This window comes from Pleuronectes platessa, chromosome 19 (genome assembly GCF_947347685.1).
Source record: "Pleuronectes platessa chromosome 19, fPlePla1.1, whole genome shotgun sequence".
Lineage (NCBI taxonomy): Eukaryota > Metazoa > Chordata > Actinopteri > Pleuronectiformes > Pleuronectidae > Pleuronectes > Pleuronectes platessa.
Genome location: NC_070644.1, coordinates 5508567 through 5569514, shown reverse-complemented (window position 1 = coordinate 5569514; position 60948 = coordinate 5508567). Strand labels below are relative to the sequence as shown.

At 42.5% G+C, this 60948-nt stretch overlaps 2 protein-coding genes across 4 annotated transcripts; both read left to right on the top strand.

The window, feature by feature from the left end:
* The first annotated feature begins 418 nt into the window (after positions 1 to 418).
* LOC128462344 (F-BAR domain only protein 2) lies at positions 419 to 41698 on the top strand. Of its 3 annotated transcripts, XM_053447709.1 has the most exons (28): positions 419 to 612; positions 8901 to 8992; positions 11344 to 11418; positions 11536 to 11677; positions 12845 to 12997; positions 13242 to 13346; positions 15163 to 15261; positions 19897 to 19993; positions 23527 to 23571; positions 23733 to 23805; positions 23906 to 23930; positions 24192 to 24248; positions 25299 to 25358; positions 25535 to 25708; positions 28180 to 28204; positions 28824 to 28868; positions 29594 to 29633; positions 30271 to 30356; positions 33328 to 33443; positions 33544 to 33673; positions 34255 to 34314; positions 34881 to 34992; positions 36023 to 36178; positions 36961 to 37093; positions 37898 to 38097; positions 38621 to 38685; positions 38813 to 38977; positions 39067 to 41698. In XM_053447709.1, the coding sequence occupies exons 1-28, from the start codon at positions 580 to 582 to the stop codon at positions 39087 to 39089; spliced, it is 2586 nt and encodes an 861-aa protein (XP_053303684.1). In that variant the 5' UTR covers positions 419 to 579; the 3' UTR covers positions 39090 to 41698. The 3 variants fall into 3 exon arrangements, with proteins under 3 accessions (XP_053303684.1, XP_053303685.1, XP_053303686.1); XM_053447710.1 differs by lacking the exon at positions 28824 to 28868; XM_053447711.1 differs by lacking the exon at positions 34255 to 34314.
* Positions 30363 to 33207, top strand: LOC128462345 (uncharacterized). Its single transcript, XM_053447712.1, has one exon. The coding sequence runs from the start codon at positions 32267 to 32269 to the stop codon at positions 32924 to 32926; it is 660 nt and encodes a 219-aa protein (XP_053303687.1). The 5' UTR covers positions 30363 to 32266; the 3' UTR covers positions 32927 to 33207.
* Positions 41699 to 60948: the final 19250 nt, after the last annotated feature.

The window sequence follows — 60948 nt, the reverse complement described above, 5'->3', positions numbered from 1 at the left end:
CTTCTCCATCATGTTTGGAAAGGGAGGGTGTGGTGAGGGGTTTTCAGCTGCAATATGCCACTTCACCGCCAGATGTCACTAAATTCTATACAGTGAACCTTTAAGAAAATGCACAGTGGCAAAATAAAAGAGTTTCATAAGGATATAAGTAAATTCTTCTTATTTTGATTCATAATATGTCTTCACTATTTGCTCTTAGATGTATTTAATTATTAAGTGTGTGTTCTAAATATCAACCTTTTTATGTTTTGGACAATTTTATCTCATCTTATGCTCTACGTGTAAAAAAAAAAGAATCTTCACGAGCGCCGGAGTTCACACGGGCCCTTGAAGGCATCACTTCCCTTGTCTCCCTCCGCCAGCTGTGGCGCTGTTTCCCAAACCGCTGGGGGGGGACGAGCCGCAGCACAGCCGAGCGGAGGTGGAGTCTCGCGGTGGGGAGGGAGAAGAAAGGGGAGAGAGGAGGAAAACGGGGACAGGCAATTCCGAGAGAACCGGGGGGAGGACGGTGGATGTTTTACGCCTTCAACGTTGCATTAGAAGCGGGTAAACGGCGGCGGCGAAGAGGAGCAAAACAAGATGATAACGCCCTACTTCCTGGAGAGTTTCTGGGTAGGTGGTGCCTTCTTGTTCACGCTGTTTACACCGGTGCTGTTCTTCTTATCCTCCGCTCTGCTCCCTCCCCACCGCGGTCATGTCAGCCAGGAACTGGCTTATATTCTCGGCGTCTGGTTCACACGCTCGCTCCCGCGGAGGAGGTGGTGTCCGATGTCCGCCGCGCTCACCGGCCTGCAGCTCCCCGTTCCTCCGCTTATTCTCCTAGGCGATTAATATTTGGCCACCGCGGGACTTTGGGCCTCGATAACCGCATCTAACTTGAAACCTCCACGAATCCCACCCCCCGCCGCCACTAATTGGCCCTCTCAGACTTGCTTGGAATGTTGATGGTCACTTCCGAGAATGCCATTGGACGCCGCGGCTGTCCGTCACAGCCCCCTTGGGCCGGACGCGTCGTTTTTCTTCCGTAACAAAGTTTCAGTGAGAGGCCAAAACGCTGAGTGGGTCTGAGGAGCAGTTTTTTTAAAAAGCCACAGTTTCTCACTTTTGTTTAGCTCACGTCTGGACGTGTCCAGTGCTGCTGCGCGTGTTTCCAAGTTCCCACCCTGAACCCGGCCGACTAAAGGTCAACCCTCTCGCGATAGTCCTTCGACGTGGCTCTGTTAAATGGCAGGTTTACAAAGTTAAAGTTGTTCTCAATGAGTTGTCCTGTCTGTCATGTCATTTGAATAAATCTCTACAGCCACGAACACAATGTCATATTTAAAGTGACCACAGCTCCAGCTCTGATCTCGGGTCATGTGTCGGTGATGTTGTGGGTTTTTAGTCTCTTAGCTTGTTCTCTTATCACTTTGAGGCCAGGGGTGTTTGGACAATGGCTACTAAATAAATATTGCATGAGGGAATATAGTAGAGATATTGTAGTTATACTTACAAACTTGTTTTTCAATGACACGGTAAATGTACGTACAACACAAAGAGCTTTTCCTGTGTTTCACGCACATATTCATAGAGTGGATCTTAGTGCAGCGCTGTCTCTATTACTCATAACTTACAGCCGTCAGGGGCAATTTGTTTTCCAACACAAACTACAAACTGCTACACAACATAAAACAAATGGTTGAAATATAGAAGGACGTACATAAGTAATAATGGTATTAATAGTAATAGAGACAAATCAGGAATATGCCTTCTGGAAGAAAAAGTATGTATTTAGCTGAGATTTAAAAGAGAAGCCTTATTTCCTCAGGCATCTTGCCCAAGGACACTTGAATGGGGTAGACTGGGATTGAACCGCCCTCCGTCCTGATCCACAGGTGTATTTATGGTGCTTGGAAATGTGGTCAAGTTGCTGAAACCTCTTTTATGGGGTGTGTGTCGGCCACTCGAAATAACCTCCATTCATAAAGCATCTCAGTCTTCCATTGAAGGTGGGAAATCACAGCCCTGCTTGACTCAGTTACCGAATGGAAACGACGTTAAGCCAAGTGTTTGTAGTAATTAGAAAAGTACAGTGCTGTCGACTTGTCAAGCCTCTCTCCTTGCAACAGAGACTTTCATAATCAGTGACATGGCAAGTGAGGGGAGGGGGGGGTGGGGCAGAGATGCTCCCGATCCTTCAATCTGCCCTTTGTGCCCCTCAGTGGACCACAAGAGGATCCAGTGATGGCAAAGATCAGCTGTGTGTTTAACATGCAGCGCATGCACGCGCACACACTTGGCATTAAGGACATGCATCCATTTCCCTTTGACTTGACTACAAATCATCACCACAAGCGCACAAACACACACTCACATTAGGTTTTCAGATATGAAAAGTTTCTCAATCTTTGCTTTGTGCACAGCATGCAGGAGAAAGCGCCTCCCTCCATCCTGGCCTCTTTCAATGTGTAGACATTTTCTTGGTTCTTTTCCATGTATATAATCTTGGCTCGGATCTTAGTCGAAGACAATATCGCCCCTCAGCTGAATAAACAAGTCCTGTTGGAATTGGGAGCCAGACATTGAACGGCCATGTTTCTGTGTCACTTGATTGCTCACTGGCTGCAACATTTCCCCTCTCGCTATTTGCTTGCATGTTTCATTTCCCTTTTTCATGTGAGTTCGCTGTCTGCGGATGAAAGCTTTCAAAGCGACGTGTGACTGTCCCCCACGTGTACTGAAATGTCCCAGTGGTCCAGTAGTTCAGAATGGCAGCAGGATAGCGGAGCTAAGACTCTAATTTTAGCGCTACGTCTATGATGAGCTTGTGCTTGATGTGGAGTCAGTTACCCTCCGGCCAGTCATGGGAAAATGAGATGGCAACGCGATAAGCAAACAGTGTTGATACAGCCAACAGCCCCGGGATGGCCGCCTTCTCCCTGGTGTCTGTGTTGTGTGTGTGGTCTGATAGATTCTCACAAATCTCACTTTGCAAGCCGGAGGTCAGACAAGGGAAATTGGTGCAACAATAGCAAGACTGAAACAAGAGGTAGAGATGGACAGTGCACTGGTGACATATCGCCCTTCAGTTTCTTTTTAATAGAGTCTCAAATTAATTAAGCCCAATCGAAGCAGCCACCATATTGCTGTCCATTCTGTCTTCAGTGGAGTTTTAGTTGTGAGGCTCCAGCAAAGAGCCATGAGAAGTGGTGGGATCTCTCTAGCGATCCCATAGGAGGAAACATAGACGTTTGCACTGGTTTTGAAACAGAAATCCTCTCTCGTGGTGGTTTGTTGTCGTTTGCTTTCACTGCCCGAGGTCCAGAACTCATGTCCTCTTTTTGTGGAGGTGGTAAAATGAGTCACAAGATGCGATTCACAAACTTGCTCTGGGATTCACCCTGCACGGTCGATGCCACATCCGTAACTGTAAGCCGTGGTTGGGCTCTTGTAGATTTATGTGTAAACCACAAACAAAGCCCAGCCCGTGTGTGCCTACCACATACGTTTGTTGTTGTCAGACTGATGCGTTGCGACAGCACAGTGCACCGCTCCCAGGCCTGAGTGGTCACATGACCCGGAGCAGACACTGTGATGTCATCCTGCTGTCTACACGCTCAGAGCTCCGGGGTCTGCACCGGGCCGTTCGTTTACATGATGTCTGGAGAGAGAGGGAGGCTTGTTTAGCCGGTTAAATTCCTCTGTGAAAGTTTCTGCTGTTTTCACCTGAACGTTTGCTCAGAAGTCACGTCAGCTGAAACCCTCTTAATCCTTCTACTAATATTTTCTGTTTAACTGCTGCCAGTAAGAATTATGGACATAAACTTCTTTAAATACACTTATCTAACCCGTGATACATTTTGCAGCATTACGTGATGACTGTATGTGCACTAGAGCAATTTCTACTTGCAGCAAGAAGTGTGTTTTTAACACAGATCTGTGTCCGATCAGGTCTGTGAGGAAGTTAGTGTAATTACTTTTATTTCGTGCTCGTAGCACATACTAACTTCTTGTTTGGTGGGAACAAATAATAAATAAAGGTAAACATAAAGGTTGCTTGGAAATCAGTTCTCAATCAACCTACACTGCTCTGGAGCCACTTCAGATTTACTCCTTGCCATTAGCGAGTGCTCCTCAAACAGTTCTACGATATACTGTCACTTTTATTGTTCGCATAATGGATGCTGTGTGCAGAGCTTTTTTATATTTTGCGTTTACCTGGTTTATCTGCGACGAAGATTCTATCCTCACTCTTTTTCATGAAATAAAACTGTATTTGCCTCATTGCTGTTATTGTATGTGTATTATATATAAGTTTAAATTATTTATTTAACTGCTATTATTTTTGTTTTATGTATGTATTTCAGAGGTCTGTTAAGCAACCATCACAAATCTTCAGACCCAAGTTCACAACATTTCAAAATAAAAGCTCTGTAGTTGAGCTCGATACAGAGCATTGCAGCAACAAAACAAACATTGCAAAAGACTTCTTGCTCAAGAGGAAGTAATTCTATGAATGCTGTTGTCAAGGCGGAGAGCAGCATGTTTGAATGTCTGTGACTGCCTGATACAGTGAACGATAATGTATCAAAATTATGTGGCGGCAATTTGACCCAGTTGTCAACCGCTGCTGCAGTTTATCAGAGGCTGTAGAGGAAGACATGTTCAACTTTGTCCATAGTATGAAGGCTCACTGCCCAGCTCTCACTCACTAGTACAGGGCATGTGTCGCCTGTTTGTTCCCATTTTATTAATATTGACATCTTGATGCGTGAAGGCGATTAGATGAATGCTTCATGAAATATGCATTCCACATGTACTAACACTAGGAGTGGTTTTAAGTGACTCTAAGGGCTGGTTTGTCCTGGTTGTTGTTGTTGCACAATAATGAGTTAACCCGGACTCCTTCCGTGTCATGGGTTGCATTACTGCCTGCCAGACACTAAACACTTGATTCTGCACACACTGGATATTGACACGGGTATTGTACTGTGACAGATAGATAGAGAGAGAGTTGCCGTCCCCCTCTGCCCGGCAGATGTGACATGATAAAGTACAGCACTGGGGTTTTGTTTATCTGTCCCCGAAGGTGCTGTTTCAGATAAGGCATGTAAGCAACTGTTTCTTTCCGGGTTGGTTGGCCCTGTTAGTCAGGAGAATTTTGCAAAAACTATCGCATTGATTTCGATCGCATTTCGCTCAGATCCAGACAAAGGTGTAGATCCAGGATTTTCTTTCCTTTTTTTTAATATAAAGCAAGATAGGGAATTATTTAAAATAATTCATGGATCTTGATTTAAAAGAAGATGGTGTATATTTATGGGACTCTTATCTATACGGGGTACAATCTTGTGCAGCTTGATTCTAAGGGCACTCTTGTCCCTAGGCAGGAGTATACACTCTACTCTGCGCACTCTATAATTACACAGATGTTGCTGTGTGAAAACACTGGACAATGTGTATTTTAAAGCAGTGCTTTGTGTTTTTGCATTCATAGCTCTTGAACCTATATATGGTGACTGGAGCCACTTAATTATAGCACTGCCTGTGTCCCATTGTCTGCTCATTGAAATAATGACTCAGACAACTACTACTCCGACTGTGATGAGAAAGCTGTGTGCTTTGTAGAATGTATATCTTCATATGAGACGAGTTATAGTTTACCCCACTGCAAGTGGCGGTTACTTTTAGCATTAATCCGTGAAGCTGCTTCTAGACATGCCCCGAGCTCTGTAGTATGCAGAATATGTCAGAGTGAGAGCCTCTAGAATTCGGGTTGGGGTTGATGACGCTTCTAAAACACGGAAACAAATATCTCTGTGTGAAAAAAAACAGAGACACACCTGAAAGATACTGACGAAGATGTCGAGAGTCTGTGGCAATGGGATGGCACCAGTGTTGTAAACAAAATCTGAGGATCTTCACAGCTCTGTCTGCTGCTCCAGGTGGTGTGGCCTAGTGGTGGTTCTTCAATAAGAAGGTTGCCGGTTCAATTCCCACTCTTCCCCATCTGAATGCCGAAGTGTCCTTGGCAAGATACTGAACCCCTAAATGGCCCCTCATAAATGTTGAGTGTAATAATTGTAAGTCGCTTTGGACAAAAGCGTCAGCAGAATGACATGTAATGTAATGTAATGCTCCACCCCTCACCTGAACCCTGCGGAGAGTTTGTTAGTGTTGTGAACACAACTGAGTATCTTTTCGTGTTAAAAATATCCATGGAAGTAAAAACGAAGGGTGAAAAACAAAGGGCTTAAATTGTCTTTAGAACAGCAGACACATAATGCTGCTGTTTGCATTATAAGTACAACTTCAGGTAGAAGTTCACTGAACCCTCAGTAGTTCTGGGTTGTGTCATAGTAGCTTTTCTCCAGGGAAAGAACATGCTCTTTAATTTTGCATTATATAACCTGAAGTTTATTAGTGTATATTAAATTCTGATGTCGCTGCTTTTTCCATCTGAGCCATAGGACTGAGCTCTCGTCCCAGCTTAAGGATTAGTGGACGTTCAACCATGACGTTAGACGTCTAGTCGCTGAGCTATTACCTAGATTTTTTTCCAGCCTGAAGCACACAAAGACGCCGCAGTCTGTGCACACTACAGGACATAGTGCAGTGTGTCACAGCCAGTGTTTATCAACTCCTACCCTTCTATAGGAAGCTGTTTCAGCCGCTCGCTGAGCTGTTGCTCAAACAAACCGTGACTGACATGTGTTCTAACCTCTCAGCACGGTTTTCACCCTGTGGGGTGGAGCAGGGAGTTAAAGAACCCTCTCCATCCAAAACGCAAGCATAATGACCACTTCTGAATTTCACAATGTGTGGTTGGAATATTAAACACCCAGTGTGAGGGCTTTTATCAATGAGTCTCCGGAGGAGGACATTGAGTAACTGAGACACGCTGGTATCACTTCTTCACTACCACTCATATCAGAAGTCATACAACAGCCATAATAGAACAGCTTGTAGCGAACTTATACAGTGATTCACATATTTTAATCAAGTCATATCTGATTAAAGTTTTTTTATGCATCCCTTGGATTTTCAGAACCAATTCCACTATTGTAACATGGTATAAACTCAAAAACGCCCTGAGCCGGTTTCCTGTGTTTGTTTTTATTTTTCTTTGTATTCACTGACATCACATTCCACGTGAGCACAGTTGTTGCGCAGAATGGACTTTCTTCCTGTTCCTGCTCTGTTTGGAGCCGTGTGTTCTCGCTCACTTCCCTGTTTTGTGGGCTGATTGGCCAATCATCTGCGTTTCTCTCTCTCATGGTCCAGTGAGTGCTGTGCAGGTCGGTGTTACGGTCTGCGTCTCCGCTTCCTGGCATTTAAATCGAAAGGCGTGCAGTTTTTTATTGTATGCTGTGCTGTTTGCTGCTAGCGGGGAAACAGCTAGACGTGTCCTTTTTTTAATGTTTATCTTGTTAGAACAGGAAACATCTCTCCAGGTTAAAATGTCGGCCAGTGAGCTGCAGCATGGAGACGGATGCTTTTCCTTGAATGTCTGTTTGCTCTGTAAATAAAGTTCTATTTGAGCTGACTCTGACTTTTTGACACTGACTTACTGACCTCCCATGGCTGTCAGTGTGGACCAACAGAGCTAAACCACGGTGTAACACTGCACTGATGTTGCAGCCTGGGCACCAAACTGCTGACTGCGGATCGCTCCAGGAAATATCTGTGACAGTCTTAGGTTGCGGTGAAACAATGGTGGCAAACAGAACCCGACAAGAACGAGAATGAACTTGAGAGTGTGGACAGAGGTGTAATCTAATTGACCTTAGCCTTTGATTTAGGGAGGGTATGAGTTTCCTTATTTGTCTTCATTTGGGACATTTGGGTAGAAGAAGTGCTTCAGTCATCTAGATAATGATTTGGAAAAAGTATCACATTTGTTTTCTTAGATAATCCAAGGACACCTAGTCGCTACAAACTGGGATTTGTCTGTCCCCTCCTCCTCACGAAAGCAGGAGCCTAGTTGAGGGCGATGAGACAGTAAAGTGGTGAAGTTCCTCTCTTCTCAGATATGACGAGGAGACTTTACTGTCCAGAGTTTAGCAGTTGCCTGACCACCTGTCATCTGCACTGTTGTAAACAGACTCTTCATAGGGAATGAAATTATAAATATGATAATAAGAGTTGAACATTGAGTGGGGTTTCACAGTTGAAAGTCCATCTGTCAGAGCTTTCTGGTTGACAGTCATGGCCCAGATATACACTGATGCAATAAATTAATATCAATTTAGCTGATTTGTTGGTCTTGCTCTCGTAAAGAAGATAACACATTAAGTTCTTCTTTTATTCATTGTGATATTTTCCTTCGAATTCATTGAGATTGCTTGTTGACACTTATATTTTATTCATTGGTTTGTTTGTTTTTTCTATCCTAAAGCAGATCACAAATAATCATAATTATTGTTATTAGTAGGACTAGTAAAGCAGCAGTAGGGTATCAGTATATCTGTATTAGAAGTGTATGGTCATTTATGACTATGAAACATTTGGTTTGACCTAAATCCACCAATTCTCTTTCATTTGAATTATTCAGATGTTTGTTTGCATTTTTAAAGCATCGGTGCAACTGGACACTTGTTCCCCAGTTGCGTGGTTACGGCAACACAGATAAGACAGATATCGGGTTGTCTCCTACATTAGATGCTGGAGCCTTTATCCCAGTCTACCACCATTACAGCGTTTATTGATATTTCATTACTCTCAGACATGGCCAGGATAAGTATGGTTGACCAGAAGCTGCTGCGGATGCAGCTGGAAGCGATGCAGACGATGAGAATGCTGCTTGTAGAAAACCCCTTCAGGGTAAAGGGGGATCAATAACTGAGGGATTGTCTTTGTTGGACCTGGTTCTTATTCCGCCAACTGATCCGTCTGCATTTGTCTTGTTTCTGATATTACAGGGGGAGAAGAACAATGGCTTTGACGTGCTCTACCATAACATGAAGCATGGCCAAATCTCCTCCAAGGAGCTGACAGACTTCATCAGAGAAAGGTAAGTTACTCAGTCTAATTCTGGGAAGGTGACCATTTGCCCACGGTTTATCAGTTAATCACGTACATGTAACATATTACTCGTAACGTAATATATCATGGGTTTATAAAATACAGGTCTCTCCTGTCCTGTGGTTTTCTTGCTATTGAATTTAAATTCCCAGTCTCCTGCAGCTCCTCTTCTTTTCATTCCTCCAAATACTTTACTGCTGCTGCCAATATCAACTATCTACTGCTGCTAGTTTACATTTTCAGAGTTGCAGGTTTGTTACAGCTGGGGCTTCAAATAACATTACTCAGATTTTTTGAATAACCCCTGTTGTTTTTATGAGATGGTTGTTGATTATTAGTCATGTTTTGTCTGATGAAATGTCAAAAAGCTAATTATGTTAAGTTTACTGTGATACATGACAAAGAAAAGTAGCAAGTCGTCACATCACAGAAGCGGAAACTGACGAAACTGAAACTGTGCTTGTTATGTAAACTTTCAACTCTTTGTTCAGGGAGCTTAAACCTGAGTCCATCTGTAACCTGCCATGTTTCACACCATCAGTGACAACAGCTTGGTAATAACATAGTAACAGCTTCTTTTCATAGTCTATCAACCTCCACAAAGATGAACCTCACTGTGTAAGAGCTGTGAGTTCATAACCTGCTATGTGATACACGGTCTACCACTAGAATGCAACATGCAACAGTGTCTATCTGACTCGGAGGAATATGTGCTCAGTCCGATTTGATATCCTCCACCAGCTCTGTCCATGAGAGATTATGGGAAAGTGACTGATGACAATTCAAAAGTAACAAGAAGGAAAATTTGCATTTCTCCATTATGTTAGTTGTTAACTTTTACTTGCGTTGTATTGCTGAATGATTCTGGAACCATTTGTAAATCTTCTCTGTTTAAACACTCCAGACTTGAATGTTATGCATTAATGTGGCTGTTTATATACGTGCAGATGAATGAGAGCCTTATTAGTGAAGGAGACAGAAGGTTGAGAAGAGCTTGGCTTTATTAACTTAATTTGCTTGTATTGCTTTGGGTGTATCAAAAATCTATTTACTCTGTGCCAGCTTCCTGGTTGACTTCATAGACTCAATGATGTGACATGGTTGTTTCCCTTTGAAAAGCTTTACCATGGCTCCCTCTTGTGGGGGAAACAGCACATTGCACTGTGTGTGAATATATTCCGAGAACATTTACTCTTCTGGCAATAATACCCCATTCCCTGAAAGCGTCTATATTCGCAGGATCAAGTAATAAACACATCCTTAAAGTATCTTGCATCTGCTTTGAGTCAGACTTAAAAGATAAACAAATACCTCCTCTTTTAAAGCAAGTTGATACCATTCAAAACATTTCCACCACAAACAAGTCACACACCGTCCAAGTCACTGGACCAACTAAAAATAATCGGAACTAAAGGTTCATGCGCGGGTTATTTCACCTAGTGTGTCTCAACGAAACAACTCTAGAGGTCCCAAGTACTGCAACATACTTGTTTTTAAAAGTCTGTTTGACTAATCTAGTAGTTAATAATTATAATCCTGCTTCCTAGTTTAAAAGCACAACGCAAACTTTAGTTTTTTTAAGCGATATTTTGGAAGTATTTACAACATAATGATGTGTGAAACTAGAATTGCCACTCTGGGCTCACAGGCAGATGTGGAAGTAGGAATATAACCAATAGTTCATCTTTTGCTCTTCCCCCTCCTGTGTATTGATGCAGTGCTATCTCTGAGTGCACTTGTTCTTCATTGGGACAGTTGCGTTTGTCTGTGTGTACCTGTGTGTGTACCTGTGTGCATGCATGTGTTTGCGCCGCACAAGTTTGTCCCGTTTCCCCCTGGCTGACCTTGCTCCTGTGACGTGACTGCAGAGAGAGGCTGGCAAAACGAGACATGCATAATTCAGACCTTCACTATAACTCTGCCGCAGTTCATTTTTTTAAAACTCCTGTCACTCTGCTACAGAATGACAGAATAAAAGTAAATTGAGAGAAGCATGGTTTCAAACGCTATCGTTTATACGCTGTCAACGTCAGGTTTGTGAATGGATCACAAACCAAACCATACTTATTTCCCTACACTGTTTGCATGTGGTCAAACATTGATGCTGCATGCAAGTGGATAATTTTGGCAGGGATCCGCACTTGTTCAGTGCCGCGGCCTATTTGTGCCATAACCTAGTTGCAAATACTTTAGAAAAACGTACTATACATTACAGTTTGTTCTTAAGAATTGCTGTCTTGGTATTATTGACGTATTTGGGGATAATTGAGGTGCTGTCTCTGACCATTTATACTAATTTAATAAGTAATATCTGTGTGTTGTGTTTTCTTTCTCTCCTAGGAGTACTATTGAAGAGGCCTACGCCCGATCAATGACCAAACTTGCCAAGTCAGCTGGCAACTTTTCTCAGCTTGGGTGAGTGTAAACAGTGTTCTGTCTTTCTGTACACAAAAAAAGAAGATCAATGGGAATTTATGTAAAAAGCTTTTGTCGTGTCTAAGCCTCTGACTTGTTGATCATCCTTCACCACAGGACATTTGCTCCAGTGTGGGACGTTTTCAAGAGCTCGACAGAGAAGCTGGTCAGCTGTCACATGGAGCTCGTGAGGAAACTGCAGGAACTTATAAAAGAGGTTCAGAAGTACGTGGAGGAGCAGGCCAAAGCACACAAAAAGGTACACAAATGGACAATACGGGAGACTAGAGCACTGAGATTGATCAAAGTACTCATTGCTAAACACTTTTGGAAATTCTGAGAGTCTTTTGCCTGTAGTGTTTTTCTACGAAGCTTTTTCCCCCCTACACCTCACTCCTCTACTTCTCCGCTCGGCTGAGACACAACATCAGCCCATATCTCATGCATGAGGCCACAGAACACAAAGTAAAAAAGGAGTAAGGAATTAGGCGAGTTGTGTTTGTGCTTTCAGCATGACAAAAAGGCTGTCACAGTTTCTCTCCGTCACTTCCCTGCACTCCCTGCTCCTCTGCTTTGTGTTGCTTCGCCTCCTTGCAGATACAATGCACATTGAGGTAAAGAGGTGCAAACTGCCCAAACTAAACACCCATCACTGAGAAGATGCAAATGTTGTTTGTTTATTTTTTTTTGCTTACTTCAGTGATGTTTACATTATACCATGACTGTGTCAAGTTGAGCATCAAATAGTTGAATCAATGAGTAAAGCTATGATTAACAGTAACCCAATCTCAAAGCTTGACCATGAATTAGCCTCTGGGGCATCGGCCAATGTTTTACAGCTATCTGCATCTGAATGTAGATAAATGAAAAACCCGACAGCCGATGCATTTCGGTCTTTGTGATCCACTTCTATTGCTCTCCACACGGACTGTTTACCTGCAGGCACCCAAAGCCGGATGGAACGTGATGGATCAAACTAGAAAAAGGAAATCCAAAGGCTTCCATCCTCAAAATCTTGTCCCTCACCCAAAGATTATATAGCGATTACCAGCAATCAGTGTGGCCACTGTAATTATGTCCTGATTTTATTTCTTAATTTTGTGTCCTTTATACAAACAGAACAGATGCAGTCTCTTCAGATCAGATGCAGAGTTGTATCTATATTTAATAGCTACAGCATAACTGTAATCACTCCCCACTGTACTGTGCAACAGTTCTGTGTCAAATGCTGGGGAGTGAAATTGTATTTTACTAGAGCAATAAAGGACATCTGTCTTTTTCTCACATAATATAAAAGGTTATCGAGAACAAATGGTGACTCTGTATTATGCTACAGTGGAACTGTAGAGCAATGGGTGGCACTTGCACTTATTATCTAGCGTGTGGTTAGCTGAGTAACTGTAGAACACAATTGCGTTGTTTTCAGACAAAAGAAGAGGTGGCGTCTACCCTGGATGCCGTCCAGAACATCCAGACCATATCTCAGGCTCTGCAGAAGTCCAAGGAGATCTACAACGCCAAAACCGTGGAGCAGGAGCGCCTCCGCAAAGAGGGGGCCACCCAGAGAGATGTGGACAAGGTGGGAGGTCACACACAAACACACACACACACACACCAATGTAATCATGGTATGCTAATAAGTCGTCATGAAGTGCCTTAAAACTATACATAAACCTAAACCTCAAAAAGTCTCTTGCCTGCAAATTGTTAAGAGGAGTTAGATTTTCCTGCTGATTCATCATTTGATCGAGGCAAACAGAGGCCCATTGTCTACAGTATTTAAACCTATGATCACCGTTTATCTTGCTGTTTATACTTTGCAGGCTGGAGTGAAAGCCAAAAAAGCCACAGAAACCTACAAAGCATATGTGGAGAAATATGCCACAGCCAAGTCAGAATTTGAACAGAAGATGTCAGAAACTGCACAGGTATGGTGCTTATTGTATTTCCTTGTGTGTGCTGTGTGTGCATGTGTCTCAAATGAAACTCTGTCTGTCTTTCTGGTATGCAGCTCTTTTGTTGTGTAATATGGCCGCCTCGTACGTGTGTCTGTGTGTGTTCCACGTTTCGTGCCCTGTGTCATCTCCAGATTGTGTTTTTTCCTCTCTGCAACGGAGTCATCGTGGAAATCTCTGATTGGATCCATCTGAGCGACTGATTAGATAAACTCCAAATTAAAATCAGATCAGCAGAATTTGGTCTCCATATCCTCCCGCACCGCAGCAGCTGCGCCACCAGAGATGGTCCCGTTTACCCCAACATTTTTTGGGTGTTTGTTTTTCCCAAGAGAAAGTGGTGTTGCAGCTCCGCTTCCTTGGCACCGCAGTCTGCAGCCCATCTCAAAGTCAGCACATGTGGACTTGGGCTCTAAACACTGAACACATGTGGCTCTCTGACATCACTGGGGCTCCTCCATGTGTGTCCTCTTTGTCTTGATGTGTCTGTGGGCGGGTGGGTGTGTCCGTGTGTGAGCTTATTGTGGTGAATGACAGAAGTGCAGTCTCACTTTGTGTGTGAGTGTCTCTGTCGAGTAGATGCGGCAGTTTGTGTGTTTGTGGTAGGGGAAGCTCGTCGTCCTCTTCCTGGACAGTTTCTGATTGATTATACTCATCCTCTGTGGTTTATCCCACAAGCCCAGAGTGAGAGTCAAATGGAAGTAACTTCTAGCTTTTAAGGTTGTGATCTACACTGTAATACAGCTCAATACTGAGGCTACATCCATCTTTTCAAAATTAAAACGATTTCCGTCCACGCAAGCATTTCAGCCTCGTGTGAGTAATAATCCGTGGCCATACTAACGCACCTGAAAACACATATCACATGAAGGAAGCAGATTGTCTACTCTGCAGTCAATCGCATACTATCAGCCAATATTACAAACAAAAAACAAGAATGGTGAAAAGCAAGAGCAGAGTTTTGTTTTCTTGGACCAACGACGAGGTGGAACTGTGACTGATGATAAGTGTTAGCGACGCTTTGACTTTACTGCTGGTAGTGAAGTGATGACTGATAAGACCCAATCAGGAAGCAAATGGGGCGGATTGCATCATTATTTCCAAACGTCTTTATTCCTGCACGTCCAGACTACATCGCAGCTCACGAGTTTTCTAAAAAAATGGGTCCAGCAGCATTTTGACGTACTCGAAACCTCAGGAAGAGTGTGGACAGCGTGTGTAAACATTGCTACAGTGATGCATTATATCCTGTGGCACGTTTTGTGTATGAGCATCGTATATAGTTGCGTTCACAACAACAACAAATCATGTGCAGGATTCAGGTGATGGCTGGTGCAGCAGATAGAGACAGGAAGTAACGTATCAATACCGCCGCAGAGATCACGTGACTTTGTTTACATCCACGACGGCGTCAGCTCTCATCACCACACACTCTCTTGAAAGCTGTGTCTTAGAAACACTTCTACCAGCATGAGATCTCACATCATCTCCTCTAGACTGTCTGCACACTTCTTCTTTTTTTGAGGGGGCCAGGCTGAGAAAGTCCGGCCCCCTGGCAGAACCTTCGGAGGCTCTCACTCGGACTTTCGTGTTAACACATACACCTCCTGTGTTCAGAGTTCAGTGTATGTCTGGAAGCAGCTAAAATAAGAAATGTTCCCAAGCGGCGCTTTCACCCAAAACCTTTATCTGTTGTCATGGCTGTTGAATGAGGCTGACGCCGAAATGCATGTTTGTTGAGTGACTGAAGGATATGTTGCGTCATAACTGTTCTCACCCTGTGTTACAGAAATTCCAAGACATTGAAGAAAACCACATTCTCCACATGAAGGAGATCATTCAGTCATACTCGCAGTCAGTCAACGAGACACAAATTCAAATAGGAGAGGTGAGTGTATACACACACACACACACACACATACACGCACATGCGCACATACATCTCTAACATTCCTGTGGGTGGAGTAGGTGTCTTGTTGACCTGCTGCTGTGCTCATTGGGTTCACTGTGTGTCATATCAATTAGTGTCGTCTTTGATCTCGCTAATCATTTAACTAAGAAGCAGGAAATGGTCCATTCAGCCTTTTATGCCGAGCAATTAAAAACTGATCAAAACTCCCTCTCAGCCTACCTAAAACACCTCCAGAAGTCCAAACACTTGCCAAACACTGTGTCTGATAGTTCAATGTGCTGCGCAGACCTGCCCCGTTTGTGCGTCAGTGTGTTTGGGTTTCAGCAAATGGCAGTAAGTGCGATCAACTCCAATTGTGCACGCTTTCAAACATCGCTCACAGCTATATTAATCAGTATTTAATGTTAAACAGAGATTCCGTTTCATTTATTTGTGCAGCAATCATACTTACCAGCGCCGCACAGGATAAGTCGAGACCAACACTCTGCTGCTCTGTTCTCATTCCTCTGTGGCCGCTCGATAGTGATGCCCTCGGTGTAGTCTCCTCTTTGTCCATAGAGGGCGACGCAGCTCCACTGTGAGAGTGTCTCAGTCTCACCTCTCAGCTCGTGCAGCAAGTTGAGAAGAATGCGGATGGACAGGCTACCACAGGTTATTCAGTCTCACAGTTCCTGCTTTTGAGCTGGAGATGGGCAGTGCTGCTGCCTGTTGCTGAGCCAAATTAAAAGACTGCTCGGAGACAAGAGGCCGGTCGTTCCATACCAGGAAATCCGAATGAGTCCAAGAAATGATGATTTGGAGATAAGTGCCCTTCAAACCAACCTTTGAGGGACTTTGGGGAAATCATTATTACATAATGGTGGGGCGAGAGGGAGCAGGTGAGGGAGGGAGCAGGGTGAAGGAGGCGAGGACCAGTTTTAACTCAGCAAAATTGTGCTTAGTCACTGAGGCCGCAGGCATTCATGTTGACAAGCAAACTGACAAATTCATACATGTGCATATTCTTACATTTAAATATCAAATATGAAGGCTGCTTCAATTACACATGCAAGCCCACATATATTATCACACACAGAATACACAAAGACCTTATCCTTGCATTCTTTCCCACTGATGTCAGAATATTTTCATTCATAGTCCAAGATACAATATTTAAATATTATATAATAAAGATGTATTTGTCACATAATCTGTGAGTGCAGTGAAATTTGGGAGCAGCCTAGATAAGAGGAGGAGTTCCAAAAGCAGAAAATTACATAAAAGTCACAGATTGGAAAAAAACATGTTGTAGTCATCACTGTAAAACCTGTTACAGCTCCTGTGAGATACAGAGGAAAATCTATCTCCTGCCACCAGGGGTCTGTGCAGACACTGTCTGTAGTCACAGACCAAGTCATTAGTCAGCTGAATGATTTAGCTCATATCTGACAAGTTTTCTTTCTTTCTCTTGCAATTTAGTTTTTTTGGTTTACTTGTGGACAATTTTTAAATCAAAAAAAGTTCAGTGCAGATCTCTTTAGGCGAACAGACAATTTTAACTTTATTTTGAAATATTTCTATATGTTTAAGTAAATAATACATTAGTGTCAAAATAAATACATTTGTTTTTTATTAAATTAAAATAATTGTTAAATCAGCCGCAGGCATCCCCATTCTCCAACTAAGTGTATATCTTATTAGCCTTCTTTAATAATACATTACTACCGTATATAAATAAATAAAGTTGTAGAAAATGATTGCATGTACAAGAACCTTCGAGCATATTGCCATAGTTTTATGTTTTAGCTCCTGCTCATGTACACACATATATATACAGTATATGAAATACCCGGCCGTGTTAGTGTTCCTTGGCTGGAAGTTGGTGGGAATCATGTCCTTCTCACTGCACTAATGTATCTACTGGATGGTTGGAGTGCCTGCAAACAGATTTGCACATAAGTGATGGGAGAGCGTGAGTCTCTGCATGCCTTAAATCCATTTAGTTTGCTGGTGAGTCCATGTGTATCGGTTTATCAGATGAGATCTAATTGCAGGGAAGTTGAGTGACTGAAACCAAAGTGAAGGGCACCTGGAACCGAAAGTGTGTCACTAAAATCATGTCAACCTCGCAGGCGTTTTTCAGAGTAGACTTATCCAGTATCAGCTCAGTGGGCGTGAAGGATAAACAGGTTAGAATGAAAGGATGAGATAAAAAAGTGAGCAGTGTAAAGAAAGGAAACACCCTATAGATTTATATTAAGTTCCTATTTCTGTTGAGAGAAGTGCAGAGTTCCCTGCACCGAGCGCTTCCAGCTCGTATGGGGCATAAGGGCAGGTGTGTCTGTCAGTGTGCGTGCTGTGTTTGCTTTTTTAAACGAGCGTTTGTGTGCGAGCGAGGATCCCTTGAAGGCAGATGCATGTTTCGAGCATGTGGGCGAGAGAGGTCTCCACAGGACGAGCCCTCTGTGTGTTTGTGTGTGTGCACGTGTGTTTATGCGTGTTTGTGAGGCGAGCAGGCCACGCAGGTTGATGACATTAGTGCCCCCCCGTCATGCCAGCAGCACCTGACAGATCGCGTGTGCTGCAGTGAGCATACTTCCTCACCGCGGCAGCCTCCCTGCTGCCCCCCCCCCCCTCCTCCCTCCTCACCCACATCACCATCCCCACCCCCAAACATCCTCTCCTGCCAGGGCACAGAAGGCTAATGCACTCCACCTCGCTCCAGGGGCCTGGGGGGCAGACACATATGTGTGTGTATGCGTGTGTGTTTGTTTGATAGTGGAGCCACTCTGCGCTTACAGTATCACGCACATCTAAATGGTTTGGTGAGACGGCACAGTCAACCGCTGTTCTTCATCCCCACGCCTATACATCGCTTTCACTTCCCCCTCAGTAACACACAAGCACACATGCACATCCAAAACAAACAAGCAAACAAACACTACCCTTCCTCTGATACTGCCCAAAGGGCAAGCCACAGTGCTAACAATGATTCAACCTGACACAATAGAGTGACGGTACAGTACAGTATGTCTCCACAGGCCAAATGCAGAATAAATGTTAGAAATATCAACTAAAGTCAAAGCAGTGCAAGTCACAGGGAGAGTGCAGCCGGATGCATTTGTCTCCCGTCGTGTATATCATAAAACAAATCTCACCAAACATGTGACACTAATCCTTTGTTTTTCTTTATTCTTAGAAATATGTGCATGTTATGACATAGTCTCACGCAGTGCTGCACATCGCTGTGCCAGCGCTGGAGAACGGTCTGGCAGCACCGATTATCATTCTGCTGTGGTGGAAAAAAAAGAAGCTTTGGCTTGTTTGTATTTCTTTAAACCAATCACGATCATCTTGGGTGGCGCTCTGAGGATGTAGTGATGGTACTGCTGAAAACAAGCATTTGCATGTTTGGGGGCTTTTGCTGGCATTAAAATGGCTAGAAAAACAGTCAAAGACGAAAGTTGAGTGGGTGATTACAGCTTTTTTCTCAAACCCTGCCATTTTCCTCATGCAGCTCCTGTAATGAATCTGATTTTAAAAAGGGTAAAAGGCAGTAAGGGGGAAAGAATGTTGCATGTGACAGGCACCAAAGGCTCATACCCACACTTTATATGGTGACTAGTTACTATTCACACAAAATTATCAAATATAAAATCAATCAAAGAGCAATAAAGTTAATGTGGGCTTAGTCATCTCACTGTAGCTCCCCCAATTGTTAATGAACATTTTACATATTAAGTTACATCATTTATAATGAGACAATATTCAAACAAGGAAATTCTGTTCTGGGTAGTGAAAAAGCAAATAAGACTGATACACTTTAATGAGAAGCAACATGCTAAATTCAGTGTAGTGCATTACAATACAGTACATACAATACTTTTATATTGATCTATTATCAGTATGTTTGTTTACATCTTATTTATCAATTTATCCAATATGTACAATGTCATTCTGTCCATGCAATATCCTTATGTCTGTCTGTACCATATTTATCTATTTATTCTTTTACTTATTGATTCCTTCTACTGTGCACATTCTGTGTATGGTCTGAATGACATTAAGGTGAACCTCGAATCTCTTTCATGTAGTGCAGTTTTAATTTATCCATAAACAAAGTATATACTGTATGTAGCGGGCAAGCTATACAGACTTTCCATGGTATAAGATGTGTGAAACATTTTCTTGGAAGCCAAAAGATACGTGCAAGCCATGAACAATGAGAAGTGATCGCCTGGGGGGAAAAAGCACATTTTTATGATCTCAAGAGAGAGAGGTGCCCGTCTGAGACCAGGTTTTAAAGTGAATGAAAATGTGTCATTCTTCAGTCAGGTTCAGGGCACAGGAAAAACACACTGCAATATTTATTCACTGTTGTTCCATCTTTGCTGGTGATGTTGGATCTGGCTGTGCTGCCAGTAGTTAGATATGTAATTTATTTGACCTTTGAATAGTGAGGAAACTGTTGATTATTACTGTGGATGTTATTGATCAACAATTAACTGAATCAATTTCCGAACACCAACATCGACTGGACCAAAATATATATCCCTGTGCTCATATCGTCTCCAGTAAGTCTCTGAGTTTTTAGTAACTGACCATAAATATTCCTTCTTTTTGACTTTATAGCTCCACCACGAGTTTGTGAGGAACGTGGAAAACACCTCGGTGGAGAGCTTGATACAGAAACTGTCCGAGAGCAAAGGAACGGGAAAGGAGAGACCAGGTAAGCCACACTGACTCGTGTGTTTTTATTCTAATAACCCGTGTTTGTCTGTGCCTGCGTTGTGTGTAAATAAATGAGTCCGGCGGGGGGGGGGCTCGGCCTGTTCCTGCCTTGTGCGGTTGGGAGGGGTGTATAGAGAGGGGCAATTAGAAGAAGGAGAGGGCCATCAGAGTCAATCATAGTAATCTGCTGTAAAGGTAGGCAGGCTTGGCATTCCAGTAAGCATGTGACACACGGGGGGCTTTGCTGTGCTCACAGACTAAGCAGGCAGAACCAACCTCTTCAGGAGGTCAGAGCTCAACAATGACTCTTGTGTAAACTTTGCCATGCCACAATAATCAAGGGAATACTCCTCAGACTCCTTCGGCGCAACACTCCCTCTCCTCCCTCTTTTTGCACACACACTGAAGCTCATTCACTGATAGTTGGTCACTCGTGTAGTTCATGCAGTAGCCCTGCAGCTAGATGTTAACAGCAGCGCCTGATAATTAGTCGGCGGAAAATCCTGTGAACAGTTTAAAGCCCCGTCGTAAAATGTCCAGTCACTTCACTAGTCCCTGTACTTGCACTGCATTACGTCAGGTCACGGGCACAAAGGGTTCACCTCTGCTGTGTTTGTGTGTACACAAACGGTGACCCCTGTGTCCAGACGCTGCGTCCAAGGAGTGGTGGCCTTCATTTGTTTGGACAGCAGAATTAATTGAGGCTAAGAAACGGTCAGAAAATTCCTCTTGTATCAAGCTGTTCATTAGGGATTGCACAGCAGCCCCGGCCCTGTCAGAAAAATAACCTGTCTGTCCCCTGATTAAATAGCTGAACGGATGGCCAGTCCGGTGCCTTTAGAGAGAGAGAGGTTGAATAAACTTTCTATTGCGGAAACAATCCCAAAGTGACACACTGCGAGGCGGGGGGGTTCGGAGTGTTCAACGATATCCAGCTGAGCTGTCAACTGGCGGCGGGCCAGACACGCAAACCCCCTCTGCCCCTCTCCCACTCCGAGTGCCATGTGAAGCATATGCAATTTAAAAAACCATCCTCCGCTCATGCGTGACTGCATGCTTCCCTCACAGAGAGTAGAAAGAAAAGAAACATCTTCCCCTGTATAAACAAAGTCGTCTGTCTGTTTAGGAGATGTTTAAACAGTTCCTAATGTCGGCCCAGATTTAGGTAATATTCATGTGTCTGGTGTTTAGACTTTTTCTGCAGTTGGTGTGCATAAATATTGTCAGATGCAATCGCGGGGTGCTAGCGGCAAAGAGTTCCTGCTCTGCCTTGGCCTTACGTGAATCCGCGGCATTTGTTAAACATCCCCAGAGCTTGGACCAAGAACACAAATGTGTAATTTTCCAGTAATTTCCCCTTTTCTGGGTCCTTTTTAAATTTTCATTATTTTTGTTTGACAATACCTTCAGCTGATGCATTCAATTAAAAATGATGTGAGATGAGATAATGATTGCGAGCTTCCTCTCGTGGAAAAGATGCACCTCACGGATTCGGATCTTCTCTCCTGGTTTCTGTCGGCACAATGAGCGAGTGGGGACAGCCAAATTACCACGTCTGCGTGTGTCTCTCTCACTTCCTCCCATGGGAGAATGCTTCTTGAGTGAGCATGCCAATTTTGTTTTGATTGGCGTGAAACACTCTCACGCACGCGCCCACACGCACACACCCAAACAGCCATTCGTGCTCTGCATTGTGCGTTTGCCGGCGGTGAAGAGGCCTGATATCGCACAGTAGAGTAGATCGGTCATTGGTGTACTTTATCCACTTCACTTGGCGTGATGCAGGCCTCTCGTGACTCGCCGCTTCCCTGCGCTTCACTCAGCATTGCACACGCCAAACAATGCGTCAATTCTGCTCGCGACTGGCGTCCTCTGGGGAGACTTCATTGGACCACTGCTAATGTATACATTTTGAGTTAAAATATCATTAGCTTTGTTGTTTTCAGGTCAAGGCATGTTAGTGTATCGGAAATATTGCCAGAGGGTCGTGCCCCAGCTCTCTCTCTCTCTCTCTCTCTCTCTCTCTCTCTCTCTCTCTCTCTCTCTCTCTCTCTCTCTCTCTCTCTCTCTCTCCTGCTCGTCTTGCAAGCTAGTAAGCTTTCTAGTCATGTGCAGCACATCTGTCTGTATCTGGTTTGCTGGCAGACACAGACTACGTGTCCTTCAGGTCATTTGATTTAAGAAAATCTATTTTAAAATAGCATTGTAGCAAGATGTGTTGTTTCCTGTTACTTGGCTAGACGTCATATTTGTGCAATTGCACTGTTAATACTTCAAAGAAATAAATTGCTGTACTGTAGTGCGTGAGTGTGTCTTATTAATTTACTATTAAAGATATGGATCACATGCACTAGTGTAGCCATACACTGATGTGACACTGACTTGAGTTTGTTTCATTAAATAGTCACTCTTTCTAACAGATAATCACACGCACTCACGCACGCACATACACACACACAGACATAGCCCAACCTCCTGGATTTTCCTGATTGACTCATACACACATTGCATGACTTGCCACTGGTCCTCCTGCAACTCTTTGTGTGTGGGTATGTGCGTGTGTGTGCGTGTTAGCATGTGTACCTTTTAAAGTGTCGACCCTTTAAAAGCCCCCATAAATGTTTCTGGAGGCTCACTTGAAGCGTGCAGGGCCTCGGAGGTACATGTGTATAATTGATGAGCATTAAATTAAGTGTAAACGCAGTTGTTTTTGAATGATGTCTCCCAATATACAAAAGCAATGTTATTTTTTGTTAAATCACATCCACGGCTGGTCGCGCTCCGAGCGATATTAGGGCTGTTGGCTGGTGTATAGATACAACGATTTGTTGGTCCGGTCTGTTATTTCAGCAGGCTTCGCATGTATGTGTGTACGTGATTTGTTTAGTTTCTTCTCTTTTTTTCCCCCTTCTTTTTCTGGCCATATTTTCGCATGCCATAGAGAAGGAGAAAAGGGCATCTCTTAAGCCTGAGAGCAGATTTGTCCATGTGGCTTTAAACACTTCTCTGCGTGTAATCTTGGTCTTGTTTGTCTTATTGTAATAGGGTTAGTGACTTTGCGTGTCCCGTGTGGGCAGGTTTAGTTTCCGCTCACTTCATACCTGCTGTTTGCTGTGAGCGTGCACCCACCTACACACGCACACAAATTTAGAATTGGATTATGATTGTGGTGATTAATTTGTCCTAGGTGTTTTTTTGTGTGTGTTTCTATGAGGAAGAGTCTGTGTTGTACAGTGGGGCTTTGTGTGCCCAGGAGGGATTGTCACATCTCTGAGTGCCACCAGACACACAGTTGACTCTGCTATTGACCCTGTCTGCCCTCTGGGACCAGCCTAGCCCTGTGTGTATCTACACTCTGTATGGCACGCCAGGCCGCGCATTGTGTGTTTGCCAGAGTGTGTTTGTGCTCTGTGTGTATATATGTGTGTGTGTGTGATTATTGCGTGATGTACATTCACAGCATTCACAGCAGGGGGCTGTTGACCCTTTCCTTGCCAACTGAACCTAAATGATTTTTTTTTGTCTCATTAGGGCCCATTGAGTTTGAGGAGTGCAATACAGCTATCGCAACTGAAGGTGGGTCTTGTCACAAAATGAATACACAATACCGGTCTTTCACAAATACACTGCAAGTGACATTTTATTGAAGTAAAGTAAAGTTGAAGCTGTCAATTTTAAATAACACATTTAATGTATTTTTTTTAGGGTGTTTCTAATTGCTTTGTTTTTGCATTAAGGTGCTAAACCCAGAAAGCGAAAACCATTTGGCATCCCAGGTCGTAGTAAGAAAGACAAGGACACAGACTCTACGTGAGTCCCAAGACTTCATATAATAAAAAATTAACATATAATAGATAAATATCGTAATAAATACAAACTGCTCATCATTATATGACCGTTTGTCTTCCAGGGAGTCTACAGAAGTTGAAGCTGCTGTGAGTATATTTTTTTACCCAAATCGCTAATGAATGTTTTCTTAAAATATTAATTCAGCTTTGGATGTTCTTTTGATTTCAAACAGCAGGAGGTAGAAAAGATCCTTGCTCATATTATTTTGCTTTGTATTTTACTCCTTGACTCTCTCACACTCTCTCTCTCTCTCTCTCTCTCTCTCTCTCTCTCTCTCTCTGTTCCCTCTTGTTTGTGTTGTAGATTTGCTCATTCATTCATTTATTTCTCTCTGTTTGTGCTTGTAGAACACTGCCAATGGCGCTCCCCCCGGATACTATGGGGCCATAGACATCCAGAATGCTGTAAGCAAGCTAATACACAGAAACAGACACACACACAAACACTGAGAGAATATTCAAACCATCATACATAAATAAATAAAAACAGTTAATTGACTCAAAAGTTAGATTTTCGTTTTTTTTTTTCTTTGATCAACATTGGATTTCAATAAAAACATTTCCCTGGTCTGCTATTCTTGTATCCTCTAAAGCAGCTTATATAAATATTTAATGTGTAAATTTGTAGTTGTGATAATGTTTGCTTGCACCACTAAGTTGTTGTCGCACATCATGACATGTTTCTTTTTCAGATGAGTGTCAGCCAAACGTTTGTGTGTGGTGCAGAATTACTGGAATTAAGTGTGTGTTAAGTTTTTAGAAAATGTGTGTAACATTTCCACTTTGTTTCATTGGTAATGTTATATAAATATTGTATAAACAGGGGAGAGAGTGACTATTTTCTTTCTCTATGTAAACATTAAAACCAGAACTTCAATTATCGTATTTAAATTAAATTATCTATACTTGACTAAATGACACACTTTGATGAAAATGATATTTATTCACATTTGAAAAAAAATTAAAATCCAGAATTTTTTGAAAGTTTGTCCAAGGTTAAACATTTTAGCAGAGGACAAAAGTTTAGTATGCAAAGAGAATTAAACCATTAAACCTCTGCTGATCAGCAGAATATGATAAATTATATTTAAATTAAATGACTTACACTGAGACAAATCTGGATGAACAAAGTTATAAAGTTAGACTGAAGGTAAAAGACAGATAATTAATATGCAAAGAGAAAATAATTGTATAAGCTACTTATCAACAATTAATTGTTTGTCCTACTTCAACTGCATAATACTTGATTGAAGATTTACATTTTAATACATTTTCTAAATGTAGCACTATGAGATGAGCAAAATCATCTCATCTCAAAAAGTGTTGATAAATAGAATTTTGGTGTGTATCATTAAGCGTTTTTTTAGACTAATATATTTATTTTAACTCGGTATTGATTGAATTGTGCAACTAGAATTTTTTAAATGTCTAACTTGTCTGCTTGTGTTTTTACAGAATGTTCCCCAGGTTGATGCGGAGGGCTTCTGTATCCGACCAGAAGGAAATGAAAACGATATCCTTTTCTCACTCTAAGACTTCTAAGAGTCATTGCTGCTATTTGTTTTTTTTCTGTTCACACCATCTGCATCCTGAGACCAGGACTGAACACAACTGGACTGTAGATGCCCTCCTCCTATCTTTTCTTTCTGCTTTGCTCCTGTTGTCTCCTTAACCCTTTTTCCTTCTCACATGCCAAAGAGAATTCCTTCTATTCGTCCAGCGACTCCGAGGACGAAGACGAACCCAGGAAGTTCCACGTCGAGATCAAGCCCGTTCAGCCAAACAACGGCACGCACCAGAACCGGGCCACCATTGACGAGCTCAAAGCCTCCATTGGAAACATCATCCTGTCGCCTTCCACCTCGGTATGGCTTTACTGACTTATTAAATAGTAAAACTCCCAAACTCAAACCTGTTGCTGTGCTGCGCTGCTGCACCGCCCGTCCAACACTAGAGGGCAACAGCAGAATATCTAACCTTTGTCAGGCTACATGGGAATGCCATTTATTCAGCCTATCCCCCCTGTAGTCGTTTGCCATCAGTCACTCTTGCTTGGAGCTTATTTTATTTACAATGGAAAGGCGTATGTGTTATGTCCAATTTATTTCACTTGCCAGATTGGCTTCTGGTCCGGTGCGTTTCCTGCATGCACACATTTCATGTTGTGTTTTTGCTCAGAGTTCAGTTTCAACCTCAGGATCACATTTTATTTTGAAAGAAAAAAATATCAATAACTCTGGGTCAATAATTTTTTCATAAAAATGGCTGATGTTGGCCTTTGCTGCAGACTCATACACACAGCTCTCTTTGCAAGCGCTTGCAGGGGATGTTTTGTGAAACTGCACACTCACAAATGCATGCACACACACACACACATACACACACACACACACACACACACACACACACACACACACACACACACACGCGGAGAGAGAGCCCAGTCTGATCCATGACCTCAGTCATGGAGCCCTTCATCCAGCCCCTTGTCCCTCACCATCACTTCAATCCCTGAATCACTCTCCACTGCTCTATGAAAATAGCAACTGCCATTAAAATTTAAAGCCTCACTACTGCTTGTGTGCAAACATGCACCGTGTGTGCACTGAGCTGTTGTTGTTGTTAATGGTGTTGTGGAGTGGCTGAGGGGGCACGCTCAGTGTCGCGAATGGGGGTCTAGTGGGTTTCACCCGTCGCACTCCCCGGCTGCACATTAAACCAATGTCACGGCATCTTCCTCCCTCTGCCTCCGCCTCAGCCTCTCCCCTCCCCGGCTCTCCCCACCATTCCTCCTCACTGTTTGTGTTGAACCTCACTCTTTCTTTGCCTTGTTTCTTTCTTTGCTTTCACTCTTTGGCTTTTATTGGATCCCACTTCTTCCAGACAGGACTCTGTTGTGGCTATTTATGAATACTTTATAGGCCTCTTTTTAACGTTTTCCTTTTTTCCACTCTTGGAATTATGGTAACGATACATTACAAGTTTATAGAGGATGTTTTTTCTTCTTCTATTTAATGTAACAAGACTCAGGAGGATGGATGTTTTCTTTTAAACGTTAGACTTTGTTCCTTGCAGTTCGGTTTCGGTTGTTGTCGTGACTTGAACCCGCAATTACTTTCTCATCCTTAAACAAAAAAAAACTAAACCGCTGTTTGTGTGTTTGACTTATTTTCAATTAAATACTAAAAACGAATCATTACATAGCATTTTATTTCCTCTATATCTGTTTAGATATATTTTCTGCACCCATACCCTGCTTTTTTATGTATCCCAAAAGTTCATGATTAAATATCCAGCGTACATCCAAGGTGATGACGAATGTTGCATCATCTGGTGTGAATTACGGAGAGATTTTCCTTTTTCCCCCCTCAGTGCTCATTTTTCTGTCTTTTTCATTTCTTCTCCTGTTTGGTTCTCCCTCCATGGTGTTCCCTTTATTGAAATAGCAAGTTGTGTGTGTGTGTGTGGCCAGCAAGAGCCGTAATTGAACCCATTTGCCGCTTAGCGCCTGTGGGACTAAACCCTGGCCTCACAGCTCTACGGTGGTTAAACGCTTTTGCTATGTTCCTTAAACCCATTTTGTTTCTTTTTCTCCCCTCCTCCCTCGACCTTCCCCCCAACCCTTCTCTTCGTACAAAAATGTTCTTTATTGAAATTGATGCTCTGAGTTTCCATTGGGTTGGTGGCCCCCAAGAGCATCTCTGGCGTGACATGGCAGCGTGACATGGCAGATTTACGTTCCTCACAAAAAAAAGGCTCTGGGAAGGAAGTTGGTGAAGTTTTGGGGGCACGCGCTGTTTTGTCTTTGACTGATTGTCGTACGGGCGCAGATGCACAGTTTTGCACTAGTGATTTTTTTTTTTACCCTACGTTTAACGTCTGGTATGTGTGAGTCGGGAGTAGTCCTGTGATTTACTGTCTCTAACTCTGAAGTGGAAAATGCCCTCGGCCTCTGGGAATAATCAATAATATCCCTTAAAGTTTTCTTAACCCTATTTTCACAGCGGTTATATATATGTGAAATTGTATATATTGTTATATAAACAACTGTTCGAGGCTTACATCAACCTATTTGACATAAGAGGATTTGGGTTTGTGTTTCCAAAAGTTGCAAGGTTGGAGTGAAGCAGAGAAAAACATGATGACCCGTAGAATTCTTTCTTTATTAACTGCCAGTTTTATGCGTCCTACATGGGGACTGATCATTTCTGTCTTGTCAGTTTTTTTTTTGTTTTGTTTGGGACAAAATCAGCCAAGGTTTGGAAAGCACCGATGAAAATTTGTGGTGGGTCTCATGCGTCTTTGATTAATTGCTCTTTTTTTGTTTTGTTTTCAGGGACAGATGCGGAGGAACCAGTCCAGTGAGTATTTTCTCAGTCTGACCTCTCTGTATCTGTGTGTTGCCGGATCACTGTGAAGGAAGGGGAAGGGGAGGGGGGGGGGGGGTCAACTGTACAACTCCTCAGCTTCGTTTTTCTTGGCCTGGGAGGTTTTTAAAGAGGTTGTCTTTAAAAAGGAAAATCCAGAAATGTAGCCAAAATCCACACATCCCAAGAAAAAGTAAATAACTGTTTCGTTTCTGTAAATGTGAGCTTCAGGGTTATTTCTCCAAATACCATTAATTGCTACATTAGCTGTTTGTCTTTTTGACATCTCAGATTTTGTATTTTATCTTCTCCAAACGGTTACAGTCTAGTGTGTTTGATCCGTCATGTAATGATTCAAGCTCCATGCCGTCTTAATGCACATTAAAAAATCATAAAATCCTTGACTATAAATTCAGAATTTTTGTTTTTTGTTTTATCAGCTGAAAAGCTCTTTCTTTTCTTTTCGTTCCAAACTCTCAGATTCAGCCTTTGCATGACCCTAAATGTTAATTGTGTAAATGTTATTTGTATTCACATTATGCTGCTGAAACACTCACTCAGTCAAATTTACACAAGGCAATGGCATTGATAGATGTACTGTACATATGCTTAGGGATCACAGGAGTATCTGCATTAAGCCCTAAGGCTCAGAGTCGTGGTGAGTATGTGGTCGCTGCAGTAGTTACCCTCCAACCCTGCCTTGCCCTCCTCCGCCCAACGTACCTGCCACAGCTCTCATCTCTGTCCCCTCATAGGAGCCTCTTCACTCAGCTGATGCAGCTGACACCAGCTAACACCACTGACACCGTGTTCTCTCACTGACTTATCATGAAGAATTCTACTGACATGTGCGGTTATGAATTTGGGTCCTTTCAGCCGTATCCTCTTACCTCTGGTGCTTCAGTTCTGCTTGTATGAATCTTTAGCAGGTTATTGTAACACTTTGGACAGGGGCACAGAATAACCAAGAAACGCCTGATTTTATTTTTAGTTGCTAAATCACTCCCCCCCCCCCCCACCCCCTGTTGTAAAGTGTTACCACCACATCGAAAACACATTAGCGGGTTGTCTTAATGCTTTTGCAGTAAGGTTTTGCTTTATAAGGCATAAATAAAAAAATTATTGTATCTAAAATAAATCTTACTGCAAATATATTTCTAAAATTTTCCAGGGCAGATGGTGGTTCCCACTCGTTCAGTCAAAACCTCAGTGGTGTTTCTGGTTTAAGGTGTGAATGGTTTTTGGCAAATGTCTTTGGATACATGATGGTGAAAAAGCTCCTGTGTTGGTTTTTCGATTACATTTTGTCCTCACTGTGAAAGTGTATTTGCTGTCATCACTCGATGCATGTCTGAGTTTGTGTTTGTTTTGCCCTCGCTGCAGGCGATGAGCTGGCAAAACCCCGAGTGCCAACATCGTATGAGTGAGTACTGGAGGAAAACATCCCAACTTCCTTTTTAAACTAATGTCTGTTTAATTGCCAACGTGTTAATAAGTGCTACTGTTTTAACGTTAATCTCATTTGTGCACTTGAACTAGTATTTGTAATTTTTTGTGCTTAAAAGCTGCTTTAAAACCGGTTTGTGTCGACTTGTTATTAAGATAATCTCTAGAATCTGCACCCTACTGTGCATTTAAAGATGTTTTTAACCCGCCATGGTATCGTTGCTCAAGCACAGATGCATGGAGCCGCTGTTTGAACAGAGGTCTGCTCTGTTATTAAATGGAAAATAAAATAAAGATTCTGTGTGAAAAATAGTGAGACTGTGAGAGATCTTGCATCACCCGTTGTGCACTTCACGCTACCCTGCTTGTATTTGGAGCCTTCAGCAAAAGCTGTCAATATCGCTTGATGGTTTATGTTGGCAATTCACAAATTCAAATTTCTGTGCTGCTTTGTAGTTTCGTCCAGTAGCTAACACTACTCTTACATACATTGACTGCCCCCAAGCGATCAAATCGTCTATTGCTGATCTCCAGTTCCACGGTTTGATGAAAGAAAGAAAAACCCTCTTGAAAATGTGAGAAGGTTTGTTTTGACTCCCTCTCTCCTCTGTCAGACTGACCAACAACGACCTTCTGTCTCTGGACCCGTTCAGCCCGACTCTGGCAGCAGGCTCCTCCTCCTCTGTGTCCTCCTCAGCAGGTAACATCCCTTTGTTTTACCAGTATCTCTGTGCTCATATTGTACCATGATTTCATGGATCATACTTTAAATCTATGCTCTGTAGCAGAATCACTCAACTAAATGTGAACCTCCGAGAGCTCACTTGAATTTAAGACCGGTCAAAATAATATTTCAACTAAATCTGATTTTTTCGTTTGGCCTAATGAGTTTTCCACAAAACAACAGAATAATCTCCTGACAGAAAAATGTTTCCTTTTTCCTGATGACTGCTCTCACGTTTAGCCCGTTGAAAACTTTTAACATGAAACAGCAACATAGCAGCAAATATATATGGTTTGCAGTGGCAGTGAATGAAAACCGTTATGATACAGTTTAAAGAAAGTGAACATTATATAGTGAGGCTTTAACCAGTGTGATTCACTTGCATTGGATTACATGCCTCCATCATTATCTGTGAAACCTTTGGGCTTAGATAGACAATCTGAAACAAGCACCACCAATAAAATCTAGTGTGCTGAAGGAATGTGAATACACTGAGAGGCTGATCAAATCAGGATTACTCATCAGTCATTTACCCCAGTTGGTGCTTTCTGGCTTGTCTCGGTTTTTTGATTCAAAATCTACCTCAAGTGTTTGCAGTAAACCTTCTCTAAGCATTTCCCTCTCGAGGTTTTCGCTGCACAAAAAGTGTGATAGTGTGACTCTCGTGGCTTTACGTGCATGACACCAGTGTTTAAACAGAGTGACATTAGCGCTGACCCATTGCCTAGGCTAAGGGTAATCCACAGTTAATTGGCACCTAGTGGAGGTCAGCGGGTCGGCTGTAAAGCCCATTGGCACGTATGTTGTCAAACATTGTCTTGTTGCTGTCAAAGGTTGTGACTTACAAGTCAAAAGAGCATCGTAAAGTGCCCCGATTAAGATGCGGTGATGGGAATTAAGTCCCCGCGTACAGCTTGTTAAATCTCTGTGTACAGTGGAGCTGTTTTACCAGCTCCAAGCACACACATGACACATTAAACACATCTAGTCTGTGCGTATTTACAAAGATTAAACTCGGAGGCAGGGATTAAAAACGATTGATGGACTTTTTCTTTATTTTATGCCACTATGTTGTATTCACTTTATTTTGGTCTGTACATTCTTATGTTTTCTGTTTCTGTTTTTTTTATTTTACTTTTTTGTTTTTGCTATCTGAATTTAAATCATTCGATGTTTTTATTTACTTTGATTTATTTATTTGAACTTCTCTTGTTAGACCTTGGCTCTGTTTTCCTTTCAATCTCTCCATCCCCATCTTTTCTGATGAATGATTCAGACGTCTTTCTGCCAGAGGCATCAGGTAAAACCAGTCCGCCCCAATAATCTAAATGAAACCTTGTTTGAAGAACTCGAAGCATTCATCAGCTGCTGTTTTGCATGGTATTTATGTTCAGTTTTAGTTTCTCCTTATGTAAACCTCAAAGTGCTTCAGAAGCATGTGTGTGTGACTTTTAATTGTCAGGACATGTTCTCATGCATGTCTGAAATCCGGGTTTGATACATTCTAATTGAACGGTGTGCCTGGTGTTTCTTAAGAACACAAAAACAAAAACAAAAATTGACATGTTTTAAGCTCATTTTGAGCTACAGTAGATTCATGTAACTGGTCTTAATTTTATGATTTCTATATTGGTTTTGATCTGGCAAATTCCCACAAACTGTAATAAAAATACAGCTAACATTAAATTTGAGTATTATATAACTGTGCAGCTATAAGAAGTTTTGTCTATCTGTTGTGAAATGTGTGTTTTTAAAGCAACCTGAGGAAAACGGAGATCTAAGCAGGACACAACACCAGAGGTTATTAATGTGCTTCATTAGTATGAGACCTAACAGCAGAATGAGTGAATCCGTCAGGGAGAACCGACAGGAAACAGTTTGACTCTATGATTTGCTGCTATATGACTTCATGTCTCAAGGGTTGCTCTCTATACTCTGCTTTGTCATGTTTATCGCCTCTGTCAATCGCATCACCTCCTTCAGTCGAGACGGTGCCACAACGGGAGCTCTCCCCTCCCCTGGCAGAGAGCCAGCAATCCAAAGATGTCTCCTCTTTCTCCTCAACCACGTCCTCTCCGTGGGACTCACCGGAAAACGCTTTCCAAGCAAGCAAACCCGTACCGGCGCGGGCCCAGAGCGCCCCCATCACCCTGCCGACTGAGACGGTGGACCCCACCAGAAGCCCGGCCGCCGCCGGCCCTCCAAAGAGCGTCGACGCCTTCTCCTCCGTGTCCTGGTCCCAGAGCCAGTGGATCGCTTTCAGTGATGGCTTCGCTCCGCCTCGCCACCAGGGATCAGGGCCGTGCGTGAAGGAGCTCCAGAGGCCTCCGCCGGGCTCTGGCAGGGCAAGCCGCTTCCTCTCTGATGACTCTGCAGACACCTACTGCAAAGCAGCGGGCAGCAGAGAGGACGGCAACTCCTGCTTCACAGATGTCTTCACTGGGATTACAGATAGGGCGATGGGTGCATCTCCACCAAGCAAAGTATTCAATGGTAACATTACTACTAATGTCAGAGCGTGCTTCATGCCTGAGTTTGGAGTTTGAACTAAATATTTTATATTGCTTTTGCTTTGATTTTTATTATTATTTGTTTTTACTATTTGTTGTTATATTTTTTTGCATTAGGTTCCTATTTGAATGTTTTTTGTTGTATTTTTCTTTATTTAATTGTATGGACATGTGTTTATCCAACTCACTGCCTGTTTTGTAACCGATTTGTTTTGTCTGTGATTTTACTTTTGTGAAATTTATTTTGGAATGTGTTTGTGATTCCTGTGTTCATTATTTTTTTTTTTTACGCTTTGCTGTTAATATTTACAAATACGAGGTTTAAGGATGATGCATGATTGTTTTGAAGCCCAGTTATATATGTACATGTAAGCACCGATTTTCTTTTCCTGCTGTTAATCCGTCACTAACTAGTGGAACCTTGTTTACCTGTGCAGTGCCATTACCGAACCGGCCCACCACGCCGCTGACAGCTGGAGCCCTGGTGCCCCCACCACGACCCTCCTCCAGGCCCAAGCTCCCCACTGGAAAACTCACAGGAATAAATGAGATTGTGAGTAACTAGAACTCCCCTACATGAGCAACACATGTGCTTTTATAATTCCATTCTAACATTGCAGTACCATCCTGTGTCTTTGACTCCCCTTGTGCAGGTACGACCGTTCAGCCCACCCAAAATGTCCGGCGCCAGTCCTCCACCCACTGCCCCACTCGCCCGGGCGGAGAGTTCCTCCTCCTTGTCCTCGAATGCCTCTCTCAGTGCCGGCAACACCCCCACCGTTGGTAAGCCTCCTCAGCGTCCTCTATACCTTTTCTATACACATACGTACATTTGTCAATTTATGATCTATTTCCTCAGCTCCTCGCCAGTGTTCCACATGCCCTTGTCTCTGCACCATAATGTCCTGTTTTCTCCTTTCTCCCTCTTCCTTCACTGCCTCTTCAGCTCCCTGCTTCACTCCTCTCCTTACAGGAGCCGAGCACACCTTTGCTCACCCCCTCTCCTCCCCCGAGCCCGAGCTGCTCTTCCTTTCTCCTTTTTTTCTGCTAAGCCAAAGTGAGTCTGCCTTTCCCAACTCTCGTTTCCCTAAGAGAGACACTCCTTTCCATGGTGCTTTCAGTCATCGTCTCTGCCCTGCATACATTTCACTGATTCCATGAACGTCATCATTAGGGCCCGTCAGCTCCTTGTTCATCTCTGTGCAAATCACATCAGCCTTGTCAGCTTAAGGGCTCACCTGCCGCCACCACACATTTAGAGAGCGGCTCACAACAGCGCTCAGCATCATCTCTCCTCACATTTGTGCTCTCTGGGTTTGTTTATCTCCTCCTTTCCCCTTTATGCCTTTTAATTTGGCATAAAGAGGATGATGTGTTCATAGCGAAGCTGCCTACCTTTGAGAAGCGCTGTGAAACACCAGCAGGTATGGTTGAAGTTCATACAAGAGGACTCTCCTCTGTATTTAACCAAAACTAACACCAGTGTGTTGAATGGACTGGATCGACGACTGGACCGTTTTTTTTTGCTTTGCCCTGATTGCATTTATCTGCCCTCATGTTTCTGACATTTGTCTTTCTATAAAAAGCTTCTAACTTTATACAGAGTTGTTGATCGTTTTGAGTTGTTAAAATAATGAATGATACGACTGCTACATCTTTTCTTAATTTAAGTTTTCATGTGCCATCTGAGGTCATTCCGACTGTCTACTCTACCAGTATTTAATTATGACTAAAGCAGCTGTAGCACGAACTGCTCTCAATCCGTGTTGTATTTCTGTTTATTTGAAAAATAACAGAATGTACTGATTTGCGCTGTATGAATGACTGACCGCACAAGATGTAATAATACAACTATTCCTAATTATATAATGCATCATTGCATGATCAAACCTTCCTCATTCTGATGTGAGCTTTGGAGCCCGATGATCTGAAAGTCTGAACTGCAGCTGAGTCAACAGGCCTGAATCTCTGTGCCTTTTCTCTTTCTCAGGGACGTCTCGCGGTCCCAGCCCTGTGACCCTGGCATCCCAAGATGCTTTGCCCATTGCCGTGGCCTTCACAGAGTCGGTTAATGCGTACTTCAAAGGAGCTGATCCTTCTAAGTGAGTCTCACATGACCTCCTACTGCTCAAAGGACCCGGCGTGGACCTGCACGCATACACATTTTTGTCCATATTTGAACTTAAACAATAACACACATGACGCTATAAGATATACCGTACATTACGTGGTGTTGTGCTTCATGGTCCCTTGCCAATGTACACTTTGCTCAGTAGGTCTTTGGCTGCCAATTTTGCAGAGTTTATCTCCCCCACCGCTCTGCATGTGTGGAATGTTTTGCGTTAGCCCGACACCATTCTTTCAGAGTGGATAACCTACATGGGGCAGATTATAGTCTGGGGCAGTGAAAACATACAGCCTTTTATTAGTTAACTGCTGTTAAATTGCCGGCGTGCAAAAAAGCTTATTTTTGCAGGGATTAGCAAATGGAACATTTCATAAGCAATGCAGCAGAGACGCGGTGCAGGGTTGAGCCACGCTGTGGGTCCTCAACCACCGCAGCCCAGGACGGACCCCAAATGGAGGAAGACTCTTCTCATCCCAGAAGTTATTTAGAAACTTGATCAATGTTAGTCTACAATATTAAGACTGACACAAATTAAGACTAACAGATGTGGACATATGTTAAAACCTAAAGCCAATGTGTTGGATCCAGAAGTCAACAGCAGGCTGGATATCTGCTTTAAACAGGCCTTGGACGGAACTTTATATAAAGAGCGGATTAACAGGCTAAAGACCAAATCTGTCAAGTATGACTTTGTATTCAGTTATAGTGATGAAAAGAAAAGTGGAGCAAAACATTAACTGTAATTTTGATAATAGATTAATTGTTCAGGTCTTTAACAAATGCCAAACATTCTTAAGATTCTGTTTTCTCAAGTAGAGGCTTTCATGCCTTTTTAACAAATGCTTATTGACTCGTTTATGTCTTTTGGACCGAGCATGAGATTTAAAGACATCACAATAGGAAGCTTTCATGGATGCTATTGTCAGTCTGTGATGATTCTCATCCGGGTCACTCATCTAGCCATTCTATGACATAGCTCATATTCACATTTCTGCACTCCACAGGTGCATTGTGAAGATCACCGGGGATATGACTCTGTCGTTCCCCATGGGCATCATCAAGGTGTTCACCTCCAACCCCTCCCCGGCCGTCCTCTCCTTCAAACTGAAGAACATCAGCAGGCTGGAGCAGATCCTACCCAACCAGCAGCTCTTATACAGGTGAGGTGTCCGGTGAACACACGGCAGCTACAATACAAACAGGCGTGTGTGCGTTGCGTGTGAAGACACTCGCAGAGTTGATGAGTTGATAACTTGTTTGAGTTGCGGCCGAGTCAAAGGACGGTTTGGCCCTGATGATACGAGGGAGAATGGAGGAAATGTAGTCTGCGTCAGCGAGAGGAAATTCAATTAGTAATCTGACATAAACCCATCATTAAGTTGTCAGGGAAGTATTTTCCACCAGACTTTAACAGCCAGGTTCTCAACAGCTCGTGTCTTTTCTGAAATACTTTGCGCCCTAAAATAGCAAAGAACAGCAAACTTAATATAACAGCTGCTTCATTTAACACACTTTATTTTTTCTCTCACCTCTTTTGTCTCAGTCCAAGGGGATTTGTGTGTGTTTTACATCACATGCAGTGGAGTATCAACGTGCCATTACATTTGTCAGCGCTATTTTTAAAACAAAGAGTTTGTGACCGGTTCATTTCTAAAATGACAACGTTTACTGTTTCTCTTTACGTTTCTTTTTTTTATGATTCTCGCTCCGGTTACCTCAAGCCCACATGGCTGGACTAATTGAATTCACTGGATTTCTATGATTTAGAAGCTGGTTGGATAAAACAGGGTCATTTTTTCCAAGCTATTGGAGCTTTACACACAAAGCCAAGAAGAGCAATGAATAATTGAGTCTCTGATAATTCCGTGTGTGTCTGTGTGTGTGTGGTTGTGTGTCTGTGTGCGTGTGTGTGTATATTTCTAACTGCTTGCTCTTTATCCAGTGATCCTTCCCAAAGTGACTCAAATTCCAAGGACTTCTGGTTCAACATGCAAGCGCTGACGTCCTACCTCAGAAAAGCCTCTGATCAGAATCCCTCAGCTTCCTACTACAATGTGGACATCCTAAAATACCAGGTCTGTCAGCCAGCGTCCAGCCGGGAGCATAATCTAGATCAAATAATTGCAGGTCGAAGAATGCTGTCTGAAAACACATTTTCCCCAAAGTGCTTCACACTTCAAACAAACCTGAGAGAAAATAGTCCAAAAAACACAATGAACGCAAGGGCAAGGGAGGGAGAAACATAGATCATGTAGAATGTATTCTTTAAATTTGAAAGAGCTTCGATAGCCATGTTCCAAAGTTACAGACAAATGATTTCACAGGATTGTCATAAAGAGAAGTGGTTGCAAATCATTTAGGCAGAATGAACTGTGTGCTTGAAACTAATGACCAAAATCTTTTAAATTTGCAATATCAGTGTCACTCAGTCAGCTGCAGTCCTAGAGCAGGTTGGGGTTAATATCCTCCCGGGGATTGTTCACCTGGTTTGACCACACTTTCACCACGCATCACGCTTCATGACTCGGGTTGGCGAACAACCTCACACCTTAAGGTCGTACTGCCACCACATCGTCAGGCCCACGTCGCACTTTGTAGAATTCTCCTGATAAATAAATAGGAGTTTTAGTTCACGAGAGGTGATTTGAGAAACTACGGAACCAATATCAATTAAATTAAGTGTTCAAAGTCTGGTCAAAAAAGTTTGGTGATGTGAGAAGAGTTGGTCTTGGTCCTGGTTTCTGTTTATTGAAATGAGTTGTGCTTTGGTTCTGTTTCCAGCACAGGGACCAATTCGATTTATAAACAAAAATCACTGTTATTGTTCAAAATGCTGTTAATACTGACTGTTCTATATTTCACCGCGCTGCTGTGTTCAGGTGTTGTCTGATGGGATCCATTCCACGCCTCTCAACATGGCCGTGTACTGGAAGTGTACAGACACTACAACGGACCTGAGGGTGGACTACCGCTACAACCCAGATTCCATGGCCTCTCCTGGGCAGCTCACCAACGTCCAGATCTTAGTGCCTGTTGACGGGGGAGTCACCAACCTGCAGTCTCTGCCCAACTCCATATGGTGAGACGTGGCGCTGGTTGAATCAGCAGGAGCACAACATGTGTGATGCATCTCAGTTAAACAGGAGATTTAAAGGAGACATATTCTGCTCATATTCAGGTTCATCATTTCAGTTTGGGTTTACGTGCTCTCATGTTCAGAACACACGTCACTTTCCTCCCATTTCTGCAGCTCCTCTTTTCAGCCTCTGTCTGAAACACTTAGCTCCTGTCTCTTTAAGACCCCCCCCCTCCTGATAATGCAGTGTGCACCATGCTTAAGACCAGCTGCTTGACGTGCATTATGCAAATGTGTTGCATTGTGATGACATGTCTCATCTTGACACCCCGGAAGAATGGGCGGGGCTACTGATGAGGCGTTTCAGGAGCTTCAGGAATAGTTTTCCGAGTGGACATTGTTTTTTTTTTTACTTTTGAGAAGTTTTATATCCACAAAAAAACTGTCACACATCAGAGGACAGAGAAAAACTAAAAAAGTATATACCCCCGCTAAGCTTTTTTTTAAACTTTTTCTCTAATTTTAGGAATTCCGAGCAAAATAAGTGTTTGTGGAAGCTGAGTGACATCTCAGAAAAGTCTGAAAATGAAGGTATGGAATCTTTTAAATGTATCCGTTCTTACAAATTCATCTAGCAGAATCCGTGATAGCGGATTTTGTGGTACAGCCCTTAACCAGACGCTGGAGTTTGAATGTACCTGTCTGTGTTTGACCCCAGGTGCTGGATCGCTGAGGGCCAAGTTCGAGCTGTCCAGCGGTCCGTCGAACCCCTCCACTATGGCAGTGCAGTTTATGAATGAGGGGAGCACCCTGTCCGGAGTGGACATGGAGCTCCAGGGGCCTGGATACAGACTTTCTCTCAGCAAGAAGAGATTCGCCTCAGGTATGCCACACTCACGACCATGCATACTCACCTGATTCTGATCTAATGCATCCACAACTCAAACTGTCTCCTGTGTTCTTCTTCTTTAGGACGTTATATGGCAGATTGCTGAGGTTCCCCCCCCCCCCCCCCCCCCGCTATGGTTCACATACAAACATCCCCTTCTACACACAACTTGGCAACTTTAGCCTCCGAAACCTCTGGATCCACCTGAGCACCAATGTGCTTTTTGCCCAGGAGGCAAGAATCTCACTACAATAAAACAGCACTGAGTATTGAACACTGTCTAAAAAAAAAAAGAATAGAAGAAAACTAAGATGAGCTTTCAGGAACTGTGTAGATATGAAGTGGAATAATGCTTTCTCAACATTTCACTTTCGTATCGTCAGAAACGATTTATGGATTAGATATAAATCTATATTGTTTTTTGAAATCATAAAAAAAAGAAAAACGTGCACTAACAATCTTTCAGATTCTCTTTTTTTCCCGCTTATGTTTGTTCTTCTTTTCAAGAGAAGTGTTTGAGGAATTTAAAACAAAACCATCTCTGTCTGAAAGAGAAGAGATGACGTCTCTCCTTTTCCTCTGATCTGTAAATATTAACGCTGAGTCTTCTGCTCCACCAGCTCTGGCTCAGTTCTCAAATCACTTTTCTTTGCTGATCATTCGCTTAGCCTCCGCACAAGTAGCCTTTTTTTGTTTTTGTTTCATGTGCAATGAAGCCATGAAGGTAGAATCTGTCCCACCCGCTCTCACTTTCTTATGGCACAAGCTCGATCTTTAAACTAACTTTGAAGTGCTTTCAAACAAAATGCAAAAAAACTCAAATCTGACCTCAGTGCCTCGTCTTATTCTGTGGATCACTAGGTAACAAAAGTGCTTCAATGGTTTACCCAGATCAGGGTTGTTCTAGATTTAAGCTACATTTCTCTGTGGTAACATGCATGGAGTTTTTTAAACAATCATCCAAAATGGGCTTTGGGACCAGTGGGGTCTTTTTACAATTTATAATTTTTTCCCCTTTTAAATTCCCCTTTCAGTCACGACGTGTCTTTTTTTCTACATTTGAACCCCAAATTTCTATTCTTCTCACCAATCTTGACTTTAAACGTTGAGTCAAATGTTAGATACTTAAAAAAAAAAAAATAGCAAGGGCGTTACCCCAAAGAGTCGTAGCTTTTTCTAAACTGGCGGTGTTTTTTTAATCAAACTCTTGTGCCCTATCGATGGAGAAATGTGCCTGAATCAAACTTGTTTTGTAAACTCCAGCACAGTTCATGAGAACAGCACCGACGTTGTGCCAGTTGTGTTTTTTACAGCTCTGTTTGGATACCGAAGGGAAAATGTCGCCTCTTTTTACAAGCCAACAGTCTTCCAGAACTTAATTTGTCACGTTCGCCTTCTTGGATTGAGTTTGACCATTGAACACATTTTTTTTTTTTCTAATATCTTCTTTTCTGTACTCGTCAGTCGACCTCAACCTTCCACATACTCACAGAGCATTAGTGAGGTTTGAGAACAGTAGCACATTAAGGCCAAATTAACGATCGAAATGCCTTAAACCAACTGCTCTACACTGTGTAATCCAGTGTGGTTACATGCTGTGACACAGTGTTGCCATTGCCCTGTAATAGATTACTGATGGGTCCTGCCTCTCGCACAGTGCATGCTGGGATAAGCTTCAGCCTCTTGTACAGCAGGAGCGGGTGTAGAAAGAGGATGAGTGGAACTCTGTCACGTTTGGAGGGCTGCTGCTGCTGCTGCTGTTAGAGGCTGTTGTACTTCTAGATGGAGTGTTTTACGTTGTGTTGTGAGTCGGACACACTTTCGTTGACCTCGTCCTCGCGATGATCCTGAAGTTGGTCGGTGTGTCGGTATGTGACTCGTCTGGAGATGCAATAAGTTGCGTGGAAGCTGTGATTGAAAATGGATGAAACCTTGTGGGAGGGCAGGAGTTTCATACGCTGTGCATCCTGTGGCCAACTGACCTCAAACGATATTTTAGGAGACGACAGTTCAGACTCATGTTTAATCACTTTGTCAGTGCTATAAAACAATTTTTTAATGGTTTACAGCTGATTTAAACTCAAACCCTCAGTGATTCATTTAATGTCTCACTTGGAAACCTCACGAATCATCATATCTTGCCAGGGTGATTAAATCTTTTCCTAAATTCATAATGTTTTTAATGTTTTGTATGATTCTTTAGTAGCTGGATTAAGACTCAAGCTTTTAATACTATCTTAGAGCCAGACACTGTTGTTGTCTGTTGAACTTTTAATCAGCCAAATGTTTGAAATGAATGAGTTTATATGAAATCCTGTAAAATTGTAGCACCAGACGTTTGTACAGCGAAAAATCAACATGTTGCTCTGTGATCCCCCCCGTAATCAGTTCTGTCCATGATTTATGGTCAGATGAACCAAATGCATTAACAAAAAATGGACTTCACAGATTCTGTAGTTATATTCAGTATTAGCAAGCTGGTTCTTGCTGTCCCCGCAAAACTCTCTGAATAACTTTTTGAAGGCTCATTTCTAGGTCACTTTCATTTTCTTTCTTTATATGTTCTGTGAAGAGCAACATTTTGTAAATGATTCTCATAAATTGTACATTTTTACCAATATCAGCCACTTTTTGTCTCTACTTTATGATTTCTAATTGTGCCTGTATTAAATGTGTAATATATGAATATATACAAATATATGAAAATGACTACTTCGAGTGTGTTCTGTGTGATTCCTTCAAGCCCTGGAAAATAACAGGAAGTGGGTATAGTGCACGTCTTCTAAAGGACAGTCATCTCACTAAAATGTCTTGATAATTACCAGATGTATTGCCTGAAATATGGGAAATATGTCTTGAAACCTTCTACACACCTTTATGGTTAACACGTCAATCCATGTTTCACTCATATTCATGAATCGGTCTCAGAGCTACACTGTCTATCTAGCAACTGTTTTCATATGTTGATGGTGAACCTTCTTGCTAAACTTAATCATGTTAACATTGCATTTAAACACTGCTGTGTCCCAGGAGCCTGCACAGTAATAAAGCAAAGTCAATTTCACTTAAGGAAAAACATCGACTATAAATTAGATAAGCCAGGTAGGATGAATGCAAAAAATATATATAATAACTTTGAGGGGTGTTCACTTATAATGCAGTCAGTTAGTAGACGCTGGAGCATTAGAATGGGCACTGCACGAGTAATCATTTAACTAATATATCAAATACACATTAAGATTGGTGATAGTGGTTATATCATCTGTTTAGACTTAAAAAATGAAACCTGATTACTTTATTCCAATGCTTGCTGCTTAGCTCGGGAATTAATGGAGTTGTGTTTTTCTCAAACATTAGGCAGGTGGAGAACTGTCACAGGGGCCATAATGTCTCAGCTGCTACCTCTGTGATCATGGGAAGAACAATGAACTCAATGAGTCACGATGACGTGTTGATGATCAGTTGTTTTTTACAGCAGAATTAAACATCTTGTATTTGGCTCTGACTCAGTCAAAGAAACAAAAAACACTTCTGGAAGATTCAAGGTTATCATCTTTCCTTTTGTCTGGAGACAATTTGGTGACTATGCTCCAGTGGAACTCGGAGGAAAGGTTGAAACATTTCAAAATCGCACTGAAATGACCTGAATTGACAGATAGCTCTCAGGCACAGAGAGAAAACCCATGTGTTCGGGGGCTGAGCCTTTACAGCCCTCTAAATCCTCCCAAATATACAGATTTCACTGATGAGATGTTGGAGACTGAAAGGTCAGAAACGACAAGATAAAAAAAACAAATCTATTGTCAGTTCTTTTAGGAGCATAATCCATGTCAAAAGGTTTATAACAAACCTCTGCTGACATGCAGGAGGCCGGAACACGAAAAGTTTGAACGCCACACATGTTAACGTGTTTGCACTGCGAGAACTTCATGCAGTTGCTTCACTCAGGAGCATGTATGCATGTACGCGCTCAGCACTACATCATGACCGTGTGCCTATTTACACACCCGGGCCGTGCCTCGCGGCCTGAGAACCTCCTTCTTGCAGTTTGAAGTACAGCAACATGTGTGAGCCATCAGCGTTGACTCTACTTTCCCCTGTCCGCCTCACTCAGACGAGCAGGGCGAGATCTTAGGGTCTCTTGTGTGTGATGTTATTCTCTGAAAGGCCGGAGTGAGATATGTGAGCTGAAGTCATACCCTGAAACCGTGTTGCTTCACGTGTCGGCTTTTGTGTGTAGCCAATAACGACTTGAGACGACGTGTGGGTCTTGAGTGTTTGGGCTACACAGGTGAGCAGGCTAATGAAGACAAATGAGATTGGGAAAGTTTGAAAGTTTTCACTTGCTTGTTGGGGAAATCCATGTATTTGCTTTCTTCCTACGAGATACAAGAGTGGATCCAAACAACGTGCACACATGTGCCACAGCCAGGTCATCCAGCTCAGCATATGCTGACTGTGTTTTCTCCCGTGCTTCGGAATGTGAATAAGGAGAAAACACGGATGCTCAAAACAAAACGCTTGTGTTTATTCAGAGCTGATTGTAAAAAACGCATGTTGATTGATTACGTAAACTGATGGCAACTTGTGTACCAGAGTGTTCACCATCTTTCCGTGTTATTGTTCCCACTTGAAGTTGCATTCACGTGAGTTTTTCCAGTCTGGAATTCATTTTTCCGATTATTCACCATGTGATCACACGATCCAAACTGGGAAACCACCAGCCAGCTGCAAGGTAAATAAAATGAAAACACTTCCACAAACACGAGCAGGTTGACTGCTTGACACATTGTACCTTATTTGGCTGTAGCGGGTAAAAAAAACATCCTCTAAAAAAATAGTTTCACATTAAGTTTTTGTAATAAACGCATCTTTTGGTTTTGTCAACAGTTATATGGGGCGATCAAAACCACTCCTAATTAACTCTCTTGTTTGTAAAAAAACAAATAAAATAAAAACGACAATGAAGTTATGGTTTTATCAGGTGAGTTGTGTTGGCTGGTTGGCTGATGACCTCACAGTAACACGGTAGTTCCCCGCCAAACAGTCCAGCACATAACTCCTGGTAAAACCACAAATAAATATATATATTTGTTGTGCATATTAAAATAACAAGATATTAAATGTCAATTATAGGGCCTTAGCTGAGCAGGTAGCTGGATATATTAACCCTTCAATGATCAGTGCAAGTTTACCCACATTGTTACCCATAGGCTAACAATGGACGACATGACAGCTCCCCAAAAGTGAAGCCAAACAGACTCGATCACCCCCTGGTGGCTGGCTGCAATATAGGTCATAGAAACTGCGTCCTCATTGTTCGTGGACTGGTCATGACCTAAACACACAAAATCTAAGTACACGTTAAGTAATTTGTTTCCAGATGGTTTCTGTAATTTCGGTAATTCTTATCACACTAATGTTTTTTCAAGTGTTTTTTTTTCTGGTAAGTTTGGTTTTAATGAGTTGTTTAATGATATAAAGACAGGGTCAAACATCATGATTGACAGCTGAGACTGAATCCATCTAAAAATCGCTACCGTGCAGACTCTAGATTCAATCGTGCAAGATGGTGGCGTTCAATATTTTGGCTTCATTTCTGGTTAAAGAACCAGAGACACATCATCCGTCTTTATATACAGTCTATGGTTTTACCACAGTCTCTTTGTTAAGCTAAGCTAACTGACTGCCCACTGGGGTTCCATATTTACCATGCAAATATCATGTCAATCTCCTTTAAGAGATACAGAGGAGATTGTGGGGTCAGGGATGGTTGGGGTGCCTGTGTCTGGTATCGATTGATAGAGCCTGAAGGTCAGAATCAGCTCCGTGAAACGGTCTCGGAGCAAAGGGAGCATTTAATCTTTGTTGTCCCCCCTCACAGTTGTGTTTGCCCAACGGCCCACCGGAGCCATAGAGATGAGTTATTCTACAATCCGGAGAGCAAGGCCCACATCAGAAACAGTTACGGACAATTTATAATTGATGAGCCCATTTGATCTCCCTCTTCGCCGCAAGAAAAACCATCTGAACAAACAAGGATGGTGTAAGTTTATTGCATTAATATGGATCCCTCTCCTGTGCTTCTGCTGCTCACTCCAAAACCCAGAAGACCCCTTTAGAATAACTCAAAGCCCGAACATGTCAGACTCACATCCAAAGGCATCTGTCACATTTTCCACTCGGCAAGCAGGCCTCTGACAACCGTTTCCCCCTGGCAATAAAAGTATGAACACAATTCAGCGTTAACTAAACTGACAGGAAATGTATCACTGTGAAAGGTCTTAGATAGATTACCGTTGCCTCCCTGACACCACAAGATCATCAGCTTTACAACTGATCCATCAATCAATTAATATGTACTCTCAATCCTTAGGGAATCATGTCGGGATTTGCACTCGAATGAAACATCTAATAACTCAGAAATAAAAAAACAACCAGTCAAAGATCCTGCCTCCTTATAGATGTCAACTTGGAGGTGGATGCAGGGACTAAGCAGCTGACATTTCCCTCGCAGATTCTGTTGTAGGCTTTAAAAGATTAGTCGTAATCAAGTCATCAGAGCCCTCGGTGCCATATCTTTGAAATGTGCTTGAAACATACCTCAGGTGCCATTAAAACTTCTTGCTGTCAGATTCTATTTGTCAACACGAGAAAGTACTGCGTAAAAGAAGCTTGGGAAATAGCTGTGCATTTAATCTGTCAATATCCCCTGCAGAAAGAAACGACTTGACCCCTGCAATGAGATGTGTACACGCTAAGCCCCGTCTCCATAGGGATACGGTCATTCGGAAAGGGTTGTACCTTTTATATAACCTGAATTTATAGTTATCATGTACATTTCAAGGGTGTAAGCAGCTTGAAGTAATTCAAATTATAAAATCTAATTGGCTCATTTCATGGTGAAACCTGTACATCGCCACGCTAACCCATAGTCCTAGGTGTGATCTTCCTGCCAAATGCAAACAGACCAAAAATACAACAGTTATATTTTCACTTTTCTCTGACCACTGCTTGAAAAGGTGACACGAGTCCCTGGGAGTAAGAAGCGAGATCCGGTGAAGAGGGTTACTCCGCTGCCTCGTCAGCCCTGGGGAGTGGGAGTGGACCCTTCCGTGCCATGTTCACAGAGGCACGTCACAGGCTATTTGTCATGGTAAGCGTGTGTGTTGGGGGGGGGGGGAGGGGATGACTGATAAAATGGTCACATCTTAAATCCTGTGGTCGTCCTTCAGTCCTTCTCTAATGGCCCGGCAAAAAAAAACAACCACAACATAACTGCATCGTTTCTCTTTGAATGTGATATAGAGACAAGCAGGTTCCTTATGACTTGACTACAGCAGCAGACCATGTCAAATATGAATGGGAGAAATCATTTCAGATGTTTTCTAGTCAAGTCAAATCAATCATAAATCGGATATTTGACTCAGATCTGGAGATCTCTATATGAGCTATTTATCCTCAATAAGTAAAAAAACCTTTAACTAAAAATGAGGAAAGTAAATTGGAAGTGGAGGACGACAGGGTACTAGGTACAGTGTTGACTGAAATAGCAATAGGAACATTTTAATATGGAAAATTAAAACACACTGAGGGAGAGAGACAAAGACACCGTTACCCCAAACAGAGAGACAGACAAGGACACATTTGACTCAGAGAGAGAATCTACAAGGACACCCTTCACACAGCGGGAGAAGAGACAAGGACACTGTTCACACAGAAGAGGAGGGACAACGGTGCAGTTCACACTGAGTGAGACGACACCAGGACACCGGTCACGTAAACACAGATAGACAAGGACAGAGTTCACACGGAGGGAGAGGAGACAGGGACGCCATTCACAAAAACAGAGATAAGATGGTTGTAGGATAAACCTACAACCAATCAGAGCAACGTAGTATTTGACGTATGTTAAGCGACGCATAGTTGTTGTCAACAGAACTCAACTGCACGCACGCTGGAAGTAGAAGATACCTGTTAGTTATTTCGCTACAATGAGACTAACGTTATGATTATACTAAGTCTGAGTTAGCGAACTTACATCGACACCTATGATACTATGTTTACAACATTTGATTCATCACGACATTGTGAGTTATTTACTAAGTCAGACAGTCAAGACTTTCTCTTACCATTTGTAACTTAGATGAACTTCATCCACGACGATACCTATTACGTTGGCTTGAAAAACATCGGAGCCTAGCATGTCCCTCCACTTCTTGTTCAGCAGCCAGGATTCCGGGCTTCCAAAAAGGAGCTGGCAACGACCGCTGGTAATGTCCACCTCGTCGTGGACGCCGAGTTGCATCGCCGTGATGCCCATTTCGGTCGCCTCTTTCACTTGGTCCTCCATGAGTGCAACCAAAGGAGAAACCACAATGACCACTGGGTTTTCATTGTGTCCCATCTTCTTCGCGACCATCGGGGCCAGCTGATAAATGAAACTTTTCCCGAATCCCGTAGGAAGGACAGCAAAAACATATTTTCAATCTACAAATGCCTTGATCGCGTTTCTCTGTTCCTCTTTCAAAATGAATGCGCTGTCGATGTCTCCTAAAACAGACTCAATGGCAGCATCTACACATCTCAGCTCTCCAGCGGCAGGCATTTTGTTGAAAAAACTAAGTCAACCCAAGCGCTCTTTGATGACGTAGTTGATTACGTAACTGCTGATCAGATATCTATGGTTGATCATCTGTCCATCATCGTATAAAGCCCGCCCTGACAATGTGATTGATCCGAACAGCTTCTGTTCAGAGCATAATTTCTCCCCAATGGAGCGACTCCAGACCGAACTTCCCGACCGAAAATGTTGTGGGCGGGGCTAAGTTCGTCTGGCACCCAGGCTAGTTTGCGTGCAGAGCTTTTTATAAACAGTCTATGGAGCGCAGTGAAGTCAGAAAGTTAAAAGTTGTGTTCATCCCACCTAGTTTATCTGCAATGAAGATTTTTTTTATAATTTATTCATATGTTTTTCATGAAGTGAAGCTAAACCTTCTTTATTGCTGTTCATGTGTTGGTTTGAAGGATTGACTGAACTGCTGTGGTTTTTTCTCACATGTTGGATGTCGGCTATTTCCGAGGGCTGGACCGCTATCGACCCAATCTTCAGACCCAAGTTCATAACTTTTCAAAATAAAAGCTCTCTAACTCAACTTGCTGTCAGGCATTGCAGCAACAATATATGGTGTGCTTTTACTTTGAAGACAAATTGCCTAACAGGAAAGGATCCTATGATATGGTGAAATTAAAGTAATCGAATAATTAAAATGATGTGGCAGGAGTTTTGAACCCTGCTGCTGCTTATCTGAGGACCTAGAAGAAGACATGCTCATTTCCTGTCCACAGACTGAAGACTCATCGCCCCACCCCCACTGACTGCTACTGAACACTGGTCAACTGTTAATATTGACTATCTAGTGTCCATATTGCACCAAATGTGTGAAGCCAATAAGATGAATGTTTCATGTGATATGCGTTCCACATACAGACAGACATCGGTGGAATTAGAAGGTAAAGGTGGCCGAGCTGGAGTCAAATGAGATGAAGCGTGGGCTCAGGGGATCAATACATGAGTCAACAGGAGACACAGACAGAGATCTCCTTCCTCCCATAGAGGAAATGTTCAGTCCATAAATATTTGGACTTTGCTAATTGAAAGAGTGTGTGCAGCTCCACTTCTGGGGGGCTCTTTAAACACTGCACTCATATGGATTCTTTGTATAGTTACATGTCCCTTTGTTCATTAGTGCCAAGTGAAATGAGCTGAGTCTTTGGTAAACAGCCACACACACATACACACGTTATTGTCTTCCTATAGTTGCAAGGACAGTTATTGACGTCATGTATTCCCCAACCTGTTATCCGAAACTTAACCAGCACCACGAAGGGCCTGACCCCCAAACCAAACTCAACCTCCAATGCTAACCTAAACTTTATTCTAATCCTAACTGGCCAAAATGTCCTCACAGCGATGGTTTTGATCCCCACACACACACACACACACACACACACACACAGGTTTGTTCTGATCAGCGACTGGCCCTGTGTGTGTTTGCAGACCTTTTGTTTGGCTTGGCCAGAAGCTGCACACGATCCCTCCTTTCCGACTGGCAGGCTGGTTTCATGCCATGCGGTTGTGTGGGTGTGCTTTTATAAAGGCAAGCTGTCCGCTGGGACGCGAGCAGACTGCTCTGGAATTCAACAGAAAAACATGTTTGCATGTCACCGTGTTTGCATCCGGCATGAAACATTCATGGCCATAGGTGTTTTTCTACTGTAGCACACGGAGTCCCGTCTGGCCGCTCTGCAGACTGCTCTGCCGCTCTATTAATAAATGAGATAATACAGGGGGAAAAAAAGACTGGCAGCTACAATAGGGAGGAAATGACGCTTTCACTGTATACGTTTAACCTTTAATGACTGTGATAATTACTGTTTAATCACCGTGATGATTTGGTTGATGCTGTCCAGAACCAACCAAAAGTCAGCAAGTCTCCAAGATGCAGGTGCAGCATGAGTTGTGTGTTGTCAAGAACATGGCGGAAGGAGCAGCAGCCAGGTGGAGGCTGTGGCAGCAGGAGAACCATTAGTCATCTCTGGCAGTAGATTCAAACTCTAACATCCACGGCCGTCAAATTACAAACAAAGGCTGATATTGTTTTCCGACATCTGATAATACAGATAACCACGATCCTTTTGGTCACTGTGATACAACATTTTCACACTGCTTTTGTCTCTAAAGCACAACACAAATATTTCTTCTCATAGTTTCTCATATGAAACCTATGTGAGCCTCAACACTCTCTTACCGCTGCCACACCCCGGCTGAGCGTTGAGGATCTCTCAACCTGCGTGTTCCGTGTGGCTTTCACGTTGTGTGCAGCTCATTTGGCCCCTGACTGTAACACGTATAGCGTGATGTGTTTTTAAGCACCTTCCATTTAACATGCTAGACTGATTGTTCGACTAGTGCAGCAATGAGCCGTTCGCTGATATGTTATGCACAACAGCGCAGTCGGGAGACGTGTCTGTGTGAGATGACATGTGACAGGATGGCTTTCGGATCACGTTCTGTGCGTGCAGGAGCCTCCCCCTCTCCCCGGCTCCTCAGCCTCTCAGACCTGACCTGAAACACAGCAGATCTCCTCTCGCGGTCTCATTACCTCACGTCATGCATGTGTGCAGTGTGGTTACACATACCAGACTAAAACATGAACACAACAGACATGTATTGACGGATTTCTTAAGTTGTATCGTGTAAGAGAATGTTTATCACATTGTATATTTTCTTACCAAATGGATTTACTCTGCTACAAACTGCCCCCGTTTACCAACCGGCACTTCTGGGCCAAGACAGACATTATTCAACAATATTCACATTGTCGGCAAGTTGTTTCACACACACTGAAGGGGAGCGGTTGTCATTTGATCACAGTGACCAACACTGGTGCCATGTTTTCGCAGGAGCGGGTTAACTTAACACTCGTCCTCTTGGCAGCTGAGAGTCCTAAGCTCCTCAGGGTTCACCCTCTTCCACTCTGTGTTCACTGGAGGAGGCACAGTGGCCCAGTTTCAGTGTCCGCACACGTTACACTGCAGAGACCTCGAGGTTTCTGGACTGGGATGGTGGTGCAGTGGTCCTGTAATGGAAACCGGAAGGGTTAGAAATCCTGCAGCAGCACTCAGTGGGATAACTGGTCACCCGACTCAGACGGTGGCACCTGCTCCACGCCCTCGCCAGGCAGACATGTTCCTGGATGGGGAAAAGGCCCGAAATGCCCTGCTGCTGTCCTGAGTCTAACTGGCTCTGGTTGGTCGATGTCGCCTTCACTGCTGTGGGCTGACAAAGCTACCAACCCAACTCCAGCTTTGAGTGGATCCCACTGCTGAGGCCAATGCTGATCTCCATTGGGGGCACGTTCCTGCTCACCAGCTCCTGCAGGCTCAGCGTCCCGTCCTGCTGGAGCTGCAGACAGTTGGACGAAGAGGCGCTTGTGACGCAGCACAGCTCGAGAGGACATGCTGCACAGTGCTACATCAATTTTGTGTATTCCGCCTGCCTAAACTCTTTGATCCAGGATGCACGCCATTGATTTCCAGGCTGGCACCTCGGTGAATGCCGCCCTTCCTCCTCATGGAGCTGTTTACTGTGTGGATGGAGCAGCTTTCACAGCAGAGGAACACAGATCAGAAAGCAGGGGATGCAGGTAGGGCACGGTAGACATCACTCCATCTTTAGCACAAGCCTCTAACACAGAGTTTCAGCCCCTGCTAAGTTCTGCTCTCACTTGAACATTCTGCTGTGTTGAAGCTGTGATTTTAGAAGTCGTGCACCTGCATTGGTTTAGGGCTGAGGTTGGAGTAAGAAGGGTTAAGGCTTACGCCTTCTAATCCTGCCGAGTTCCTCAATCACTCAAACGTGTAGTAATGCATCAGTTTCAGGTGCACAACTTCAGGGAATGCATTCCCCCTATAAGTGCTTGGGTTTCACTTATTACCCAGCATGCAACATGTCGAAACTCCAGAGCAGATTAGACCTTGTGTCCAATATGCGAGTGAGTGAAAATCCCACGGCTTCTCAGAGCGCTCGTTTAAACAGACACACTGTGCCAGAGTTTAGATCTATTTTCACTCGGCCTAAAGTGTTTTTGGCCGTCACTGCTCCAATCAGCCAATTGTGGTGCAATTAATCTTTATAACAGTTAACGCAGTTAAGTGGGCATATTTTTACAGAGTAACAAAAATAAAGCTGGATTATTTTAGTGAAGAGGAGATGATGAAAAGAGAGTCATTCATGTGGAGAAATACTCCTCATCTTCTCCTTAATTCAGCCTCCAGAGATAAAACTTTTAACAGTATATACACTGTGTGTGCTTTGCAAAGGAATCACTTGCAGTCTTTTAGTTCATCTTATTTTCACACCTGTTCCTGCAAAAAAATGCTGAGGGGAACGTAACGTTATGCACGTTAATAAAAAGCAGTTTCTTACCACTAATTGCGGGATCACATTTATTTGAAATCAAACGTGCTGTGACAGACGTCCTGCAAAACAAAATATTAAGAATAAAAAAGCTGCATTCCATCGGTGGAAAGTTACAACTTTTCACTTTTCTTTTTATTGTTTTTAGATGATTACTCCCAGCAGGTTTCCAGTAAAAGTAATTCACTTTAATACAAGCAGACAGCGGGAATAATACAGTTAACCTAGAGTAACTATAAACTGCTGCCCGATCATATGAACACATGCTCAGCTCACCAGCTCTCACTTATGTTGTCACAACTTCTGACCTGGTGCAGTGCGTTTCCAGTGGTTAATGCCAAATAGAGGAATGATCAAGGGAGAAATTGCTCAACCTCAGTGTTTTCTTTTAAAGGCCAATCTGCTCCCTGAAATGTACTTAAAGCAAAACCAATTGGGGCTGTAAACATTTGGGTATTAGCCAGATCTTCTCTCAATGTTATTGTCCCGTGAAAGGTTTGAGGAGACGGAGGGTGGAGGAGGACGTGGTGATGACAGCAGCTGTACCCGGTCCCGTCCACCTGCTTATGAAGACGTCTACCCGTCCATTAACCGACACAGTCTGCAGTAAACGTCTGCTGAAACTTGTCCTGGACATAATTCCTCTGCTTTTCTCTAATGAGTTCAAGAATCATACGTCAGAGAGACTTGAAGATGCACTGCTATAATAAAACTTCAGTGTTTCCCTCGGCGGCACACAGCTTAGGTTTTCCTCTGACACATAGAGTTACCATTATAATTATGTATGAAGTCATAAAGTCCACAAAGATGAGTCTCCCCGCAAGAAAATAACTCATTAAAATGGAGATTTATGGACACACTCGTCTGTATCTGAGGACTTGGAGCTTTTGGAAACTTTGAGATGCTAAATTTATATTCAGAAAAAAGAAACACCCCCCCCACACACACACAGACACACACACACACACACACACACACACACACACACACACAGAAAAGAGCGGAAAGCCATAAGGGTGATTTTACATTTGGCTACAGTTGTACACATGTTGGCAGAATTGCTTTTATTTGTGTGTGACATTTAAAGACACAGTTGAAGTCAGGACGATCACTTATAATAATAATAATAATAATAATAATAATAATAATAATCATCATCTTGAATTCCCATGTTTATTTGCAGTTTTCCTGCAGGATCACTCAGTTTAATGATGACTACTAGTGTTGGGTAGTTAAATAGTTCAGTGGGTAGTTCAGGGTCGCTTTTGTTCTCAGGATTAATGAGTGTCACTGCACCACACGGGGGCAGAAATACTGAGGGAATCAATACACCTTCACTCAGCGCTCAGGTCAGGTGGTTTCACCGGGATTAGAGAAACACAATAAAGTATCAACTGCTACTATTACTACTGATAATTACAATAATTCTAACTATAGGCTAATAATAATAACTTTAAAACGTTCTCCTAAATTAAGGCTTAAAACTTACTGTCACTAACTTTATGATACTTTTTAAACTGTTTATTCGAACCGGATTGTAGCTGAAACCTTCGTTCTCCTATTTCATTCAACTTTTCCATTCAATTTTACTCAAGTTTATCTACAAATCCTGTTAATGCAGTTGTTTTTAGTTTAGTTTCATTCGTTATGCCTCAATTTATATATGAACGGTAATGAATGAAATTGTTTTGTTGAAAAGTGCTGTAAAAATACAATAAAAAACCTGTAACACAACTTCTCACACACACACACACGCGCGCGGGCACACACAAACATACCCACACACACACACACACACGCACACACGCACATATACGCGCGCACACACACGCACACGGATGCGAGCAGTTACTTGGACACAGTCTTGCACAATGATTACATTTTTTTTAAACCAATGAACTAATTACTGTGTTCGTTTTTTTTTCTTCCTGAAGTTATGTGAATTAAACCGTAAATAAATTAATGAATAATTGATCACGTTATCTACAGAAAATATACTCAGTCAACATGTAAATTAAACTAAAACAAGCAACCAGTATTAATGTTCATTAATTTATTAGAATATAAAGATCCATTAGTTAGATAGTTGACATTTAAATGCTCGTTCTGGGGAAGATAATTATGTATTTATTTATTTATTTAATTGAAAGTTACTCGTCTGTGCTACATGGGAAACAGTTCATTAGTAGTATATTCTATAACATGTGTGAAAATTAAGTAGTCTATATTAGACGGAAATATATGGATTTTGTTTAATTTTTTCTTGTTTTATATATAATACTATTTTATTTCCTCGGTGCCTGAAGGTGTCAATCTCTGCAGCTCCGTGAAAAAGTTTGACATCTACATTTTATTTACAGGTCTATTGACACGTCACTGTTTTTAAACACTGACCTAATAACTAAACATACCTTCCTCCATCTATATTTAATGCCAAGTTATTAAAATCCTCCTCTAAGTGACGACTTTGCTCCAGAAACACTCTGCGCACATCTTTCCAGAAAACGTCTGAAATACAGAAAATCCTCAGCACTTCAGAAAACATGACGGGACCTCCTTCAAACTTGCGCCGCTCGCCTGCGCACATTTCAAACCGCAGCGCAATATGACTTTCATTATTTTTACAGCACAGTAAAATGCGGGTGGCCGACAAGGCCCATTATTCCACCATTTCGGGGCAGTGGAGAGGATTTATGAAAGTATTATGGAACATGCTGAAGGCTAACAACTCTGACATAAAAACAGACGGGGGGGGGGGGGGGGGGGGGGGGTCTGGAAATATTCACGTACATTAGATCTGAGGAGACCTGGTCCTGATATGAGTTTTGGGTTTTGAATGGGTCATCATCAGTGGTTAAAGTGTGGTTAATAATAAGGAAAACCACTTTATTTATTTTTTTACAGCTGCATTTGTTTTTTAAGGCAAATAACAATCAATTATTTGCATTTATGAACCAAAATTTATCGTTCAAATTAAATAAGTCATCTTAAAAAATGCTCCAATACACAATGAAGTACTGGCGAGGTGGACGAGCTTCTCTCTAAATGATGAGTGATGTGTGTTTGCTGATAGCAGAGGTGTGTGTGTGAGGGCAGCAGGTGTTGTTGTGTCTGTGTTTGGAGCAGCTCTCACTCCCGGTCTGCGTTTTCTTTGTCACATGTTTCCCAGGATGAGCCTGCACTGTGCATGGGGCCACCAAAGTGCCCGGATTGTGCAGGAGGCCCAGAGCTGGAGGCCCTCTCCCTCGCTCGGCTCGCAGCGAAACACGTGTGGAAGGATTTGGAAACTACATCTGAGATGGCGTTTTCCTTTTGAAATCAAAAAATACCAAAGGCTCAGATAATCCCCGGGAAATCATGATTAGACGAGGGTAATTAGCGCTGACCTTGCTCGGCACGCCGGCCGCCAGTGGATCCAGCCATTGTGTTTGCATTGTTACACCACCATACTCCCATATGGTGCACGCTAATAAGAGTGAGAGGGCTTTCTGCAACTCACCAGCAACTGAAGTCGGTGTTTAGTCTGTAACTTGAGCTCATTGTGTGAGGAAATTCTCCGGTAACACTGCGTTCAAAGAGCAGCTTTGTTTGCAGCGACAAAAAGCTACAACATATTATGTTTGACAGTTTGGGAAAATAGGTTCCGAGGCAGCGGTTGGGCAACCTTTCAGTCCACACACACAGAGGGATTCATCGGACCTCTTTTACCCTTTCCTTCCACCTCATGTGGCTTCAAGTTGGACAAAATCATCTTATTTCAGGTGGTCAGACCTGATTGTTTGTTCTATTTCAATCTTTTCTTACTCCTCACGGATGTTTTTACAGGGAAGTATTCAATCACCATAGAATGCATGATTTCTATGACTTTCCTGAGAAGAGACGTATTCTGGACTTATTGTGAAACTTTTTTCTTCACATTCCCCCAAAATTCACTTACTGTGTCTGGAAACTTGAATTCAAAATAAAGTGTGAAAGCTGCTTGGCCTTACAACACTACTTTTCAGAGATGAGCAGGTCGTTTGCTTTTGAAGGCTCACGTCTGTCGTGAATTTATAACCATTTATGTGCATATGTAGCAAATAGCATGATATACTCTAACCATACCTGCCTGGTATAACAGTATATGCATATATGTGGATACGTCCATTTCCTTTTACTGATGTACAAATACAGGTTACATCCTCGTGCACTCATCCTGTGCCACTGCACTTTACTCGAGTGCATTTTCAAGCTGTTGTGGAAGGTGTATATTATGTACATCTTCTCTTTATATTTATTACATATTTAAAAATGATTTTCTCTAGCCATTTTTAGTCTCTTGTATACCTCATTCTGACTAGCTGCTGCTGTAACAAGTAAAAATCCCCAGTGCGGGATCAATAAAGATTCATCTTATCTTATCTTATCTTATCTTATCTTATCTTATCCACATTTTTTACTGGGTTGGTTCAACCCTTCATTACAAAAATAAACATGATCTGACTTCATATCACACACTCAAGCAATATTTTAGCTTTTGACCCTGCATGTAATATCTGCTCGTCACCCTTCATTACAGATTACAACCTGCTCATGTACAGTACGCCATGAGCAGCTCACTGAGTCAGTCCAGTTGTTTCTTGTCATTTAAATAATTTTTTAAAACCTAAAGAGATAAATCTGATAATTGGAATATTTTGCAAAAACAACAGAAAAATACCAAAAAGTCAGAAAGATGAACACGGCTTTGTGTTTATTTTCTTCTCATTTTGAATGTGAGGGATCATCTCACGCCCCCTGAGATCCTCGGGTTGGGACCCATCGTTCAAAAAGTCCTCTCTGACATTCTGTTCATTTTATCAGGGTTACTGTTTCTGAATGAAAAAATAGCATAACATTTTTTTTTATCATTATTATTAATCGTTTTAATAATGTTAAATTCATGTATGTGAGGGGATCTTCCCTTTAAAGCCTGTGTGTGTGTGTGTCAGTGTGTGTGAGCTGCTTGTATTCAAGGCAAATTACTTTAAGTGTCCAAAGCTCCTGTCAGGTCTTTCATTTCATGTTATTGTGACGGCAGAGGCAGATCTGGAGAACCTCATTCACATTTTCGTCTCCAAGTCCCTCGTGATTATTTTTAGCAGCTTAAAGTGGCTGTTTTCAAAATAAGTTCCCGACCGTATATCAAAAGATCCCAGTGCCACAGCGGTGGGCCTGCTCTCTGTGCCTGCTTTCCTTCCACTGTGCGTGTACGTGTGTTTGTGTGTGTGTGTGTGTGTGTGTGTGTGTGTGTGTGTGTGTGTGTGTGTGTGTGTGTGTGTGTTGCTCTGGTTGTAAGAGCATGTGCAACTAGAGGGCACGGAGACGCAGGGGACAAATGGATTCCATGTTTGCAGGAAAACACGCTGGAGGCCCAGGAAAACTTTGTTGTTTATGAAGAACACGTGAAACCAATCAAATCTGAATTATCTTCCTGTTGTTCCAGCTTTTGTCGTTTGCAGTTTTCAGTTTGCTCGCCAGCAGTGTCACCACCCAGCAAGCAGGTCTGTGCAAAGAAGGTAGAGTCACACACACAAACACACACACACACACACACGCATGCACAGAGCAAACATGCACGTCACTATGGAATTGATTGGACTGGCTTGGCCTTTTCAGATTAAAGTCCTCACACTTCTCATTGTGCTTCTTCTGGTGGTGAAAAATGCAGATTACCAACTTTTTTTTATCTTTAAGATACAGAGAAAACAAACCTTCTCAAACTGCTTGTATTTTTTTTCCGTTTGGACTCTGTTAATCTTCCTGACGCACACACACGCACAGACACACAAACACACATGCAGACGTGTTTGTGAGAGGAGCATCTAAACCTCAAGGGGATCTGATAAATTGTCAACCCACAGGAAATGATTTGCAGACCTTCTCAGCATAATAAACCATTTACATACTCATCCTTTCAGGGAGCTGGGCTAGCCACACACACATGCACACACACACACACACAAACACAAACACACATACACACACAAAGGGGAAAAACACAATCCCACTGCACAATGGTAAAACTCATATGTGCAGTCTCTTGAACACACTCTTACAGAGGCAGACAGCTGCTAAAGTTCCTGGAAATCACACACATGCACAGGCAAGCGCACACACACACATACACACACACACACACACACACACACACACACACACACACACATACACACAGACTTTCTGAAATTGAGGCTGAGATGCTTGCCCTTGTTTTACAGAGCTAATGTGGCAAAGCTATCAGGTCACTTTCCCTCTGTATAGACGACAAGCCGATGACTCTGCCCCTGATAAAGTCGTCTCTCTCTCTCTCCCTATCTCACCCCCCCCCCCCCCAACCTCTTCCCCTCTCTAATAACTTTGACATCACATTTTTTTTTTTTTTTTTACGATCACACTGCTTCTCCAGCTTATTCACTCCCAGCGAGGTCGGCTCCATATGCTGAGTTATTGGAAATAACCATGTATGTGTTATGAGGGCGACCGCAGTGGATTTGAATGGAGTCTGAGTGCAATTTCATGTGCCTTCTGCAAGGGTCAGTGCCTTGTCACACCGCAGGAGGACAAGTCATGTGGAGAATGAGTTCTGTGATGATTACATTCATGAACAGTATTTCAGTTTTTTTTTAATAAGTCATATAAAAGATTTGTACGTGACATTTATATGTCCTACACAATGACGAGGTTTTAAATCAAAGATACACTGTTGTAGATATCACTGGCACAGTTCCTATGTGTCACAAGTGACCTTGGGAATAGCAGTAACCTTGTAGTGTTTGGACGAAATAACCTTAACCTATAGTTCATTTTGTTTTCAGGAGCTTTTCAAGAACATCTTACATCTTCATCAGGAGACGTTCCTTGTCATGGATTTCCCTCTTTTTTTAATTTAGTATGATTTATCAGAACATAATCAGTATAGATGAATCTAAACCTGGAATCATCAGATGTGTTCACCTGTCGAGGATGTTGATGTGTTGTTGTCCTGGCAGGGATCTATCTCAGAGAGAGAGAGTTCAGGGGAACAACAGGTCAGAGGTCGAATTCAAAATGACATGATTTTATTTCCATGTAACCTTTATTTAACCAGTGACCTACCTCTGTGGGGAGACCTGACTGGACGACAGCTTTACAAGTTTCAAACAAAACAATTGGACATCAGACGAACAATGAAGCGATTTGAAATAACAGGTGACAATTTTCACTACAGTTTTTTACCCAACTCTAGTCCCTCCCCTTAACAACTGGGGCCAGAGCTGAAAAATAAACGGACAATAGTAGGAACGGTGGGAATAACAGAGGAAGTGGTTGAGGTAGCAGTGGTAATAGGATGACTAATACAAATGAAAATATGTAAATCAACCAGTATTTGATTTCCATCTTGTTCCCTGCAACAAACAGTAAACTTGCACCTTGTCCATGATCATGTTCTGTGTCACGACTTTGTGAGGTGTAGTATTAGAAGTTGTTATATGAAGAACCTTTTCGTTTTAGTTTGTGCTTTATTAAATATATTATTATCTAATGTTACCATACTGTGATAATCATTTTATAATACATTTTACTGTAACTGTTTCAAGTTTACATCTCTTATCAGTGTGTTATGACTGTATAAATGACACATAATACAAGTTAATTTAAAATACCATTATGTATATCGTTATTTTTCTTCATACACATGTCTGTGTCCTTATACTAATATAGGTAACATACCACCACAGAGGGAATGCAGGTTCTCTTTTAAGTATAATATTTGAATATTTAATGCTCACACTTTCATAGGATCTAATTTCTTATGTTATTTTATTTGGATTAGTCTTTGTTTCATTACATTGAACCTGTCACTGTGCTGCTGATTTCCTAACAGTCCCCTTTACAGAATAATAAAACTGCCGTTTTATATGTAATGTGACTTTAAGTTTTCATCCTGTTGCCGATTTACAAAAATAACCTCACTAATCCTTATAACCTCATTCTCACATTTTAGCCTGAGCTCGTATTTTGGCCTTTTTTCTCTCTAATTACTGACACACTCCCAGACTGCACACTGTTATTTTACTGCAGCATATTCTGTAATATGACATTGTGATACTTTTGGGAATAATCGTGACTCATTACAACAACTAAAAGAGCCGCAACACAAAGTAAATAGTGAGGAACTATTCATTTTCAGTTTATTTTCAGTTTGAATGGTGATTAATCTGTGATGAACTCATACTTCCCAGATGGTGAAAGAAGATTTCCCCGGTCAGATGAAGTGAAAGTGAAAGGACAGAGCCTCACTTCTTTGGCTGAGCGCTGCCCTGTGAGGGTCACTCTCCCGGCTCCCAGGGTTCCATTCCTGCCCTGTCAGTAAACGCAACAGTAAGTATAACATTTCACACTAACAGAAATTAGGAGCGAGGAGAAAAGTAAACACGGGAGAATTTGGGAGCCGGGGTTATTTTGGAAAAGAAATCCTGTGTTTGTATTAATATTTCACCTCTGGGAAAACTTCTGTCACTGACAATTTAAACGGCATGCGGCCAACATTATGTCAATTTGCTGTTACACCGGTATTTACGACTTCATTGAATTAGGGCAGAAAGTCTGTGGTGGGTCGAAAGCTTTCACGGACGGGAGGAGCAGCGGCGGAGGAGGAGGAGGAGGAACAAAGGGGAAAAGAAAATGGCCCGTTTGGAGTGAGGACGGAAAACCTGGACTTATTTTGGTTTCAAATGTGTTTCCGTCCACATATGGTCCTTGTTTTGGCCTATATACCAAGAATCTCAGAGGTGACCCATGACCCGGCTCCTCAGACTGACATGATTTTGGCTGTCTCACTCCGAGCTCAATTTGACCCCCGTGTCCCCAAAGTTCAAGGGTCAACTCCAGGGAGCAGCAAATTAACCCAATGTGTCAAACCTGGCATGACACCATGTTCAGCCGAGCTCTACCGTTTAAATATTCTCCTCTTTTCCACTTG

What these genes read in the sequence shown, in the direction of transcription:
- LOC128462344 (XM_053447709.1), top strand. Translation starts at nt 580, where the DNA reads ATGATAACGCCCTACTTCCTGGAGAGTTTCTGG. An exon ending in TACAGCTATCGCAACTGAAG is followed by an intron (nt 23,572 to 23,732) that starts GTGGGTCTTGTC and finishes TTTTGCATTAAG; the next exon opens with GTGCTAAACCCAGAAAGCGA. An exon ending in TCCTGTCGCCTTCCACCTCG is followed by an intron (nt 25,709 to 28,179) that starts GTATGGCTTTAC and finishes TTTTGTTTTCAG; the next exon opens with GGACAGATGCGGAGGAACCA.
- LOC128462345 (XM_053447712.1), top strand. Translation starts at nt 32,267, where the DNA reads ATGATTTGCTGCTATATGACTTCATGTCTCAAGGGTTGCTCTCTATAC.